The sequence below is a fragment of the Rhinolophus sinicus genome, chromosome 2, assembly GCF_057876585.1.
Source record: "Rhinolophus sinicus isolate RSI-liver-muscle chromosome 2, RSI-T2T, whole genome shotgun sequence".
Taxonomy (NCBI): domain Eukaryota; kingdom Metazoa; phylum Chordata; class Mammalia; order Chiroptera; family Rhinolophidae; genus Rhinolophus; species Rhinolophus sinicus.
In genome coordinates this window covers 118,880,539-118,952,627 of record NC_142502.1, presented here as the reverse complement: position 1 = coordinate 118,952,627, position 72,089 = coordinate 118,880,539, and the positions used below count along the sequence as shown (strand labels likewise).

The 72,089-nt window shown below is 41.0% G+C and overlaps 1 protein-coding gene and 1 pseudogene across 3 annotated transcripts; both read right to left on the bottom strand.

The window, feature by feature from the left end:
- Positions 1-19,679: 19,679 nt before the first annotated feature.
- Positions 19,680-59,165, bottom strand: LOC109458230 (sulfotransferase 1C2). Of its 3 annotated transcripts, none has more exons than XM_019751683.3 (8): positions 59,039-59,165; positions 36,658-36,893; positions 36,139-36,264; positions 30,370-30,467; positions 24,399-24,525; positions 23,786-23,880; positions 23,441-23,621; positions 19,680-21,372 (listed from the first exon to the last, which is right to left on the bottom strand). In XM_019751683.3, exons 2-8 carry the CDS (start codon positions 36,869-36,871, stop codon positions 21,260-21,262), a joined length of 954 nt encoding a protein of 317 aa, XP_019607242.1. In that variant the 5' UTR covers positions 36,872-36,893; positions 59,039-59,165; the 3' UTR covers positions 19,680-21,259. The 3 variants fall into 3 exon arrangements, with proteins under 3 accessions (XP_019607242.1, XP_088652088.1, XP_088652087.1); XM_088795962.1 differs by lacking the exon at positions 59,039-59,165 and adding an exon at positions 47,562-47,613 and having other exon boundaries at positions 36,724-36,893; XM_088795961.1 differs by lacking the exon at positions 59,039-59,165 and adding an exon at positions 47,562-47,607.
- Positions 59,166-60,978: 1,813 nt separating this feature from the next.
- LOC109458234 (actin-binding protein WASF1 pseudogene) lies at positions 60,979-62,079 on the bottom strand (annotated as a pseudogene).
- Between the last annotated feature and the right edge of the window lie 10,010 nt (positions 62,080-72,089).

The window sequence follows — 72,089 nt, the reverse complement described above, 5'->3', positions numbered from 1 at the left end:
GGTAGCCTAGAATCTGAACTGCTCAGTCATAGACATGTGTAACTTGAGTAGAAACTGCCAGTTTGCTAATGCATAGTTAAGGACACAGCTTAATGATGTCAAAAGACCCACTTGACCATTTGTCTGAATGACTTCCAAGAGCATTTTCTGAACCTGAGAGTCTGACAATGTGGGAGGAATGGAAGTCTTTTATTTATCTCTCTTAGTCACTGCTCAGCAGGATGGTAAGTTTTACTCACTTTGGAGTGGATCCTGCACTGTCTTGTGTCACTCTGGGTCAGGCTTCTCGAGGTGTCACCTCTGCCAGCATTTCTCTCAGCCTCAAGATAGACTCAGCCCAAGCAAGGAGATTGGGTCTGTCACCATAAAGTGATTTTAGAGCCCATAATGTTCCCTACTGTTCTAGCATGTTTACTCTGGTGTTCTGGTCACTGGGGTTCATCACAAGTTTCAAACAAACCATTTTATTTATTTATTTATTTTTATTAGTCTCAGGTGCACAAGACAAAGCAATACTTAGATGTTTATCATTTATATCCCTCACACTGTGTGAACCCCCCTCCCCCATCCACTATCCCTCTGACATCGCACAGAGCCATTACATTTCCACTGTCTCTATTCCTAATGCTGTACTCCACTTCCTGTAACCACATACACACACACACACACACACACACACACACACACACACACACATATATATATATATATATATATATATATATATATATATAAATTATAGTTGGCATTCATTATTGTTCAGCTTCAGGTTTACAGTGCAGTGATCAGGCATCTACATCATCCCTGAGGTGGTCTCCCAAATGGGACACGTGTCCATCGGATACCCTACAAAATCTTTACAACATTATTGATTACGTTCCCCAAATTAATTTTCAAAACCCTGTGGCCATCTTGTGGTTACTGACTGTTTTCTAATCCCCTCACCTTCCCCCTTACCCCCACCCCCCCTCCCATTTAGCAACCCTCAGTTTTTCCTCTATGTCTCCAAAACTCTTTCTGATTAGTTCATTCATTTATTCTTTTCTTTAGATTCCACATATAAGTGAGATCATATGGTATTTGTCTTTCTCTGTCTGACTTATTTCACTTAACATAATGTTCTCTAGTTCCATCCATGCTGTTGCAAATGGTAAGATTTCTTTCTTCTTTATGGCTGCGTAATACTCCATTGTATAAATGTACCACAGTTTCTTAATCCAGTCATCTACCGATGGGCATTTCGGTTGTTTCCATGTCTTGGCTATTGTGTATAGTGCTGCAATAAACATAGGAGTGCATAAAGATTTTTGAATGGGAGTTTTGGATTTCTCCGGATAGATACCTAGGAGTGGAATTGCTGGATCATAAGGTAGTTCCATTTTCAGATTTTTGAGACACCGCCATACTGTTTTCCATAGTGACTGCACCAATCTGCAATCCCACCAACAGTGCACAAGCGTTCCCTTTTCTCCACATCCCCACCAGCACTTGTCAAGCAAACCATTTTAAAGATTATCTGAGAAACACTCTTTTCTCAACTTCAGCCTACTCCCTGCCGCTGCTTTCCTCTGACAGCCCTCACATGTGCTGCAGCATTATCCTCAGGGAAGACCTGCTGCCTGGAATCCCAGAGCAGAGGGCAGAGAGAGGAAGAGTTTGCTAACGATATTATAGTTGATTGCTTCATTTCTTACAGATAAGTCTAGATCTTTCTCCAGCTTTTTGTTTGTTTGTTTTTTACATGAGGTGTGTATCACCATTTTTGAGATAAAAAAAGGGTCAGATATTTCCTTGCCCAGTTTTTAAGACATTGCCACTCATGTCCAAGCCTATCACACTACGATTTTTCTTTCAGATGCAAGGGTTGGAACTCTGCAGTTTACATTTCTGCTCAGCCAGCAGACTCCTCTGAGTCTCTGCCAACAGGAAGACTGAGTGACAAGAGGAAGGACATGGATTTGCTCCCTAATGTGAGCGGGGGCCCCAGAGATACTCCCTCCCTCCAGCAGTGGCAGTTCCTTCTTGTAGCAGCAGGTGAGCCCAGTTTGCTGTTTTCTCCCAGGGGCATAGGCAGCCTCATGATGGCTTCCTTGGAGACAGGAAGCAGGCTTAGCAGTGCTCCCTCCACCAGAGGTTGCAGTTTCCGATTTAGGCATCCTGTCTCCCAGCTCCTTAAATTTTAGTAATTTCAGTCATTCTGAAGTTGCTGTCTTGGTGATACTTGAGTGCTTTTTCTTTCTCCTTTCTTACTTCCCCTTCCTTCCTTCCTTCCTTCCTTCCTTCCTTCCTTCCTTCCTTCCTTCCTTCCTTCCCTTCTCCTCCTCCTCCTCCTCCTCCTCCTCCTCCTCCTCCTCCTCCTCCTCTCTCTCTCTCTCTCTCTCTCTCTCTCTCTCTCTCTCTCTCTCTCCAATTTCAAATGATTCAACCTAATACTTGCACATCTGAATTTAACAGTATATCACAAATATGATGGTCACTCTAACAAAGGGAGAATAATGTTCTCTTTGTTGATGAGAAACAGACACTTAACACGTAAGAGATTTATTAGGGGACAAGCTCGTGAAGGAAAAATAGGGAAGGGTCTATCAGAGCACGGCACAGGATCAACTCCTATGGAGGAGAGGGGGAGAGAAGAAAGACTAGGTAGGAAAAGTCTTAGATTGTGGTTCAGTTTTAAGGAAGTTTCAGCAAAGCTGTTGGGGGAATTCCTTTTTTTTTTTTTTTTTTTGCCAAACATTCCTATTCATTGTTGTCTGTTATCCTCCACTATCTCCAGAATAGGAAAAAATACATAATTTCATGATATTAATTAACAAAATGTTAATGACATCCCCTTCTGTTGGGGCAATTGTTGAGCCAAAGTCACCCATTAGAGAAAGTAGTCCTAGTGGGAAGGTCAGAGTCAGGTGAAGAGGCAGAAAACTTGGCCATTTGACCTTAGGAACTTTGTACTGTGTTTTAGAGATACAACCACCAGTTTCCTAAGTTACACAGCTCCTGTTACAACTATGCAGTCTGTGTCTGAAGACCTGCAAGACCAGCCCTTTAGTTAACAAAATGACTTTATTTTCCAGGTGCATGCAGACAGGAAAAATGTACATAATTTCTAGTTCTTGCCTGAACAATTTGAGCAAGTCCAGAAAGTCATTTCTGAGAGGAAAAACAGTGATAAGGAACATGAATAAAAACAAAAAAACACATGAGATAAGGTAATAAAATTGCCCCTGAATAGTCTAGACTTTTTTCCTCCCTCTCTCTAGAGTTCTTTGTGGAAGGTCAGGGAAAGGTCAGCCATTTTCCTCTTATAGTCTTCATTGAATCTCTCATTCTATGCACTTTGAGGCAATTCTTCCAGTTTCCCACAGTCCTTGGGAGACAATGAAGTCATAATTGAGAGGTTGGGTGGGAACTCTGTTCTGAATGCTCTCCCCTTGAAGCAAAATTTTAGAAATAACTAAAAAGCACTGATTTTTTAACAAATTTATTGTCTTTCAACAAATAATATTTTGAGAAAACCTCAGAATTATTGGCAGTATAGTAATCGTTACAAATTAAAAGAACATGTTAATATTCTTTCCCCAAACACTAGTTATGCAACAGTGTTGTTCGCAATGAAGTTCAAAATGGTCGGTAAGTACTTTTTCTCATAAATGGGGAGATGGAGTGGTCCACTGCATCTGAAGGCAACGTTGTTTAACCGGTCATTGGATTTTTCTTCATGTTTTCAAATAAAGTATGCTGAATAGTCCTTTCACAGTCTCTTTATCTAGCTTCTTACACACAAATTCTATTATCTTTCAAATCTCATGTTCTGGGCTCTCTGTGGGGACAATGGGGTGGGGAGGGCAACAAGTAATCATTAGGGGATTTGGGTGAGAGAATCAAGGAGAGCAAGGTAACAAAGTCTGGGAGAAATTTTTTTCAATTTGTTCCACCTCAGTATTTGTGATATTGTTGGTCTTACTCACTGAAAGAACATGAGGCATTCTTTATATTTAAATTTAGGAGTATTACATGATCTTGATTTTTCTCTCTGTTTCTTCTGCTTTCCTCACCAGTTAACTGTCTTTATTGTAACTTCCCTTTCCAAAACATATGGTGCCATCCAGTAAAGGATTGAACATGTCTAGAGCTTTCACCCAATCACTTTCTCCCCTACTCTGACAGGCCTGTGTCCCTGCACTATTACTTCATCCCTATTTCTTGCCCCAGGCACAGATCCTAATTCTTTTCCTGGTGGTTCCACTGACAAGCTCCTGCTCTGACTTGCCCCATCCCCATCTTTTTCTCTTACCTGCAAAATTTTCTTCATTCCTGATTTTGTATTAGACACCCTTTTATCAGAAAGATACTTGACTAACTCCACTTGGAATATTCTTTTAGCTTATGGGTATGTCCTTGCATATTTGTTTTAGCTTCTAAGGGTGAATGCTATGAATAATATAAACCATAGAAGAAGACGACCTCTGTTTCTGAATTTTTGAAAGTGGAGGAAATAAGGCAGTGAAATCATCTAGTTATTTTTATAACCTAAGTATGAGAAGTGTTAGGCAATATTTGTTTGTCCCAAATATTGACAGGAACTCTCCCAGGGAACTGAACAAATTAACCAATGATTTTTGAGCCAAGTAAAGCAGCAGTTGTAGACAAAACTGTTCTATGTGATTAGTGGGTACTTTGAGATAATACATGGATCTGATAAAGCAAGACACAGATCATCTCTGAGAGCAAAGTAAGAATAAAGGCAATTTATCGCCAGAGAGACTGTAGAAGCTTGTTTCATAGTTTTTGTCTCCAAGAACCTCTCAGATGGGAGAGAAAACTATATACCTTGGACTTCCAAAGCCATTACAGTTCAACCAGCTCTGTCAGCCTCAAGGATCTAGGAATTCTTGTCTGGCTCCTGCCACATGGCACAAGGCAGTGCATGTGAATATTCCACCCCACAAGTTTCATCACTTTGCTAATACATATGCAGTGAATGAGGAGGTATGCTGCCTCCCCTCCTTCATTTCCTTGTAGAAGTAGAGAATTTGACATGTGCCTGTCTTTGTCCTTCTATCATCCTGTACATGGTCATATTGAGGACCCATGAACACTGAAAGAAAGAAAATGGGAAAGTGGGCTGACTTGCCTAAAAGTATACGAAGGCTCCCTAGACTGGGGCTGAGGTTTCAAGGGGCGCAGCGTGGTGAAGGTGGTTCAGAGATGCATTATGCTTGTCTTCTGTCCTTCCACTGTAGAGTAGACGTTGGCTAAGGCTTTACAGGACCCCGTGGGATCCACTCACCCCATCCCCCATTCACAGATGCTTCAAAGTACCAATCCCATGTTCTGGGGATGGCAGGGATATATATGGTCATCCTGTGGGACTAGTTGGACACTGTATTGTCCTTGCCATTCCTTGCCACACAGATTATCTGCACTAGTAGGTGAAGCAGTGGTGATAGAAAGAAAATGTGATTATTTGTATCATTACTAGTCTGCAAATGAAAAAATGTTCCCACAGGGAGCTGTAGGGCCTCTAGCAGAATTCAAGGAGCAACTTGGTTTAGGAAATACTTTAATGCTCTTCTTCCTGGTTGGCATAAGTTTAATAAAATGTTCTCCTTTGCTTCAGGCTAACACTCAATCTTCTGACAAGTTCCTAGGGCTCAGGCCTGGGTCCCTTTACTACCTTTTTCCCTTTGTCATGGGATTCAAGGACTCAACCTGTTTTATTCCTTTTTTAAACCTGACTCTCTGTGTTGCTAACACTAATATGAACCCACTTACTAAAAATATTATCTATAGCAAAATGAAACAAAACAAATAATGCATATTGCATGTTTACTAGCTGGACATTGTCCCAGGCTTTTTATATGCTCCAGCTCATTTATTTCTCAAATTTTATGAGATAGGTACGATTCTGACATCAATTCCCTTATGTGGTTTTTCTTTTTCTTTTTTATTTATTTTTTCATATGTTTTTTCTAACACCATGAAGCAATTCTCTGACATTAATCAGGTAGGTGTCCCACAGTTCAACTCAATTCTGACACTATCTACCCAGAGATAGTGCCAGCTCCCACAGGTTAAGGGCTCAAGACTGTCACACACACACACACACACACACACACGCACACACACACACGCACACACATGCACACACACACTTCAAATATCAATTGCAAATCTAGATTATCAGCTGGGTATACATCTGAGTTTCTCATGACTGCCTCCTTGGGTTCAATTAATATGCTAGAGCGGCTCCCAGAATCCAGCGAAATACTTTAGTTACTAGATTACCCATTTATTATAAAAGGATGTAACTCAGGAATGGCCAGATAGGAGAGCTACATAGGGCACTGTATGTGAGAAAGGACATGGAGCTTCAATGCTCTCTGAGCTCCCCACTCTCCCCAAATCGCATGTTCACCAACCTGAAAGCTCTCTGAACCCTGTACTTTTGTTTTTTATGGAGGCTTCATTACATAGGTATGATTGATTAAATCACTGGTCATTGACAACTGAACTAATCTCCAGTCCCTCTCTGCTTTCCAGAAGTCAGGGGTGGGGCTAAAAGTCACGACCCTCTAATCCTAAACTTGGTTCCCTGGCAAACAGCCCCATTCTTTGGTGAGTTAGGGGTTTTCCCAAAGTCAACTCATTAACATAACAAGAGAGAACTTTGTAGCTTCCATCACTTAAAAAAATTCCACGGGTTTTAGGAATTCTATGCCAGAAACAGGGACAAAAATCAAATATATATTTTTCATTATAAATCACAGTATCACAGTATGGATCAGCCATCTCCTCAGAAACCAGGAGCCTGTCCCCAAAAACAATGGAAGAATGACCCCAAAAGCAATTTAGAGATTATGGAGTAGGGGGAGATAACACAGAACTGTCCAGAAATTCATCTTAATCTTGCTTTTACAGAGTGTTTCCAGGAGGTGATCTTCAAAAGGTGAAGTGGTAACCCACTGGCTCCTGATTATGGGATGGGTTTTTGAGGTGAGCTCAGAGCAGAGTGTGTTTTGCACCCAGATGGGAAGCATTTCAGTACATTGTTTTAATAGGTAAACCTGTGTCCGTGCATGCCCATGGGTCGTGAGTTTGGTGGCTTCCCCTGCTGGACCTCCCTACACTCTCCCCTTTCATGCTTCATCTATAAGGTCCCAACAGGAAAAGTTCACACCCATTTGACATGACCACAGCAGAAGACTGTGGAAAAGAGCACACGGTCCCAGGAGGCTTACAAGCTGCCCCTTCAGGACAAGTCAGTAACAAGACGACTCAGTGTGTGAAGTGGTGGTTGTCCAAGATCATGGACCTCAGAACCACATGGCCCAGAGGGCACCTTGGTCAGCCTGGAAGAGCATGGAGGTTTCCCTTGGCCAAGGATGTGGACCCCTGTCCTGGCCACTGAGAACCCATCCCTGATCTACGAGGTCCCAGCTGGGGAGGAGTGGCCACGATGTAGCTAATGGAGAGGCTGGGGGCCTCTGGGGGAATTTGTGCCTTGAACAGGATTGTGTAAGGAAGGGCTGGGAGGCTGGACACTGGCGTTCACATGGAGCATAAACGTTCATGGAATGAGGCCCAGCTGTAGCCCTAGAAGCTGCATCACACATCTTTCTCCAGAGAAGAAAGTGATGGGCCAGGATCTCAGAAGGTTTCAAATGTCGCTAAAGGGTGAACACGGAGTCCCTAGAGGGGCCTGAGGATGGACAGTCCTGCCTGCCCTGAGCCCATTTGCACATGTCCTTCCTGTGGCCTTGTCTTCTCCACATCCAAGGTTTGATCCTTCTACTTGCTTTTGCTCACTGATGCAGTTCCTGAGACTGAACTAGAAAACTACAAGTTCCAAATATTTGTTTGAAAGAAACCTTGACAAGAGGAGCAGGAAATACTTCCTCTTTCTCCGAATCATATCAAGGCATCCACTGTCCCAAGGCAGGAAGTGGCCCCTGCAAGTGGTATTTTTAAAGACATCCAGGTTCAGTGGTTGCTATGCCTGTGAAAGAACTTTCAACCTCTAAGTCCCAGGGGTTCTGAGGGGCTGTGTGTGTCTCTGAACCAGGTTCATGGCACTGAAATGAACCTGTCATCTGAGGAAGGGAGACTTGGGGATATACTTCAGTAGCCAGAGAAGGGGGCTGGCCTTTCTCCCTTCTTCCACACACAATAGGCTGATGACACTGCATGATTTCTCAGTTCAATAAAGAATGTGAGAGTCTGTACCTCATTGATATGAGCAGGGGAAGGGAAAGAATCAAATCACAATTCCCAGGCGGTAATAGATACAGGACTTTATTATAATACTGAACCTGGCCTTTCCTATTGTCAACTGATGGTGGTTGGGGCCAATTCACTGCCAACAGAAATCCCCCGTTAGGGCTGCGGTGAAGAAGGAACTTTATTCACTGCAAACTGCTCAACCGTGATAGAGCTCCGCTGTGAGAGCAGCACAGCTATGGAACAGCTCCCTAGTGTTACAGCTCAATTATGAAGCAGCACAGCATGGCTGTGAGGCGGCCCTGGGGACACCTGCTCAGGTCCGGTTTGGTCCGCTCCACTCTGCCCTGCACTGGTCTGCTCCGCTCTGCTCCGTGGGACATCTTTGGTTTTTCATCTTTGGTGATTCAGCTCCAGCAGGAACCAGTTTTCAGTCTAAGGTAGAAAGGAAAGGGAAAATGTCCTCTCAGAGTCAGACAGGAGCTGACTTATGTAGACAGAAGTCCTTGCCTCTGAGACTTTTAAATGAGGACTCCAAATATTCGCTGTTTGTTTGGTCCAAGAAGCACTGTCCTGATTGGTCAGAATGGAGCCTTTCTGACTGGTTAGTGTATATTCTGGGGGAGGAAATCAAGCGGTGCAGCTCTGATTTGATGGGGGAAAGCCCCAATCCTATTGGTTGAAATACTAATCCGGGAACTCCTTCACAGGGACTGGCTCAGATGGCAAGCAGGTCAGTGTAGCTTCTTCCTGACGTGTGTTTTGCTGAGAGTCATTTAGAAATGACTGCTAGGCTCTGCTTTTCAATTTGAGCCCAGTTAGCCACCAGGAGCCCTTTTCTGTAATTACTTCTGGCTGAGGTCAAGAAGCAGAATTTGCTGTGATTTGAGCACCGCTGTTATGCAATTTTTGTTTAGTAGTTCTGTGGCTTGAAAGAGAGAAAACTAAAAGGTGGATTGATTCAGACCTGGGCATTTGCAGGTTGAAAACAACAATTTAAAAGCAGGGTAATTGAAAGAGATTCCAATTCAGACAGGATATTATTAGTATTTAAGATGTCTGAAGCACAGCAGTTTTGGATTGTGGGTGACAAGGGTTCTATGGAAAGTAACCTCATGGGGTGATCTGATCATAAATTTCTAACTGGCAGGTCATGGTGAGCTAGTCACTCCCCAGGCTTATAACTTCTTTACTAAAAGGTTTAGCTTTGCCTTAAGCAGCCCTGTTCATTGATTCTGTGCATCTGGGTTAACACACCTTGGAAACAAGTGGTAACCACCCTCAAGAGAACACATAATCTTTTTAGCTATCCTGTAATCCAGTCCTCACCTTGTTTCTTCCCACCTCCATGTAACCTTCCTTATGGTCTCTCCTTAATTTCAAATGCATAAAAAAGCAGTAAAAACTGTTATTCTCCAGAGCATTTGAGATTCTGCTCCTTAGCATATGTCATCAGTTTGGCTCAAATAAACTCTTATAAAAATTCCCTACAGATTTGGAGGTTTCAGCGTTAACAGGATTATGACAGAATCTAGGATGTAATTTAAGGATTGGGGTTTTGAAACAGAGTGTAGGTGAAGGCCTTTAGAGCAGAGGAGGTGGTCAAGGATAAGTTGAGTAAAGTGCTCACAGGAGCAGTAAAACACAGATGACAGGACAAACATAACAGAATTGACAGTGTAGAGGGGAACTCTAAACTGGCTAGTCCTGGTGCCATTTTAAAAGATATGGCCAGATAGATTGTGCAACCTTCTGACCTGTAGATATAGGAGGACATATAACTTTAATGGTCATCTGTGGTCATGGAGATGTTCTCAGGGATACAATTCACAAGCAACATGGTAGAAATGGTCATTTCTGGGGCTTCCTTGCAAGACTGACTTTGGGAACTTCTCACAGCTCTACAACAAATCCTCTCTCCTTCCTCCATCTCTGACTTGCTCAAGGAACCTCTGATTAGAGACCTACTGAGACTAGGACTACAAACTCTCTGGTCATTGCCAACACGCCAATTTGCCTTTGTGGGTCCCAGAACTGTTAGGCATGGCCAAAGGAATGAGTCGCGGGAGACCAAAATTGGTCTATTAGAATTTATTTGGTGTGTTTGAGCTGTGGGAGGTCAGGTTAGAGCAGAGGAAAAAGATCATAACCTCCCTGAGCAAAGAGAGGTATGGAGTTTTATAGGAGGGGTGAATGAGGCTGTTCCCCATTCAATAACAAAGGGTTTCAGGGCAGGACCAAGCCCTCGAGCTACACCCAGGTCCGCTCAGGCCCACTGATCACAGGCCCACTGATCACAGGCCCCTAGGAGATAAAGCAAGACAGGATCAAGACAAGATGGCTTTTAAGATAAGGTTTCTGCTCCTGGCCTAAATGTGGCCTAACAAGAACCTGTGAATGTCATAGTCGGATGCCCAGTGGTGTGGTTCCTTGGACTCCTAATTAATGCTAATAAGCCATCACAGAACAGCTCAAATGTCTATGCTATCAGCTACTAGGTGCTTCACAGGAGTACAAAAACAGCGCTGCTTATCCGTAAGTTTTGCTAATATTTTGATAATCCCTCACAGGAGCTCTTGATAATATTTAGAAAAAGTTTCTGCAATTGATTATTTTTATTTGATCACCTTTTTCATTAAAGGAGAAAAGACTGATGTCTCTATAAGCCATGGGAAGAATTTCTGAGGGCCATGGAAGCTACTGTAATGCAGATTCCTGAAGACTACGAATTGACATTGCAGTGGGGTCTTGGGGTTGCCTAATGGCCTATTGGTCAGGAGGTTTTAAATTCCATCACAGGTTGACTTTCTATGGGGTACAATTAGCCAGCAGCATGATACCCATGACCATAGAAGTTAAAAGACAAGTTTAATTTCAGAATTACTTCAAAGCAATAATGATGTATTACATTAAGGTATATCTGATTAATGACGGTAACTGGTAATTAATCTTTCCAAGAGGTCTTAACCAATTCTACATAATAGGTTCTAAGTGTTCTAGACTTAGCAGCATGGCATTGCTGTGCTCATCATAGGTGATAAATAAACACACGGAGGCGTTGATTTGTGTAGGAATAATAAGCATAGAACAGTACTTCAATACCACTTAATTTTGTAAGTTGCAATTGGATTAAAAATTCCTTCTGAACTCTTTTTTTATACAATTAATAGTTCAGCAAGACATTTTTCTTAGCTGTTAAAAGACAAGCAAACATACAAGCTCAGCCTGAATTTTCATTAATTCAGAATCATTTAAATTAAGTGGACTGTTCAATTTTCATAAAACAACACATTTGTTTTCTTTCTGATTCTTATCTTGTCATCCATTTTTCCAAATGAATGGCATCATCAATGGAAAACGAGTTTTACCGACCTGTGAGAAGGAATTTCATTGGCTTTTTCCTGTAAATTAATTTTGACTTTATTTATGTCTGTTGAAGACATTCAATTTAAATATGTTTCCACTTAGGTGCTTTTATTTGCTGGATGATGAAGGAGAATATTCTATCCCTAAGTACTTTGCCCCTGCCCATGTCCAGAGTATTGTGGTCATGGAGGGATGCTCTTTTCCAGTAGCTTACCATTCGCAAGTCAGTGCTCTGACCACATCGGTTCCACTTCCACTCTTCATCCAAACACATCACCCCCATCAGTTCCCTTCATCATCATTCTTTCTTCCAACCTGTCAATCCTTTCTGCCTTCTCTTTGTCTCCCACCCAGCCCAGACCCTGTATTCTATCACTGCCACCACACTTGCTGGCCATATCTTTTAAAATAGCACCGGACTGGCCAGCTTAGAGTTTCCCTCTACACGTCAATTCCGTTATGTTTGTCATGTCATCTGTGTTTTACTGCTCCTGTGGGCACTTTACTCAACTTATCCTTGACCTCCTCTGCTCTAAAGGGCTTCACCTACACTCTGTTTCAAAACCCCAATCCTTAAATTACATCCTAGATTCTGTCATAATCCTGTTAATGTAAGAAACCTCCAAACCTGTAGGGAATTTTTATAAGAGTTTATTTGAGCCAAACTGATGACATATGCCAAGGGGCGATTCTCAAATCTCTGGAGAATTCTCAAATCTCTGGAGTTTTTGCTGCTTTTTTATGCATTTGAAATTAAGGAGAGACCATAAGGAAGATTACATGGAGGTGGGAGGAAACAAGGTGAGGACTGGATTACAGGATAGCTAAAAAGATTATGTGTTCTCTTGAGGGTGGTTACCACTTGTTTTCAAGGTGTGTTAACCCAGATGCACAGAATCAATGAACAGGGCTGCTTAAGGCAAAGTTAAGCCTTTTAGTAAGAAGTTATAAGCCTGGGGAGTGACTAGCTCACCATGACCTGCCAGTTAGAAATTTATCATTTCAGGTCACCCCATGAGGTTACTGTCCATAGAACCCTGTTTGTCACCCACAATCCAAAATTGCTGTGCCTCAGACATCTTAAATACTAATAATATCCTATCTAAATTGGAATCCCTTCCTTCTAGCTCAGTCACCATCACTTTCAATTATCCTGCTTTTAATTGTTGTCTTCAGCCTGCAAATACCCTGGTCTGAATCAATCCACCTTTCAGTTTTCTCTCTTTCATGCTACAGAACTACTAACAAAAATCGCATAACAGTGATGCTGAAATCACAGCAAATTCTGGGTGTTGATTTCGGCCAGAAGCAATTACAGTAAAGGACGCCTGGTAGCTAACTGGGCTCAAATTGAAAAGCAGAGCATAGCAGCCATTTCTAAGCAGGAGCCTCTCAAGCAAACCATGCTTCAGGAAGAGACTACAGTGACCTGCCTGCCATCTGAGCCAATCCCTGTGAAGGAGTTCCCGGATTAGTATTTCAACCAATAGAATTGGGGCTTTCCCCATCCAATCAGAACTGCAAGCTAGATTTCCTCCATCAGAATATACACTAACCAGTCAAAGAGGTTCCATTCTGACCAATCAGGACAGTGCTCCTTGGACCAATCAAACAGTGAAGATATGGAGTCTTCATTGAAAAGTCTCAGAGGCAAGGACTTCTGCCTACATAAGTCACTCCTATCTGACTCTGAGAGTGCACCTTTCCTTTCCATCTTAGACTGAAGACAGTTTATTGCTGGAGCTGAATCGTGATAGATGAAGCACCGAAGACTTTTTATGGAGCAGAGCGGACCAGAGCAGGGCTCAGTGTAGAGGGCAGAGAGGGTCGCTCACAGCCACTCACCAGATTGGCCTCTGGAGAAACCTATTCAAGAAAAAGTTGCTTAATGTGTACAGGTTCTCACTTCATTTATCAACTTCTTTATCAAGGACTATCATATTCATAACCACCTGTGTCCACATTGTCCCTGATCGGCTCCACAGACAGGTGAGTGGAGTGACAATATTGTTATTTGCCTTGCAGGCAATTTCTGTTGTCTAATTGTCTCTCAGACAATTTTCATTAAAGTTCTATTTAGTCTTTTGCATTTTGCAATATAACTATAGATCTGCAAATCCGTCCCCAACCACTGCTGAATGCATCCAAAAACTATGATAAATAAACAACTGTGTTATTAGGTCCAGCTCTTCTCCTACCCATTTGTCTGCTCTTCTCATTCATTCTTTGGTTCAGTTATCCATGCATACATTCGGGTAGTTTTCTGAGATTTTAGTGAGTCTCTACTAAGCCCTGTATGCTAACACAGGGCGGGGGGATAAACTTCTGAGGGAGACACAATTCTGATTTAGGATATTTTCTTTGTGCTGGGATTGTGTCTCGTGAAACCGAACAATGGAAGCATGGACCAAGGAGAGGCGAGGAGTGTTAAAAGAGGATAGTTTATTAAAAGTGAAGAGTAAAGAGTCACAGCTCTCGGAATGAGAGGGGGTCCTGACCGGGTTGCCTAGTGACTGAGGCAAAAGTTCTTACTTTTATATCTTCACTTGCCTGCTTGGGGAAGGGGGTTGGTGCTTTCTAATGAAATTTGTCTATCAAGTTTGTCCTGTTTGCTCACCCTAAAGGGATTAACGAACCCATCCCTATCTATCATCTGCTCCTTTGTCCGTCCAAAAGGGATTTATGAGATAATTTATTAACCTCAAGGTGCATTCCCATACCTTTGTCCTGGAGTGAAGGAGACATTCCAGAACCTGGAGTTTCAGGATATGGCTGCCTTATGCTTATTTCACCAGGGATGTTTCCTGTCTGCCTAACAACATGCTAATTAACATGTCTCAATTCCACCATCAAGGAACTTAGAGTTCAATGGGGTGGGCAGGGAGGAGGCCAGCAGGTCAGCAGGAGTCAGAGCAGAGCTAGCTAGTGTAAGTGTAGGTGTAAGCAGTGGGCGCCATGAGAGTTCACAAAGGAGGTACTGAAAGAAAACTGGAGGGTGATGGCCAAGTTACATCTCATGCTAGAACTGAAGGGTAATAGGCACTATCTCAGTGAAGGTGGGAGTGGAGGGGAGAGAGGAAGATTCCAGGGAGCAAAAAACACATAGGAAAGCTGGAGGTGAGAGAAGTCACGTCACTAGGCAACTTCAAGTTCTCTTTACTTTGTGCCCCTTGGTGCCCTAAATCTCTATTCTAGACTTTTGGGGCAAGTGGGTGCCAGAGGTGGGGGATAGCAGCACATGGCTGGTCCATGCTACACATCAGATGACTGCTTTGCATTTGTTCCTTTGTTCAAACCTCCACAAAACTGTCAGGTGGACATTACTCTCGTTTCCCTGATGAAGAAATGGGGACCCAAAGAGGTTAATTAACTTGTCCAAGGTCACACAGCTCATAAGTGGCAGAGTGTGAGGCTGAAGGACTTTCTCTTTCCAATGACCCACATTGCAGCCTCCCTCATATTTAATAGTTAGGGCGGTTTCTTACACATCTTCAGGTCCCTGGTCATAATGCAGTGCCTAACACACTGTAAAATTCACTGTAAATTTTTGTTAAAGAATGCAAGTATCTAGAACATTCTTTTTTTTAACATTTTGAAATTAGTTTCAGATGCACAAAACAATGTAATAGTTAAACATTTATCATTTATATCCCTCACACAGTGACAACCCCCCTCCCCCATCCACTACCCCTCTGACATCACATACAGCCATTACATTTCCACTGTCTCTATTCCTAATGCTGTACTCTGCTTCTTGTATATAATTATATATATATATAATTGTAGTTGACATTCATTATTGTTCAGCTTCAGCTTCAGGTGTACAGAGCAGTGATCAGGCATCTACATCATTCCTGAGGTGGTCTCCCTAATGAGACAAGTATCCATTGGATACCCTACAAAATCTTTACAACATTATTGATTACATTCCCCAAGTTGACTTTCATATCCCTGTGGCAATCTTATGGTTACCGACTGTACTTTCTAATCCCCTCACCTTCTCCCTCGTCCCCCATCCCCCCCATCTAGCAACCCTCAGTTTTTCCGCTATATCTCTGAGACTGTTTCTGATTAGTAGAACATTCTCTTTTAATTCTTCACTTTATATGTAAGGACATGAAAGCCAGAGACGTTAGAACATTGGCCCAAGGGCATAGGGCAGGCTGCATTTATCAGGTTATGTACATTGCCAACTGACTACTATGTTTCCCCGAAAATAAGACCGGGTCTTATATTAATTTTTGCTCCAAAAGACACATTAAGCCGTATTTTCAGGGATGTCTTATTTTTTCATGTACAACAATCTACATTTATTCAAATACAGTTATGTCATCTTCTTCTGAAACATAAATGCGCCATCTGGCTGACGATGTTAACTGGGGCTTATTTTAAGGGTAGGTCTTATTTTCGGGGAAACACGGTAGGAATCTGATTGATTACTTTTCTGCTTCTCGCATAATCAAGAGCTAATAGAAGAGAAGTGAGAGATGAGGGGAAATGTAAAATAAATTAAATTATAAGGAAACAGAGTGGACCCCTCAGATTCCCTGGAGGGAGCACGTTTAGGAAAATTTACTTCCAGATATACTTATTTGACTCCTGGGCAGGTATAAACAACAATGTTGCCTGACTGTGTGTGTTTGTGTGTGTGTACATGTGTGCGTGTGTGCACGAGTGTGTGCACATGTGTGTCAGTGTTTGGGTGTTTCAATGTATTTTGCTTAGGACTCTTCAAGCTGCTGCTCCTTCTGCCATGGGAAATAACCAGGACAATGGAGCACTAACCATACTGGGAAGGGGCCCATGTGAGGAGGCTTAGCTCTTAGTTGTGCTCTTCAGCTTCCCACAACTTGCCTCTATATTTTCCTGCGCAGTTTTACACACCTGCTTTAAGATATGTGACGGTGAGCTTATTGGGCCTACCCTGGGAGCACCAGATTTCATCCCAAAAGGTATACATAGTTTTGATCAAGAAAATTCCCACCATGTCATCCATTTTGTTGTGCTTTATTGGGCCTTCAGGACTATTGGGAAACAGTATTCTAAATGGAAACAGACAATAGGAAGCCAAAAAGAGATGGCAAAGTATTTTATTTCGGTTGAGGCAGATTGTGTCCAAAGAGAGTTTCAGAAAAGCTGTAAAAGAATTTGCAAGCTTGTCTGATTTGGGGAAGATTCTAGCTGTCAGCAGGCTGGGAAGGAAGTGTTGCTCTGGAGGAAATGGCCTGCTGTGATTTATGTGCGGTGCCCCTGGTATAGCCTGGGCACCGTCCTTTCTGTTTGACCACATCATGCGTAAGTACAATGGCAGATAGCATCAGTGTGCTAACACTTGGCACACACTAAGTGATTCACCAGGTGACCTGAGAGCACATGTCATCGTGCCTAGGTGGAGCTGTAGTCCAACTTTCTCCATAATTGGATTAAAGTCCCTGAAACAATTTATATTGGTCATGTGGGGTTGGGTACGTTTTCTTTTCCTTTTGTTTCCTTTGTTTCTTTTTTTTTTGCCTGCCTTCTTGCCTGTTCCTCCTACTCCCTTTCTTCTTTTTGTAAATGAATCTTCAGTAGGACCTGGGACAGTTATACCATGGTAATTTTTGTTGTTGTTGAAAATCTATTTAACTATTCTCTTGGTGGGGGTGGAAGTGCTTGTGCCTAAAAGTGATCTACATTTTTCTGTGTTTTTATATCCTCATTTTGAAATGATCTGCCAGTTTGTACTTTGACTCCAGAGAGGAGAGGAATGGGGAAGGTATGCCTGGAGGGCAGGAGAGGGCAGGCCTCCCCTCCCCTCCCCTCCCCTCCCCTCCCCTCCCCTCCCCTCCCCTCCCCTCCCCTCCCCTCCCCTCTTCTCTCCTCTCTGCTTCTCATTAATCTTTAGTAGTACCTACTATAATGGGTACTAGTGGAATGTTTATGCAATTAAAGCGAAGAAGATATTTTACAAGGAACTGACTGTTCTACAAATCAATCTTATATTTAACCTGCCACGTTTGTACCCAGTGTGCTGGAGGCTAAAGGAGGAGGTCAACTTCCTACCTTAATCCTGAAAGCCTCCATGCCCAAGGCCACACCCTGGCCCTTCTTAACTGGACTTGTGCTGTGGGCCTCTGCCCTATCACTGCCCCCACTCGTATCCTCCTGTCTCTACACTTCACCCACAGTGCACATGTCGAAATGCTAGTGTGAATATATTGCCTTCCTTCTTAAGTCTTCAATAGATTTTCACTGCTTTTGGGATAAAGACTAACATCTTTGGCATGACTGTCAAGACACTGGTGGCTCACCCTACCTCTCTTTCCAGCCTCATTTTGTTGGTTTACCCCTGAAGTCACTGCACTTCCCCTCACGGCCCTTCCTTCTAGTCCTCAAACAAGCACCACATCTTCTCCACCATGAGCCTCTTCCTGTGTCTCCCTCCCTCTGCCCATACTCTTCTTCTAGTTAACACCAATGCACACTTCAGTGCTTGAAGGAGCACTTCTCTCGGGAAAACAATCCCTCAGTCTTCCATCACTTGATCTGCTACATACTCTGAAAGAACTGTGGTCTTTCCTCATGGCACTCTCAACTGGTGACTATGTGTGTGCGTAACTTTCCTGATGTCTCACTCACTAGACAGCAAAATTGGTGTTCAATCAGGAATGAATGAATGAATGAATGAATGAATGATGGCTATAGCTCTTTCTAGGAAGAAAGACAGATCTTAAAATCACCCCTTTTTGGCTATTGACTCATATAAGCTTATGGGAAAGAAGGCATGCTATGACCTCCTCATCTTGGCTTATTGCTTAAATCCAGAACCTCTTGGTGTTGGTTTTATTTCTTGTGTCTCTGCTCCTGTGTTTGACCCCTCCCTGCATGAACAGGCTGAGAGCTGGACAAGTTGCAAAACACTGCCTTACCAGCAAGGCAGCTTTTCACCCTTGACCTTGATTATAATGTGTTCCAGTTGGCATGTAGTTTCCACCAAGGTTTTGGAAACCTGAACATAAAGGTAATTTGCAGATGATTTAAAAACCCACAGTCCCATGAAATCTCACAGCATTAAACTCTAAAACCCTTTGATATACTAAAACTCAAAGTCAGTATGCTTAGTTCCTAACTAGAGAGGGAAAAGGAAACTGAGTTTAAAGAAACAAACACACCATTATGTAGTTTGGAGTTGAAATTATATCTGAATCTTGGAAACAACCATTTTTTATTACTTCCCCCCCATATACAACAAAATTATTTTCTGTATTTATCATGAATAGAAACACATAATAATGATAGTTAGTAAAAAAATATAGTCAGAGATTCACCTTTCAGTATGGACTCACTCCAGTAAAAAATGATCAGAATGAGTCAATTTTAATAAAACTAAAATGTTTATAAAAAATAAAATCCAGACAATTACTAATTCATGCCACTGATGTAATGTTTCATTTTCTTGATTCATTCTTGAGTTTTAAAACAAGTAATTAACAATTACAGAAGAGAATAAATTTTAAGTTTAAAATATTATTCAAGATCAGTAAACTATTTCCTGTATGAACAAAACCTTATACTTACCAAACAAACATTTTATGCCCCGTAGTTCAGACTTCTTAAATTTCAGTATTTTAAGTTCCGAATACAAACAAAAACTCTAAGGAGTCATATAGAATGGCAGAATTGAAGAAACTCAAGTTCTGTTTCATTGCTATTACAATCATCATGGTATCATTGTTTATGCTGAATCTACTACTGTTTAAACACAGGAATATTCATATCCTACAGGGACACACGTTGTACCTGAAGTGAGCTTGAAGACTTCTGAACTGTTAGGAACTTACCCTGAAAAGCAGCAGGGGTAGCTGCATCTGTGTGTGTCAGTTACAGAGGCTGGCTCTATGCCTGGGGGTTCTCTGAATTAATTTCCATACAAAGATGAATAAGACATGGAACAAAACCGCAAAATCTTTACAATATAAAATTACAATCTACGGGGGATATAGGCTTTTTAAAATTTTTTTACATAATATAAAGGTGCTAATTTGAAGCTTACATATATATGATTAAAACTCAGTAGTAACCAAGCAATTGTTTAGAATTTAGGCCAACACAAGTTTCTTTTTTTTTCCTGGGAGGATTATGTTATCATTAACATTGTTTAGAATTGCCTGAGGAGGGTGATAATAAAAAGCAGTCAGGGGCTGGCCCGGTGGCTCAGGCGGTTAGAGCTCCATGCTCCTAACTCCGAAGGCTGCCGGTTTGATTCCCACATGGGCCAATGGGCTCTCAACCACAAGGTTGCCGGTTCAACTCCAGCAAGGGATGGTGGGCTGTGCCCCCTGCAACTAGCAATGGCAACTGGACCTGGAGCTGAGCTGCGCCCTCCACAACTAAGACTGAAAGGACAACAACTTGACTTGGAAAAAAGGCCTGGAAGTACACACTGTTCCCCAATAAAGTCCTGTTCCCTTTCCCCAATAAAAAAAAAAGAAAAAATGGCAAAACCAGTGTATTATCAAATTAATCAGCCAGTCAGTCTTCATTAAAAAAAAAAAAAAAAAGCAGCCAGAATTTTAGTTGGTTTGATGCACCCTCTTGTTGCCTGTTCACCAGGTGAACTGCTCCTACAGCCCTCAGCTTGGATCCCACTAGTCGGGACTAAAAGTTGAGAATTTGTGATCTGACACATGCCTGCCTTCCTGTAGTCCTTCATCCATGCATTCACTGGCTCATTCCACAAGTACTTAATGGACACATGTTATGTGCCAGGCACTGCAGGTGGTACTGGGAACAAAATGTTGAATAAAACATGAAACCAAATGCAAAAGAATTTACAACTGAGTGGAATGTATAGACAAGTAAATATAGAGCAGCATGGCTACAACTGGGGTAAATATGGGAAACCACTGAAAAGGGCTCCTGGCTTGGTTTTGAGAAGTCCCCAGAGGACACGGCATTGATGTTGAGACTAAACCCCAGCCCAACAGTCAGCGCTGGGTTAGCTTTGTTGATGCTGCTCCCCTGTCTTCCATTTTCTGCCTTTACCAGGACACAGTGTGGGCTTCCAAAAGGCCACCTTTGAGAGTTCAGTTTCCTATATGACCTAGCATCATGGCTCTTTTAAGAGGTTTTGGTCTCCTGGCATCTTCCTTCTGTGCCCTTCCCTTTTATTCCTCACCACCAGCGAAGTCTCTCAGAGCATGTTTCCTCGGGGCTGACTGTACCAGGACTGCCCTCGAAGTTTCCATTCCCATAGTAATCAGGAACCCCAGGATCCAGCACAACTGGGGTTCCTTGAATGGCCGTGGCATTTGTCAGAAATTTCATATTAATAATATAGATGTAAGTTAATATTTGCATACTTATACTCAAGGTATTATATTACAGACTAGAAAACTCGGACAGATTTTCTAGAATAATGGAGGTTTTAAAAAATCCTCACAGTATTCAAGTCTTGTATTTTACTTATTTTATTAAAACATCTTATTTCTTACTTTGGAAAAATGGTTGAGAAAATAAGCATTAGACATACTCCTGTTTAAAAGTGAGGTTGGTACATACTGTAACAATCAGAGAGATGGTTGGTACCACAGTCGTGTACATGTACAATGTGATTTCAGAGACTCTTTTGGCCAGGGCTGAGGGAGTGAAAGGTAACAACTGCGTTCTTGTCATCCACCTTCTTATTTATGCCTTAGAGTTCCATGCAGAAGTTTATTGAGGTTCCTTCCATCTTTTTCCTGTAGATTTGATCAAATCTCTCATTCTGAGCCACAGTGAAATGATTTTTCCAATCCCCCACAGTTCCTAGAAGAGGAAAGCCCAGATGGGAGTGTCACTCTCTGATTGAAAGTTTCGGTGGCCTGAGTAAAGAAGTGGAGTGGCCTGCCTTACCCCACTTTCCCTACAATGGATACCCATTCATCTGCAGCTCTCTGCTCTGAGAAGCGGCCCTGGGGTGCTCTGTACAGGGGGTGGGCTCCTAAGCTGGGTGGACAGTTGACCCCAAAGAGCTGGTGACCTGGTCCCACCTATGATATGTTCACATGATGGACTACTACACAGACATGGAAAGGAACTACTGACATACAGCCACACAGAGGAATCTCAAAACTTTACATTGAACAAAAAACACCACACACAAGAAAGTACCTACTGTATGATTTCATTTATATAAAGGCAAAATCAACCTATAATGATAGAAATTAAGACACTGGTTGTCTCTAGGGGTAGAGATTGACTTTTCAGGGGCACGAGGGGCAACCTTCTGGGGTGATGAAATGTTCAGCATCTTGATTGGGATCCTGGGTATATGTAGGTATATACTATGTTTATCAAAACTTGTTGAACTGTACTCTTAAGAGTTGTACATTCTGTATGTAAATTACATCTCAATAAAAAAGACTTTTGGGAAAAATATGAATGAGATACATTCTTTTTCACCAAGCAGTAAATATTAAAATGATTTCAAAAATGGAAAATACCATTTGTCCCGCCAATGCCTCTTCTGGAAAATTATGCAATAGAAATAAAAGTATCAGGACATAAGAACATATGCACAAAGATGTTTACTGCAGCATTATTCATAAAGACAAACAATTGAAAATATCCGTAGTGTCTACCATTAGGGAAATAGTTGAGTGAAGTATGATGTATCCATGCTTTGGTACAACATAAGATCACTAAAAACAATGAGCTACAGGGACCTACATGCATGCTTTGTGCTGGAGGAATGTCTGATACTCTGGTAAATGAAGGTGTTTCCGACCGCATTTTATGTTTCAAGGAACAAACTCAGCATGGTGTAGATCTTTGTGTATGTATGAGCCTGAGGGAATGAGGATGTACAGCAAGATGAGTCTGGATGGCTCTGGACAAGGGGTACTTCCCAAATTATCACCATTGAAGTGGAAATAAATGGAATGGTTCGGTTTGTTTCAGTAGCATGGGATGGTGTAGATTGGAAAATGCAAAAAAATAAATTCAATCACATGTTTAAAAGAAGAAGAAAAGAAGTTCAAAGCAGTATGTACCCCATGGTTCCACTGCTGTGAAAATGAAAAGTCTGTGTTCATAAAACAGAGAGGGAGGGAACATCCACACCATTGATAGTTACTTCTGGGGAGCAGGGTTTTGCTAAAGGGAACTTTTTAAATATAATTCTATATTGACCTAATTTTTTTTTACAATGACATGTATTACTTTTTAAATTAAAAAGCAATAAAAGTTTTTATTTTCTTTAGAAAATGTTATCTGGACCAATTAGAATTCCTCTTTGTGAATTGGAACTCAGAAATGTTAGGAGGATGAGGCAGTTCTCAGCAGTAGGTGTGGTTGAAAATCATGATGAAGAGCAGGTTTGGGTCATGATCAAGACCAAGTTATGAGCTGAAACTGAGTCAGCAGAAGCGATAATGTGGGAAAAGTGTATAATAGGGAGAGAGAGAGGAAGCTGGTCAGCAGAGAAAGGCACTCACAGCAGACGTGGACAGCAATGAGTCCTATAAATGGTGGTACAATAAAGAGCCAGAATCTGCTGCTGCTGGGGTCCCAGACCCTGAGGTCCAGGAATCCCCATGTGGCCTGGACCCATAGTAGCTCCTGCTCTTAACTGTCTTTGAAATTGCATATGATGATAACAAGCCCCTCATTTTGAGGCCAGCTTGAGGGACTCTGTTCCTTGCCACCAAATCTTGTGTATCAAGATCAAACCCCCAACATTATTATTATAGCAGCAGATATTACGAAAAGTATAAAAGTATTGCCTTGATATTAGTAAAACCCAACATCTTGCTAAGAGGCAGGTAGTATGTTACTAGACAAACTGAATATTTGACTAATACATATATTTATGTAGTATTTCAGCCCCACAAACCTTTTCTCATGAAGGGGGAAATGGACTGGTCCAGGATAGATTTGGGAACTGTAGAGCGATTTGTCATGGGATTTTCTTTCATTTTCTCAAATGATGTCTCCTGGACGATTTTATCTAGCACTGTTTCATCCAAGTTCTTTCCCATGAACTTCATCACCTTCTGAATTTCATGCTTTGGGTCCTGTGGTGAGGGTCACATTGCATTGGAATGAAAGACGGTATCGAGGGTATCAGAAAGACACACCTATACTTCAGGATATACCTCCCAGAAGTCCAGCCCTGCAACAACTTTAGATCTTTCTGCATCTGGGTCAGAAGCGGTTCATCTGAAGGGCCTCTACTCACCTTCTTTATGTCCTCATAGAAAAGGAAGAGGATCTGGTATCTGTCTTTCATTTCCCACCATCCTTTCACATGGTCATACCAGGAACCCCAACCGACTGTAACAGACACAGGAAACAGAGCAGCCCATATAGGGATCATATAAAACCTTCCAATGGTTAAGAATTCTGTTTACCTGATGTGTGTTGGAGACAGAGAAAAGCAAATGATGGAGCAAATATAGTCTAAGAGTCGTGATCTGTTTGATTTGGAGGGTGATGTACAATGGGACACACTTGGGGTAATTTATCCCAACACACTACATAACATGGCATCATATTTAATATGTGTAATCACTTATGCCCTCATAATGGGACAGGGACACCTTTTGGAATAAGGGTGACTCTACAGGTAAGGTGACCCAGAATAAAGGCTTTTGAATCAAGTGGGTGATACAAGTATTTGCTTGGCCTATGGGTGTTCACTGTGAGAACAGATAGCCTGCTGCAGCCAGCCCCAGTCAGTGGTAGGACACACCTAATGAAGGAGGCACACGACATTCTAGGGAATCAAAATGTTATGTGTGATTGAGCCTAGCAGGCGTGGGGATGCAAGGATGTGAAGGGGTTCCCTTTACCTTTCCCACTGATGAAACTTTCAAAATACTCTTCCCAGGTACCAGGGTCAGGAAGCATTTGATTCATCCTTTGGAAATGGTAGTAGGAAACCATGCAGTCTTTGGCATTTCGAGCGACGTATAGGAACTTTGAGGTAAGAAGAGAGGTGGCTGAGAGATGATTGCATAACAAGTGGCTTTTCACAGGTTGACCCATCCTGAGGGTAGCTGTGCACACCCTGCTCAGCTCTCCTGTTGTGGCAATTCAACTTGGCCTTGTGACCTTCCTATCCTCTCGCTGTCCCTGCCTTTCTGCTAGTTTTGCTCTCTAGTCCTAACTCGGTCCTACGAAGCCGGCTGGCTCCTGATTTTCCTCTTGGGATCAGAGTACAATCTTTGTCTAAAAACTATGACCCACCATCAGACTAATATGATACATACACACTGACGATCCTCCTAATACCTTCACCTTGGTTTTCTGGAGAAGCAGAACAGCTTCATGGTTAAGAGTTTCGGCCATGCAGCAAGAAAATAGCTATTACTTTTTCTGGTCTCTTCAACTCTGTTATTTCCACCTCTAATCACTTCAGTTGTCCCCCTACAAAACATCCTTTTAGGTTTCACTTTGACCACAGCTTTGTATCCTTCTATCCTCCCAGCCGTTCACTTTAACCAAGTGTGACCTTCTATCTCATTGCGATTTCTAGGTGCTCAACTCACATTCTAACAGCATCAGTCTCAAAGTGGGGTGGGGGGTGGGACATGAGGGTAAGGGGGATAGAATATATGGTGATGGAAGGAGAACTGACTCTGGGTGGTAAACACACAATGGGATTTATAGATGATGTAATACGGAATTGTACACCTGAAATCTATGTAATTTTACTAACAATTGTCACCCCAATAAATTTAATTAAAAAAAAAAAATATGGTCCAACATCACTAAATGACAGATTCTCACCTGCTTAATTTATCCTTGCTAAGTACTACTTTAGTAGTAATTATGGACAGAAGTCTCATATTGACCTTATATTTAACATTAGAGTAAATTCAGAAGTTGAGATGTAAAATGTACCATATGAATCAACCTATGAGGGCCCTTAAATAATACATGAAAAGCAACTATAATCCTCATGAAAAACATACAAATTCATGTTATAATTATGTATAACCTTTGCATACACACCCAAACATTTTGTCAATATGTAAAAACTAGTATATTCTACTGTACTTAAAGAATAAATGAAGAACACAAATATAATTCTAAAAAAAAAAAAAAAAAAAAATTGGTCTCACTAACTAGCTGTCTCAGATCCATGACTAGCCATTTGAAGCTGTGCTGATTTTATTTTACCCTAAAATGGTAGTTCTCAATTGGGAATGATTTTACCCACTAGGGGACTTTTGGCAATGTCTGGAGACATTTTTGATTGTTACAACTGGGGGTGGTGGTGTGACTGGCACCACCATTGGAGGACAGGGAAGCTGCTGAACATTCTACAATGCACAGAACAGCCTACCCCCACCCCCAAGAATGAATTATCTGGCCCAAACTGTCAATAGTGCTGTATTAACCATGTGTTTTATGTTCTGTATTCTGATGATTTGACATCTTAGGGCTTTATGGACCCTGGAGGGTTAGCCAGTTCTTAGAGAGGGTAACAACTCACCATCAAGCTCAGTTTTCAAATGCAAACCACCCAACACAGAACCCACACCTCAATCACCTTCCTTATTGGGCTCTCACACTCTGAGCCACTATTCACCTGCTGTAATCACCCCAGGGACAGGCTCAGATAATTAGGGACAGCCCTATGCCCCAGAGCCCACTGAAATTATTTAAACTAGCCAATCCTAAACCTACTTACCTGCCTCACTCATCCTTCCTTGGAAACCACAGTAAATGTTCTTGCTAACATTTCACCCTCATTCCCTCTGCTTCCTGACCTACCCTGGTGCTTCCTGGTGTAGGGACTTTAAAATGTCCACTGGAATTCTTAATCTTTTTATCCTCTGGTTGGCTTTCACGCCATTGCTGCTTGATAATCATTTTATTAATCTCTTCTTCATTCCTTCTCATATTTCTCACCACTAGTCACAAGGTTCTCTCCTCTTTCCTTGTCTGCAAACTTTTATCCCATCCCCCTTCCCAAGTTCATAAATTCTCTTTTCAGCTATATATATTCTGCACTTTAACCTGTTCTTCAGTTTTTCAGTTAAATGATCATATATCTTTTTAGTTACAGAAATCCTGTTTATTTATTTATTTAATAAATAATTCTTTTAAAAATAGTATCTTATTCCAGTCTTTTACTTTTAATTCAATCTTTTCTTTCTTTATATAACTTAAACATTCTTCTTTAATTTTTATATCTGATGATTTTATTATCAGAAATTCTCTCTCTTTTTTTTTTTTTCCCAAGTGAACACATTTCTACTGGTGAATTATTTTTTTTTACTCAGAAAGACCTATTTTAAGAATCACATAATGCCCAAATAGCAGTTAGCCAGGAGGTAGCCAGGCCCTTTTTGCTCCTTTTAACTACATGCTGCAGTGTGCTCATACTGTAATAATAACACCAGAGTATAAGAGGAACGCAAAGGACCTAAATTAAACATGGACCAGCTATTCATGACATTGAGATAGGTCAAAAGTCCAGGGAAGAAAGTAGAAATCCATGATGGAAACAAGATTTCTTTTGGTAGTCTAGTGATTTTTCTGCAAGTGTTCTCAACATCAGCATGTGTAAAAGAGGTACTTCATGGCTGGGGTGCACCAAAAGGAAAACATTTTATGTAGCAATGTTCCAAAAACATTTCAGCTGCAAGACAGTAACTTTGTAGTGTGTGTGTGTGTGTGTGTGTGTGTGTGTCTGTGTGTGTGTGTGTGTATGTATGCGTGTGTGCACCTGTACATTGAGGGTTACTATAAACAATAGTTTGATGTTGAAGCAGAGGGGCATGGAGATGTTTCCTGACTCTGCTTGGGAATCCCAAGGGAGTTCTTAGGGACTTTTGCTCTTGTAGTGAGGTTCTAGATGATACCTGAGTCTCATCAGCCATATTCCAGGCTTCCGCTGGCTGTGGGTGAATTTGGGCAATCTGTACAGATGGAGATGTAGTCAAGGCTTATGCTCTCTATCAATGAATAGAGGAGTAATTCACCCTGCATCATGCAAGGTTTCAGTGTAAATTTTACTCCCAAATCCAGATAGCCTATGTGGATTATTCCCAAGCACAACAGGCTGAACAAAATGAATTTTAAACAGACAAAAGATTAAAAATTGGGCCGGAAAGCTGAGTTCATTGTCTGTTAGGAAAAGAAGCATCCCTGGGTCAGTGTGAAAACATGCCCGCACATACACATACACACCACCCCCAAAGAGAAATGATACTGGCAAATGAAAACAAATCACTATTTAAAATAGTGCTTGATTAAAGATCAAATTTGATTCTCTAAACTAATTAAGCAAAAAGCTACACTGAATGACTTTAACCACCTAACAGGGGATATAGTCACCTTGGATTTCAGTGCTACAGGGTGATTTTTCTAGTTTTCTGTTGAGCAACAGGCCAAAAGCATCTACATTCTGTTAGATGAACGTTGACATTCACTCATGTTTCCTCTTTTCTCTTCCTCTCTCTCTCTGTCTCACTCTGTCTGTCTCTCTTTCTCTCACATACACACACTCACACACACAATGACCATTTTGAATTTCTGTTCAATGGTTGTTTTTGGAATATTACCAGAAATTCTTGAGGTCTGACTCGCTGTTCATTCTTTCTGTGGACTCTCATGGTGACTTGTTCCTTTGTGTATTTTTAATGTGAGATGGCAAACTCAAGGCGGAGCACTGTGGGGCCCAAGTTGAAGCTGCAGAGAGGATCTGTGTTTGTTTCTTCCAGGCACTCTGGGGACACTGGCAATGGGAACCATATTATGTGAATTTCTCAGCTTGCAGCTTCTTGGATGATGCAAGAAGTGCAAGTGTGAATGTTAAACGCGTGAGAGAGGAAGCCTCTGGCTACACATTGTCAGGGGACCTAAGAGCCCAGGTCAAGACAGAGAAGCTTCCCCCACCCATCCATTGAGGATGAAGTCCTTCAGCAGTCCCAGCTTCAGTTCCTCACTCTTCTGGTTCCTTCTGTTCTCGGCTTTGACCCTGTCCCTGTGCAGCCATTACAGCTCGTGATGCTGGATTATCCAGGTCAGCAAATACCCCGGGGACAACTATGAGGTCTGACAATTAAGTTCGCAAACTTTGTTGCAGTGATGTTGCTAACCTTTTTTTGATATCAGAGGGATTACTCATTATGAATTTGTACCAACTGGGCAAACAGTTAACGAAGTTTATTATTTAGAAGTGCTGAAAAGGCTGCATGAAAAAGTTAGATGACCTGAACTTTTTGCCAGTAATTCATGGCTCTTGCATCACGACAATGCACCAGCTCACACGGCACTGTCTGTGACGGAGTTTTTAGCCAGTAAACAAATAACTGTATTGGAACACCCTCCCTACTCACCTGATCTGGCCCCCAATGACTTCTTTCTTTATCCAAAGATAAAGGAAATATTGAAAGGAAGACATTTTGATGACACTCAAGACATCAAGGGTAATACAATAACAGCTCTGATGGCCATTCCAGAAAAAGAGTTCCAAAATTGCTTTGAAAGGGTGAACTAGGTTCTGGCGAAGGTGCATAGCTTCCCCAGGGGAGTACTTTGAAGGTAACCATAGTGATATTCAGGAATAAGGTATGTAGCACTTTTTCTAGGATGAGTTCGCAAATTTAATTGGCAGACCTCATATAGTCTCAATTTACCTCTCTCTGAATTTTGGCTCCCTCTTCAGTTTTAGAATTTAGGATTTTCCCTTACTTTATCTTGAACTCACTTATGCACTTAAAAGAAAACTTGTTATATGTTATACAGCTTTCCCATGTGTGTTATACAAAAGGGTTTCAAGATATTTAGTCTGCCATAATCCTGGAAATGGAAGTTCTTGTTCCCTTATCGAACTTTACTGAAAGGACTTATGTCATTTGATGTGAGTCCTCTGTACCCTAGAAATACATCTTTTCCCCCCTTCATTCCAACCTCTGAGAAAACAGTGCCCCACTTTCTTACCAGGGCTGCTCATAGCTTAGTTACCCTTAACTCCACTCACTCCACGGCTACTCATTCATTGTTCATTTAACAAACATGTTTTCAATGTCCTCTATGTACCAGGAACAGATTAGGCACAGGGGTGCAGAATAAATGAAGTCCCAGAGTAAATAAAACTAGAAGCCCAGAGTCTACTAGAGGCTGAAGCCAAGTGCCCCTTCTCCCCCCATGAACACTGCTCCATCTACCTACCCTTTTAAATAGTCATCAGGCAAAAACTCACAGATACAGACAACAGTTTAGTGGTTACCAGAGGGAAGGGGGACAGGAGGCAGAAAAGGGTAAAGGGGGTCTAACATATGGTGATGGGAGGAGAACTAAGTGGGTGGTGAGCACACAATGTGAGCTATAGATGATGTATTATAGAATTGTACACTTGAAACCTATATAATTTTATTAACCAATGTCACCTCAATAAACTTAATAAAAAATAGACTTCAGGGCTTTTTCCCCCCTCACTCTTTCTTCTCTGCTCTATTATGAGTCTTCACATTGCTTACAACCTTGGGTAACCACCTGCTCCCCATCCTTTCACAGCCAGACTTACTGAAATAGCAGTAGACACTCACCATCTCCCCAATGTCTCTAGTTCTCTCCAAAAATTCAGTCTGGCTTATGCTTTCATGTCTTGTTTGAAACTGTTCAGGTGAGTGTCCTGCTGAGTGTAGAACTTCACATTTTATCTTATTGCTGATAAACTCTCAACACTTCAGAGAGAATGGAGAGGTAGAATTGATGATATGTGTCTTGAATTGAAGTCTGGAGGATTTGCTCTCGGGAGACTTACCTGCCCGTGTGTCCTGGGGGTGGGGTTTGCTATTTTACCTTGCAGTTGTTTTCCCAGAAAGATGGAGGCAACAGCTGAATAGGAAGGTGAGTCCTCATTGTCCGTGGAGAGGGCATTGCATTGGCTTTTTCCACACCTTTAAAACAGTCAAGAGGAAATGTCTGTGTAGTACAAGCATCTCATGTGGAACTTATATTTCAGGCTCTGTCCAGAGGTCCCTGCCTATCTTTCTGCTTGTCTCTTGGCTTTCTTTTGGGATTTCTTAATGGGATTATTGATATTACCTTCACTTCTGTAGAATAATACAGCCTGAGAGCAGGAAGGGAGCTTAGAATTAATTTATTCTGTCACTTTAAGGCTGAAGAGACGGAAGTTGAGGATGGACAAGTGACGTCTTGTTGAGCCATCTGGGACCAGAGCACAGGCCTCTCTCACCTCCTAGCCGGTGCTTACCCCTGTGTGTCTGCAGCCAGTGCCCAAGTGCCTGGCCTGTGTGCCAGTCACTTGTTTCAAACTCTAAAGCCATATACACTTGATAACATATGAGTTGTAATTTTTACTCTCTCCTTTAAAACACTTACTGGGCACTTGCTCTGTGCCATCATTATGTTAAATTGAAGTTAAGGAAAAAGGCAACAAAGATAAGGAAGACATGACCCTTCTCTCTAATAAGCTTCCATTCTAGTGAAGGAATCAGAGGGAACAGAGGAGAGCATTTCTAAAAACTGGAAAAACGCTTGACAATAAAGTAACATCTTATTTTAAATATGCATCAACAAGTCATGCTCTGAAGCCACCTTCCACACCACCCTTCTCTCTCTGTGGGCCTCTGAGAACCAAGCCCAGCAGACTGAGGAGCCGGACCCTTTCTAGTCAGTGCCTGGTTTTCCAAAGATGGGGGCAGATAGAAAGGAGCCTGTGAGGAAAATGCCTAGCCCTGCCCCTGCCAATCACCCTGGGAGGACAGGTGCCAAGTTTGACTTTTAAAAAGCTGGATCTAATGGAATATTACTTCGAGTGTTAACTGCACTCTCCCTGTTGTAAATGTTCCTTGTGGTCTATCTGAGCATTATGGCATGGCTACACTTCGGGCCTGAGGAAGAGGTAGACTGCCGGATCCCAGCAGAGAGGAGAGGACAAAGCCCTCTTTGGGAGGGACTGTGTCTGGGGCTGAAGCTCTTGTTACCAACACCTTGAAATGTAACAGCCCCTGGTGGCTTCAAATTGCTGCTGCTTTTGAGCAGCTCACATCATGTGACTCTTCTGCTTGGAAGTCTTGGGCAATATCTAATTTTCAAGCTGCATGCGCGTGCATGCGTGTGTGTATGTGTGTGTGTGTGTGCGTGTGTGTATGTGTGCGTGTTGGGTGGGAAGGTGGGGGTCAGAGGTGGTAGGGCAGAGATATGCTTCATTCTGCTTTTTATTGATTTCATTTTTTTAATATATTGGGAAACCCCAATAATTTTTTAAAATTATGGTAAAATACACATAACAAAATTTGCCATCTTAACCTTTTCAAGCATACCGTTCAGTAGTGTTAAGTACTTTCCGATAGTTTTACAACCAATCTCCAGAACTCTTTTCATCCTGCAGATGACACTCTACCTGTTAAACACTAGCTCCTACCTTTTCCCTCTCTGCAGACCTGACAACCAGTTCTCCTTCTGTCTCTATGACTCTGTCTACTCTAGATACTTCATTTAAGTGGAATCAAACAGTGTTTGTCTTTTTTGTGACTGGCTTATTTACGTTACAATATGTCCTCAAGGTTCATTCACATTGTAGCGTGTGTCAGAATTTCCTTCCTTTTAAAAACAATGATATTTCATTGTGTGCATATACCACATTTTACTTGTCTGTTCATCCATTCATGAACATTTGGGTTACTTCTACTTTTAAAGTGGCTCCAGAGCAGCCAAAATGAAGAGGGAGTCACAAGATAGAGAGGTAAGAGGAAGAAAGAAGAAGGAGAGAAAGAAGAAAGCCTGTGATGACACTGCCCTGAGCATGTTTGCTTCCCCAGGACCCTACACACTTGGGCTTTCCTCCTCCTACATGAGCCCTCCTGGCAGGTTTGGCCCAACTCCCACTTCAAACTTTCTGCCAGAGAATCCCTGTAGCAGAGAGAAACTCTGTGGGCTTGGGGCTTTATATAAAGCATTTCACCGGTGTTTCCTTTTACAAATTTAAGTTATGCATCTCTTCCTTCTCTCTCTCTGTCTCTCTGTCTCTCTGTCTCTCTGTCTCTCTGTCTCTCTCTCTCTCCAGAAATGCTCCAGAAAAGCTGCTCCAGTTGTGTCCTTCCCCCGGCACACGGCCACAATTGCTTAGCCTCTGGGTCCATGAACACACCTCAGGCTACAGACTCCCTTCTCAAGCCCACGCTGAGGGAAAAGGGGGCGGATGGAATCATTTTTGGCTTTTACCATCTGCACAAGGAGCTTGAGGTCTGGAGGAGAGATAGACAGATAACAATAACAATAGCTTACCATTTTAGTTGTCGCTCTTTCTAGGAATTGGTCTTTTGTCACATTCCTCTCACCCTGCTCGTAGCATCCTATGCTAACTTCTACCCAACATACTCACTGCTTGTCATTGTATAGTGTGCATTTGTCTCTTTCATTGGATCATAAATTTATTAAAGGCAAGTGGAGGTATGAAGTCTTCTGTGCAGCACAGGACTTATAGTATAAATGTTTGCTGAACTGAAGGGGTCATTCCTAGATTTCACCTATATGCAGTTCACACACACAATCACACACACACACAACCACACACGCACACACACGTCTTTTCAAAGTCTTTCCAGCCCTGTTCTCATTAGGTCACAGGTGCAATCAATGCCTTTAATGTCAAACTGCTCTGTAGGTGAGAGTTGGTGAGAGGGTGAAGGGGGCCTGGGAGGGAGAGAAACTGCAGGGCACAAGCTCGCACAGCATTCAGCACTATCCATCTACTCCAGAACCCTCCGAGGTAGTTGGTACACTTGACCCACACCCATCAGTCTATTTCAGGAATCACCTACTCTCTTCAGTGGTACTCCTTACCTCTGAGGGATTATCTTTTCTGAAATAAAACCACCACACAGCCTAGTCTGCACCCATCATCCATCTGCTTATGGCTGGAAAGACCATAAAGCCTGTTTGTTACCTCTTTAGACACAGGGTGCCTTGTTTCAAAAAGAACCATCTTGGTTTCTATGATATGTCATGCTGGGCTATTGGTTTTCATCCTTTTTAAAAATTGTACAGCTGCTGGCATTCACTTGAGAGAAGCTCTATCCTATTTTTAATACTGACTTACTGATTAGACACCCTGCCAAGAACACCTCATTGAAAATCATTTTAGGCTTTTTTTCTTTTCCTCTCTCTCTTTAATCTCTCAAATTGTCAGCGGTAAGACAATGGTGCAGGGACAGAATGTGAAACAAGTTCAAAAGTTATGCTTGAGTGGACCAGGGAGCACGTGGGGTTATGGGGTAAGGGACTTAGCCTGAAGAGGTGGCCAATAATAACCTAATATTTAAATAGTATCTACTCTGCGCCAGGCACTGTTTTAAGCTTTTTACATGTATTAACTCATTTAATCCCCACAACAACTCTTTGAGGTAGGCACAAATTCCATGGACATTTTGCAGCTGAGGAAACTATAACACAGACAGGGTAACTTGCTAAAGATCACAGAGTGAGAGGTGGCATCAAGATTTAAACCCTAGTTGTCCTTGTGAAGACCAGACACAAACAAACAGGGAATGAGTGTGATCACAGTAAAGCAAGCAGACAGCAGCCTGTGTGTGGGATCAGAGCCCCACAGACAGTTCAGAGCAGGGGCCAGTACAGGCACTGGATTGCAAAGCTAGTGGTTAACTAGACAGATAGCAATGGGGGTCAGAGGAGCCAGAGAGGCTGGGCCGGTAGGACCATAAGGGTAAACAAAATGCCTCAAGGATACTCTAACACAATAGTACCGGCTACAGGTGTCTTCTGAGCATCAGATCAGGAACTTTTCTATCTCAAAGTATTTGTAGAAATCTATCAGTCTTCTGTCAACAATTACTCCAAGTTTAGACTTTAACACTAGAGTTGTATGGACTACACTTTTATACTTCTAGTTATTTGTGTTTCCAATTTTCCATTACATTGACCTACACAATGCTGAAACTTAGGGGAGTAGGCTTTCCTCCTATCCTGTTCTGCAAAATATTTCCAGCAGCTTCTAGGAATGGCCTCTTTTGCCTTCTGTTTTCTTTTTTAGCTTTGTTTTTTTAGGTGTTAAGAGAAAAAATTTTAAGTTGAATACTATCTGAAAAAGGCTCTTCTACTGAACAGAAGTAGTTGGATCCAAATGCATTTTTTTTTGCCAATTTTCAGGCACTCCCTTGATTGCACTGATCTTTTATAGGGGTGGAGTAAGGATGGGCAGGGGTGTGACTTGCTCAGTTTTCCACCTTCTCTGTGTGTTCTATAGTAACAGTGACCAGAGGGAGGGTTTAAAGAGAAATTAAGGCAGATTCTTTCTTACTTGGTGATTTACTTTTGACCAATAATCTTAGATAATATGTAGAAAGTAGAGGAAAGGAAGAAACAAATAGTGATAGAAATAAGGGGGAAGAATAATGGGGGGGGGAGAGAGAGAGAGACAGAGAGACAGAGAGACAGAGAGAGACAGAGAGGGAGAGAGAAGGGGACATGAAAGAAAGGAGAGAGAAAAGAGACAGGTGAGAAAGGAGAGTGAAAAAAGAATGAACAAACAAGAGAAAAAAGTAAAAGGAGGAAACAAGAAAACAAGAGAGAGGGAAAAGACAGAGAGAAAAGAGAATGGAAGAGAAAGAAAGAGGGGATAGCAAACAAGATCCCCTTCAGTAGGTGAGTGGATAAATAAACTGGTTTATCCAGACAATGGACCATTATTCAGCACTGAAAAGAAATGAGTCACCAAACCATGAAAAGACATGGAGGAACCTTACATGCATATCACTAAGTGAAAGAAGCGAGTCTGAAAAGGCTACATACTGTATGATTCCAACTATATGATATTCTGGAAGAAGTTAAATTATGGGGACAGTAAAAAAATCAAAGTGTGGCGACAGGGAGAAGAGATGAATAGTTAGAGCAGAGAGGATTTTTAGAGCAGCATATCATACTCTGTATGATACAATGATAGATTTATGTCATTATGTCCCTCTCCAGGGAGACGGGGGATAGTGATAGTGGGTGTGTCTGTGCATGCATGGGAGCAGGGAGTACACGGGAACAAGGAAACAAGAGAGAGGGAAAAGACAGAGAAAGGAGAGAACAAAAGAGAAAGAAAGAGGAGGCACCATGTACCTTCCTCTCACTTTTGTTGCAAACCTAACACTGCTCTAAAAAAAAAAAGTGAAGTCTTTTTAAAAATTAATTTTCCTATTATATTTGACATACAATATTATATTGGTCTCAGGTGTGCAACATAGTGATTAGACATTTATATAACTTACAAAATGATCCTCCTGATAAGTCTAATACCCATTTGACACTGTACATAGTTATTACACTATTATTAGTCATAATATTCCTTATGCTGTACTTTATATCACCATGACTATTTCGTAACTACCAATTTGTACTTCTTAATCCCTTTTCACCCAGCCCCCCAACACCCCTTCCATCTGGTGACCATCAGAATCTTTTCTGTATCTATGAGTCCGTTTCTGTTTTGTTTGTTCATTTATTTTATTTTGTGGATTCCACATATAAGTGGTGTTACGTGGTATTAATCTTTATCTGTCTGACTTAAGAAAGAAAGGAAGGACACAGGGCAGCTCTTACCAGAGAGTTGGGGTGGCCGAGACCACTCAATGAAAGGATGGCGGTGTTGAATGATGGCTCGCTGACATTTCTCCACATCCCCATTCTGTTCAATCATGTCAACAATTTCCTGAATCCATGTTGTCCCTGAGGCCCATATAGAAAGAAGGAGGAGCAGAAACCTGTTATACAATATGTCCCAAGTGTCCTGGGTAAATGAAGGGGACATGGAGACTGATGGTGTTTGGTTCAACCTCGCCTCAGGTCATGATCCTGCTAGCCAGGGCAGGTAGACATTGGTGTGGGAGAAACCCACTGGATCTCTATGGGGAGAGGAGCAGCAGAGGCAAAGCCACATATGCTCTCACCCAACAGCAGTCGAGGCAGAGCAGAGCAGTCTGGCTCCTTTAGAGCCATTATGCTTGATCCTGGGTATACCCAGGGATGCTAGGCATCCTGATAACGAGCATCATTGTGGAACAATAAGAAGGAGCAGTTTTCCTTGAATAAGTGCATACATCCTACCAGGGGCAATTCTACCTGATGTGAGAAGCGCATGCTGACTCAGCAGGCCAAGGTCTTGCTCTCCCTGGGTCCTACAGTCACCTGCTTTAGGGTAGGTACAGATGAGGAGATCATCTGGCTTGGCCTCAAAGTTTTGGATCTGGCTCCAGTTGTCTACTGTTGTAGCCTGCAGGGGGATTCCTGCCACCTCTCTCAGTTGTGGTCTCCTCGACTCTGCAGTCAGGGCCATACTGTCTTGAGACGGAGGAGTCCTTATAAGTGGAGAATAGAGGAGGCTTTAAAAATTGTGGTAAAATACACATTACATAAAACTTACCATTTTAATCATTTCACATGTACAGTTTAGTATCATTAAGTATGTTCACATTGTTGTGCGATTATTACCAATGCTCATCACCAGACAACTCTACCCATTAAACAATAACTCCCCATTTCCCCTCCGTCCAGGCCCTGGTAACCACCATTCTACTTTCTGTCTCCATTCATTTGACTACTCTAGTTTACCTCATATAAGTGGACTCATATAGCATTTGTTCTTTTGTGACTGGCTTACTTCACTTAGCACAATATGGTCAAGGTATCTATGCTGTAGCATGGGTCAGAATTTCATTCCTTTGTGAGGCTGCACAATATCCTGTTGCAGGGATATACCACATTTTGTTTATCCATTCATCCATGCACAGACACTTGGGTTGCTTCCAACTTTTGGTTTTGTGAATAATGCTGCTGTGAACATGAGTGTACAAATATCTCTTCGAAACCCTGCTTTCAATTCTTCCAGGTATATACTCAGAATTGGAATGACAAGATCGTTTGGTAATTCTATGTTTAAGTTTTTAAGAAATTGCCATACTATTTTCCACAGCAGCTGCATAATTTTTCATTCTCACCATCAAAGTACAAGGGTTCCAGTCTCACCAACACTTGTAATTTTGTTTTGTTTTTTTAATTTTTATAATAACAATCCTAACGGATGTGAGGCAATAGCTCATGTTATTTTGATTTTCACTTCCCTAATGATTAGTGATGCGAGCATCTTTTCATGTGCTTGTCATTTGTGTATTTCCTTTGGAGAAATGTCTATTTAAATTCTTTTTCCATTTTTGAATCTGGTTATTTGTTTTATTATTCTTTTGAAAGAAACTTTTTAAATGCACAAATTGAGGAAGCCAGATGGAATGGGCCACTATTACTCCAGAATAATTGGCTACTGGGATTCCAGAAGACATTTACTGTTATTGCTAATATGGATAATAGTTAAAAGCTAACATTTATTAAACACTTCAGTTTGCATGAGCTGGCTGAGTGCCTTATATACATTAACTCATTTTGACTCTTGAATAAAACGAGTATTAGAACTTCAGAGCTGAAAGGGTTCTGACAAAAAATGTAACAGTAAATGATTATTGGAAATTGAATAAAAGAATCTTGCCTGGCCTTTCAATGGAATGGGTGAGAGAACTGGGTGCCTACCTTAGCGAGGCCTGTTTTCATGGTAATTTCTACTCTTAGACTGAGTTATCCTTTAGGATGGAGACTATGTTTTCAAAAAATGGAAGATAAACTATTTCTGAAAAAAGTTTAAGTATAAGAAGTAGCTATAGTTATAGTGTGTTAAAGAAGTTAGAGTTTGGATGATACTCCTGAGATTATAATGTGATCAACTTCAGGAGGGAGGAGGGAAGAAAACTAACATTTCATACAGGTCTTCTCTGTTGGATCTTTTATAAACTTTTCTTTTTTCTTTTAATTCATATTACAATTTTATTAGGAGGAAAGAATTATTACCATTATAAAGGTGAGGAAGCTGAGTCACATGATCAATAATTTGCCCAGGACTGCAGCCAACATCTGTCTACAGATCCCACATTTTTTCTTTAAAAATTACCTTTCGTTTTCATTATGAGTGTAACTATATATACAGAATCACATTTGGAATAAGCCCAAATGTACAAGGAAAAATATCTATCACAGGAATTCTTATTTTGATATATTTCTCTCTCTCTTATATATTGTGATAGGCAGAATAACCCTCCCCCCCAAAAAAAAAAAAAAAAAGATGTCCATGTCTTAATTCCCCAATGTTTTACCATGCATGGCAAAGGGACTTTGCAGATAAAATTAAGGTTATGACCTTAAGGCCATGAGATTGGCCTATATTATCTGGGTGGGTCTAATGTAACCACAAGAACACTTAGAAGTGGACGGGGGAGGTGGGAGAGCCAGTTAGACCAATGCAGGAGCAGAAGAGGCAGAGAGATTCATGAGGAGCTTGAGAAGGACACAGCCAACTACTGCTGGCTTGAAGACGAAAGGGACAGGAGATAGGCAGGACCTCTAGAAGCTGGGAAGGAAACAGGAGCTCAGTCCTACAGCCAAATGGAACTGAACTCTGCCAACATCCAATATGAGCATGAAAGCTGTTCTCCAGAGCTTCCAGAAAGAAACAGAGCCCTGCCAGCACCTGGTTTTACCCAGAGATATCTGTTTTGGACTTCTGACTTACTGAAGTGTGACATAATAAATTTGTATTTTCTTTTTTTGTTGCCAAATGCACTTTATTTCTTTTACATTCAGTATTATTTTATATTCATTTCAGGTGCACAGCATAGTGGTTAGACATTTATATAATTTAAGAAGTAATCCCCCTGACCAGCCTAGTACTCACCTGCCACTATATATAGTTATTACTATATTATTGACTATATTCCTTGTGCTTTACTTTACGTCCCCATGACTATTTTGTAACTACCAATTTGTACTATTTAATCCCTTCATCTTTTTCACCCTGCCTCTAACCCCCTCTCATCTCTCACCTTAACAAATCTAATACCCATCTGACACCATACACAATTATTACAATATTATTGACTATATTCCTTATGCTATACTTTACATTCCCATAACTACTGTGTAACAACCAATTTGTACTTCTTAATCCCTCCCCCTTTTCACCCATCCCCAACCCTCCTCCCATCTGGCAACCATCAAAATGTTCTCTGTATCTATGAGTATCTATGAGTTTGTTAATTTCGTTCTTAGATTCCACAGACAAGTGAAATCACGTTGCATCTGTCTTTGTCTGTCTTACTCAGCATAATACCTGCTCGGTACATCCATGGTGCCACAGATGGCAAGAACCCATTCCCTTCCATGGCCAAGCAATATTCCATTATATATATGTACCACCTCATCTTTATCCATTCTTCCATTGACGGACACCCAAGCTGACTCCACATCTTGGCCATTGTAAACAGTGCTGCAGTGAACATATAGATGCACAGGTCTCCTTGAAGTAGCATGGGTTTCTTCAGATAAATACCCAGAAATGGGATTACTGGGTCCTTCATTGTCTCTTCTTATAGCCTGTTTTAAAGTCTATTTTGTCTAGTATAAGTATTGCTATCCCAGCTTTCCTTTTTTTTCCCATTTACATTTTCATGAAATCTCTTTTTCCATCCGTTTATTTTCTGACTGTGTTTCTTTCAATCTGAAGTGAATCTCTTGTAGGCAGCATATGTAAGGTTTTTATTTTCTTATCCATTCAGCCCTTCCTATGTCTTTTGATTGAAGCATTTAATCCATTTACATTGAAAGTGATTGTTGATAGATATGTAGCTATTGCCATTTTATTATTCATATATTTGATGGTTTTTTTTTTTTTCCATCTTAAAGAAGTCCCTCCAAGATTCCTTGTCTTACTGGTTTGGTGGTGATGAACATCTTTAGTTTTTTTTTTTTCTTGTCTGGGAAGATCTTTATCTGTCCTTTGATTTTAAATAATAGCTTTGCTGGTTAGAGTAGTCTTGATTGTAGGTCCTAGCTTCTCATCACATTGAATATTTTCTGGCCTGCAAAGTTTCTGTTGATAAATCAGCTGACAGTCCAATAGGAGATCCCTTATAAGTTACTAGTATCCTTTCTCTTGTTGCTTTTAGGATTCTCTTTTTGTCTTAAACTCTTGCCATTTTAATTATAATGTGTCTCTGTGTGGGACGGTTTGGGTTCATCCTGTTTAGGACTCTCTGTGCTTCCTAGACTTGTATGTCTATTTCCTTCACCAGGTTAGGAAAGTTTTCAGTCATTGCTTCTTCAAATAGACTCTCAATCCCTTGATTCACTCTTCTCCTGGTACCACTGTGATGTGAATATTGTTACACTTGATGTTCTCCCAGAGGTCTCTTAAACTACCCTCATTTTTTTGGATTATTTTTCTTTTTGCTGTTCTGATTGGACATTTTCTGTTACCTTGTCTTCTGAAATGCTGACTCAATTCTCTACCTCATCTAGCCTGCTGGCGATTCCTTCTAGTGCATTCTTCATTTCATTTATTATATTCTTCACATCTGATTGATTCTTTTTAGGGTTTCTATGTCCTTTTTTTGCTTGCAATCTCTTTGTTGAGGATCTCACTAAGTTCCTTGAGCATCCGTATAACCATTGTTTTGAATTCTGTATCTGGTAGATTGTTTACCTCTATTTCCTTTAGTTATTTTTCTGGAGTTTTCTCCTGTTCATTCATTTGGGATGCATTTCTTTGTTTTCTCATTTTGACTGTCTTTCTGTGTGTTTGTTTCTATGTATAAGGTAGATCTGCTATCTCTCCCAGTCTTGGCTGGGTGGCCTCATGTAGTAGGTGTCCTGGGGGTCCCAGTGGCACAGTCTCCCTGGTCCCCTGAGCCGGGTGCTCCAGGAGTGTCCCTTGTGTGGGTTGTGTGTGCTCTCCTGTGACAGTTGATCCTTGATTGCTATTGGCACATCAGTGAGTGGAAGTAACTCTCAGGCTGACTGGCTGTGGGGTTTGGCCACGCCCATTACTTATGGGCTGTTGTGGGAGAGGTTTACCCCACTGAGTGGGATTCGTCCCACTGGGCTCTGGTGCCTGTTGAGACCACTCTTTGTGTGTGCCACTTGTGGGGCTAATTGGGCAGTGCTCGGCTGTGGTCTGAAGCCAACTTCCAAGTATGTTTATTCTGGAGACTCTTGGGAGGGGTTCTGGTGCAGGTCCGGTCAGGCACTGCCTGTGACTGGCTGGGGGCTACCTGGTAGGAGCTATAAAACAATCAGCAGTTGTTCACTACCTAGAGACCCTTCACCAGGAAAATGCTGACTGTCCTCTAGTCCTCCTACTGAAGCCACACTCCTCAGTCTTCCCCCTCCATATGTCCCCAAAGCCCCCCAAATCACCGCCCCTCCACTGCAGTCCAAGATGAGTGCCTGTGAGCCAGTGAGTCTGTGCACAGGCTGTCTAAGAGGACGTCTGGGTTTCCCACAGCCTTCTGTCCCACCCAAATGGTTGGAATCCCCACTGCTTTCCATGGTCAGATGTTGTGGGGGCTTCTCTTCCCAGCACCAGTCCACTGGGCTGTGGAACCTGGTGTTGGGTGCTGGGGTCCCTCTCTCCTCTGGGAGGAACCTCTATGGCTGAGGTATTCCTCCTGATTCTCAGCTGCCACAGGGAGGTTTGGGGCCCATTCCAGGTCACTGCCCCTCCTACTAATCTCAACATGGCTTCTTCTTTATATTTTTAGTTATAGGACTTCTGTTCAGCTAGACTTCAGATGGTCCTCCAGGTTGATTGTTCTATAACTTATTTGTAATTTTAATGTGTTCACAGAAGGACTCAGGCACATTGTTTATCTACTCCACCATCTTGAAAAGCTCCCAATTTGTATTGTTTTAAGCTGCCAAATTTGTGGAAAAACAGAGCACCAGATATTACGATGGACTGAATTGTGTCTCCCCAAAAGAGACAGCCTTTAAAGAGATGATTGTGTTAAAATGAGGCCGTTAAGGTGGGCTCTAATCCAAGCTGACTTGTGTCCTTATAAGAAGAGGAAATTTGGACAAAGCGACACCAGGGATGCTCACCCACAGAGGAAAGGCCATGTGAGGACATAGCAAGATGATCATCTGCAAGCCAAGAAGAGAGGCCTCAGGAGAAACCAAACCTGGGAACACCTTGGTTTTCAAATCCCAGTCTCCAGAATTGTGAGAGAATTAATTTCTGTTGTTTGAGCTATTTAGTCTGTGGTATTTTGTTATGGAAGTCCTAGCAAGCTAATATTGATACATTTGACAGAGTTCCAACTCTGGAACTCTGGAACAGTTCCAGAAACCAACTGTTTATTTTGAAAACTGGCAAATAAAAGAAAATAAATAAATCATTTGTCTTGACTTTCTTATACAAATTATACTGCTACATGACCAATAGTAGACGAAAAGAGGTTTCTCTTTATAGAATTATTCAAATAAATGAACAATAAGTTATAGAATTATAATGTCCTTCTGTAGCCCTTAATTATTAAAGAACCTAGGCATTCAGCATTCCTAACACCATGACAAGAAAGACAAACAGACACTCTGTACTTCTTGATGAAGAACACATTTACCTATGAAGTGGTCCTGCCCAAAACATTGAAACTGAGTGTGATTAAGGAACCCGAATCTGATGAAATTTCAAAACCCAAGTACCAATTTACAGAAAACACAGATAAAAGAGGAACATGGTATACCTCACCACACTGAGGCAATTAACAAAATCTAGATCTTGTGAAAGTCTACAGGACAAGAGTACACTTTCTTCAAGTAAATTGCAAGGAATTAAAAAAAAAAAAAGAACTTATAGACTTACAAAACAAAACAAAACAAAAAAAAGAAAAGGGCATCTTAAAAAACCTCAGGCAAATGTAAACTATTATATTCAGGGATGGTCACTTAGGTGATAAAATTATAAAAATTATAATTAGGTGATTTCTTCAAATGTTAGGATAGTGGTTACTCCTAAAGGAGAAAATGTTTGGGTGAGGGGAGCACATGGAGGCTTCTGGGGAGGTTGGCAAGGTTTTGTCTCCTTACCTGGGTTCTGGTTACAGGGCTGCTTGCCTTGTAATAATGGATTAAGCTGTACATTTGTTTTGTTTGTTTTCTATATTTGTGCTATATGTAGCAACTTTTTAAAAAGTGAATAAAGAATATGAAATCTAGAGGATAGGGTAGGAAGGGGCTGAAACATTCCCAGAAGCACAAGAGAGAAAGTATGCTCCTGTTGGATAGCGTTTCCCCAGAGCTTAGAGTTTTTGTTTTTTTGTTTTGGTTTGTTTGTTGTTTTTTTGGGGTGGGGAGGATGTGCAGAAATGGGGATGGAGCAACACGTAGGAAGGTGTTTTAAGTGTCCTTAAGGAGTATAACTTTTATCTGAAGGGCAATAGGACTCCACCAAGGCATTTTGCAGGTGATGAAGGGTTGGAGTAGAGCTCAACCAGAGAGAGGAAGGTTGGTTGGGAGATGAAGGGTAGCAGAATATGCCAGCTCCAAATATGCTGATTATTTTTGAGAAACAGCAGACACAAGAGAATCTCTAAAATCAGAGTACTAGTTATCCTTCTGCTGAGGCCATTTACACTTATAATGGAAATCTGTGTTTGTCCCGTGTTGTCAGCACCTGGGTGGACCTGGCTGCACGTGTGTGTGAATTCAGGGCATATGCAAGAGCACATGACATCCTGCTGGGCAGCCACATTCAGGCGTCCTTAGACAAAAAGGGGCCACTAGAACCTGATGCTTCTGAGCACCAGGGGGGTTAAATAACTTGCCAGCTGTACTGCTCTGTGTTGGAGGCCTACCCAGGCCTGATTAAACCTGGGTGAAGGGAAGACCAGCTGGGGAAAGACAGTCAAGACTACAAGGCAGTGAGGTAGGAACAGAGGGTCTGCCCATTCCCTCAGGAGGAACTCCAATCCCTATCACCGACCCCTACCCCAGGCCCTTCACCGCTGGGCCACATCAGTGCATGGTCTCCACCCTTGGAGACGGGGGCACTGTGACACTGTGATTTATAATAAGAAATAACGTTTTGGTTTCTGTCCATGGTTCCTAGTTCACAGCGCTCCAAATCCTTGTCATTTCTTAAGTGATCAGATCTTTTGTTATAATATTTGAAATTTGCCCTCAGTTCCTGAAATAGCTTCAGACTGTTTAAGGTGAAATTGATATCTTTTGTTGTTCATAAAAAAAAAAAAAAATTCTTTCAGTCACTTCTGAGTTTGTGCTATTGAGGTTGTGTTTGGAAAACCCCTCAATAACCACAGGATGGTGACTTGTTGCGGAGGGAAACTGTCTTGTGATTAGAGGGTTGAAATTTTCAGTCCCCCCCACCCACACCTCCAGGGAGGTGAGGAGGGCTGAAGTTGAATCAATCACAATGGCCGATGACTTAATCAATCATGGAGCCTCTAGACAAATCTCAAGTCTGGGGTTTAGTGAACACATGGAGGTGCTGGGAGGGTGGTGTACCTGGAGAGGGCATGGATGTCCTATGTCCCTTCTCACATACCTTGCCCTATGCCTCCCTCCCATCTGGCTGCTCTTGAGTTATAATAAACTGGTAATCTAGTAAGTAAAATGTTTCCCTGAGTTCTGTGAGCCACTCTAGCAAATTAATCGAACTTGAGGAGGGGATTGTGGAAACCTCCAACCTATAGGAGGATGGTCAGAAGCATAGGTGATACTTGGGCTTGTCATTGGCATCTGAAGGGTGGGGACAGTCTTGTAGGACTGAACCCTTTACCTTTGGAATCTGATGTTATCTCCAGGTAGTGTCAGAATTGAGTTAAATTGTAGGACACTCAGCTAGTGTCCACACAATCTGAGAATTTCTTGGTATGGGAACTGTCATGCAGGGTGACAGGCTGGGTCCCTTCTGGGGTCTCTAGTCCTGCTCCCCACATAAGAACGCAGGACATGGTGAGGCCAAAAAGGAACACCCACAGAGCCATAGATAGGGGAGTCATACCACTATACTCTCGCTGGCGGCTGGGTTGGAGACACAGGAAGCAGGAGCCACACTGCTCGCAACCCTCACTGCGCCGCTTGCAGGCTCAGCCACCATCTTCTTGCTAGGCCCCCATTTTCTGCTAGCGTAGCCACAGCAGTTATATTAGTGGCCAACGGCTACAGCTGACAGCCAACTAGTCACAGCTGATGGCCATCCAATCACAGTTGATGGCCATTTACTACCTGAGCCAGCACCTTTCCACGTGAGGCCGAGAGCCTGGAAACTGCACTCCTGGCTCTGTCCCCACAGGAACCCTGCCTCTCTGTCATATCTGGTCACAGAAGTATTCTGTGATTAGTGAGTATAGTAGCATAAAGGGGAAACACAGGAAGAGTTTTTCCTTTACAGGTACAAAGGCATAAAGATTGCCACTTGAGCATCTCGCTAGAAGTTTTCATCCTTTCAAATCAGATCAGATCATGTATGTCTTCTTTGTGAATCTGCTCCTGATTCCATGACTATTTCTAGTCATTCTTTCCTGTAAGTGAAAAAGCGGCCACATACTAAACCTGGTAAGCTCAGGGGAGGCCAGCATGGCCAGCATGGCAGGCCCTATGAAGTTAGAGTCCTAAAGTAACTACACAGATGATGAAAAATTCCTAACTAAAAGCAGGTCACGGGGGATAGTCATGTCCTAGGCCTGTAGCTTTCTTCACAAAAGTTAATCTTTACCTTAAATGAGCCTGTTTATTATCTTTTTTGCATCTAAGACAACATATCTTTGGAATGTCAGAGTAATCCCTTTTTCCAGACCCTCTGGGCACAACCCACTATGCTAGAGGAGGAGACCACAGACCCCTCATTGTTATCCTGTCCCCCAAATACCATCTCTATGTTTTGTACATGTTAATTGTTAACTAGCCTGTGCCCTCCTGTGGGGACAGAGTCCCAGAGAGCAGTTTCCAGGCTCTCGGCCTCATATGGAAAGGTGCTGGCTCGGGTAGTAGATGGCCATTGGCTGTGACTAGTTGGCCATCAAGTGTTACTGGTTAGCCATTAGCCACTAATATAACTGCTGTGGCTATGCTAGGGGGTTGGTTGGTTTGTTGGTTGGTTGGCTAGCTGGCTGGCTGGCTGGCTGGCTGGCAAGCAGAGAAGTGGACTGTAGATTGCAGCTAGCAAGTGGGGGGTTGATTGACAGAGAAGCAGACGGCGGATTGCCGATCGTGTATCCTGCTTCCTGCCTCCAGCCCAGCTGCCAGCGAGCATGTACTGCTGTGAAACCCTATCCATGGCTCTGTTGGTGTTCATTTTTGGCCTCACTATATCCTGCATTCTTGTGCGGGGAGCGGGAATTGAGTCCTTGCATGACACTTCTCATGTAAAAGAAGTTTGTATCTCTCCATTTTACTCTTTATCCAATCCCAGAGATTTCCCCACTTTGTTTTCTCCCACCCCCTTAATCTACCACCAATAGATTTCATGTAACCCCCTTATGTATCCTCCTTTGATTCGAAGTATAAAATAAGCTGTAAAACTGCCATATTTCTCAATTCACTGATATTTTGCTTCCTGGAAATTGTTGTCAGTTTGGTTCAAATAAAATCATAAACATTCTCTACAGGTTTGCATGTGTATTATGTGGACATTCCCATGGCATCCTATAATATTTTGTGTGTAAATTTCATAGTTCTTATTCCACTGTCTTACAACTATTTATCTGTATATCTATATATCTAGCCCCCTGAGCATGGGAAGTGTTTGTTCCAGGCAATGGCTGGTATGAAAGGAGGGCCCTTCTCAGGAGAATGACTCACAGGTGAAGAAGGAGAGCTGCCCCTGTGACAGGGGACAGGGGAGAGAGGGTATTTGGGGATGAGGTCACAGTAGGAAAAAAAGATGGTATTATGGGAGAGGGAGCTTTTGGAGATTTTTGCCTTAGGGACCTGAATTTCTAGGTCTAATATTGTTAAGCTGGTGTTTGTTGGTTACAAATATCTTTGTTTTATAGGTTCCTTAAAATATTTTCTGGCTGGAGTTAATCAATCCTATCTATACAACAGCATCTACATTACTATAGCAAATATTTAAAAAAGCAAACTAATGAGTTAAGTAAAGGATTTCCTTTAAGCCATGTTCTTACCTTCAAGTTCCAGCTGAAAATCAGCAGCTGAAATGCCCAACTAAGGGTCAGTGAGCACGGAAAATATGTTCCAAGGAGGCAGGGCAGTTCCCTGGGTGTGGCACTGGCTCAAATTACCACTGTGTCAGAGGCACATGGGGACCTTCAGTAGGTAAAGGCCCTCTGGGGGGCTCTTAGGGTCAATGTGGTAAGAGTGAGACATTGCTGCTTCCAGAACTTAACAGAACTTAACTCTTTGACCTGGCCTGAGAAGGCGGAACTGTAAACGATCATTCAAATGTGCCCCTGACCACTCTGTCAATCTCAGCTCCCCTGAGTTTACTCAAACTCCTAGAGCACACTCTTCCTTCCTCTGGGTTCACTGCCCAGCTGGTAACTGAGCTCTGTAGCAGAGTCTATCACACATGGGTGATGGCTCCTGTCCCCAATTGTTGTAAGATGAAAAACAGCAATGTCAATAAAAAACACCTTGCCTAGTAAAATGCCGGTTCTTCTTGCCTGTCTTCTCAAACTGTGTTCAACCAAACTTAAATGTAGGGAGGACAGAACAAAAGTCTGCAACCTAAGTGTGTGTTTATTTATACCTTGTCTTGTCCTACAGAGAGCCTACTTTCATGGAGGCAGATTACATTCCCTGGTGGTCTTGGCAACCTGGGGAACCAAACTAATCATTGTGTTAAATACTCTCTGAACCGCTACTGTACTGCCAAGTCCCACCCTTATTCACAGCCCACTGCTTTTCTTTCTGGAGTTGAAGCCTAACCACATCCCTCAGCTTCCCTTCCTGCCAAGGCCTCCCTTTCCTTCTTTGACTCTGAGCCCCTTGACCCTAGAGCTTCCCCCCACCCCGCTTCTTCACTGACATGTCTTCTTCCTGTTTTCTGAAGGTTTGTTTGTTTAAATCTCAACCCATTTCTCTTTCTGCTTTCTTCTCTTTGACAATTTTATTTATTCCAGTGCTGTCAACTGTCAGCAACTTTTGGCAGACTCACCCATTCTGAGCACTAACTCCCAATCCTTCTCTGCACAGCCCCTGCAGAACCTTCTAGCAGGTCGCCTGACCTCTGGCCTTTTCCCTTCTGGTGTCTCATACGCTTAGCATATAAATTAAGTTTTATCACTTCAGCTCAAGTTATCTCCTGGTTGTTTATTATGGGCCAAAGTCTGGATGCTTTCGATGGAATTCAAGGTCGTCTTTAATATGACACAGTCCCCACCATGGACCTCAAATACCAGCTCAACTGAATAACTCAGTGTCCTCTGTGTGTATCCCATAATTTTCTGCCTCCCTGCTTTACTATAGTTCTTCCTGCCAGAAATGATCTTAATCCATTTCCACAGAGTCCACTGTTTCGGCTTTGAAGCCATCTTTTCCTTGCAGCCTTTCCTTAAGTTCCAGATAAAGCTGTGAACTGCTGTATGGCTTTAAAAATAACAGCTTTATTGAAATCTATTTTACATACCATAGAATTCAAAAGTATATGGTTGAATGGTTTTTAGTATTTGCACAGAGTGGTGCAGCAAGCATCACCACAATCAATTTTAGAACAGTTTCATTACGTCATAAAGAAATTCCATACCTATTAACAGTCACCCCTCTTCCTTCTATCCCCCAGCTTTAAGTCACCACCAATCGACTTTGTGTCTGTAGATTTGCCTATTGTGGACATTTCATATGAATTGAATCATATAACGTGTGATCCATATGATTTATTTGTCCTACTTTTAGAGCACTTAGCCCTCTTTACTTTAATGAGTGAATCACTAATTCTCCCAGGGCTCAAGTGTCTTAGCTGTCACGTTGGGACTTACATCGGGACTAGCTCTAATGTCTATGTTGTATCATTTTTGTTTCTTTATGAACAAATCAGAATTGGCTATGTAATACGAGCTCTGTAAATAGTTACTCACTATGTACCCATTTAACTGGATTGATGAAGATATTTATTGACTGGATAAATGAATGAACAAAAACTTTACACCAGGACTGACACAGGGTGAGGTGAATGAGCAGACTAGAGTGCAAAACGTAAGGCAACGCTGGCCTTCGGGGCTGTGCAATCTCTCAGGAGTGAGCACTTCCTCTGCTTGTGCCCCGGGCTCTGTGCTGGCCACATTCGTCCTGGCCCTGCTTTCTGTGAAAGCACCATCTACACTGATTTTCCCCTGCCAGACATTCATGTCCCCCTGCAGAAATTTCTGAGCCATTTCTGAGCACCAGGTAAAGGGCTCACTTTAAAGTTAGGAGAAATTCTCTATAGCAGCTTCTTTCTACCTGAGAAACCAAGGCTACCACTGTCCACTTCACGAGGGTTCTGAGAGACTTTAAAACTGGGAGAAGTAACCGAGTGAACTGTTGCCACTGTCACAAAGAAGGTAGTGTCTGTTTTCTCAGTGAGCTGTCTCTGAGGAGCTCTGAGAACGAAGGTCTTTCCCCTGAACATAACCATCTGACTCAGCAAATGTTCCTCTTTTGGGAATGGAGTCTGTATAATATTGGTTTAGTCCTGCAGATACTGACTAAGCCAGCTGCCATAGTCTGACTGGGCAAACTCTGATGGCTTTGTTACACCCTGGACCTTGCTTGTTGGATGAAAACCCAGCTGAGCACCATCTTGCTCTGTGTCCTCATCTTTTTATTTTTTCCTTATGTTTTTGACCACCTACATACAAGTCATATAGTTACGTTACTCTCAGGCCATTATTCACTCTTAGCTATGCTCATTTGCTTAACTTCTCCCCTCCTTTTTCTTGTCCAACTCTTTCCCACTCACCTAAGGAAAGATGGACTAAATCTTTCTCTCTCCCTCATGTTCGACTATCTCCTTTCTTTCATTTTCTCCTTCTTTCCCTTTCATTTGCTTGCTGGACCCCACTCCAGCTTTGGCTATGGCTATAGGCATGAGGATGTGGCACAGTTGGTTTGAAGGAAGAGATAAACTCTGAGATATGAAGCAAATTTACAAATATAGATGCTTCTCCTTTTAGGATGGGGTTAAGTCCTGACAAACCCATGATAAGTTGAAAATATTGTAAATCAAAATGCACTCAATGCACTGAGCCTACATCGTAACTTAGACTTACCTACCTTCAACATGTTCAGAACACTTACATCTGCTCACAGTTGGGCAATTATTTGAGTTTCATCTCAAGAGTAATTCCCTTCCTCTTCTTCTCCTCACGAGAAGCAGGAGACATAGATGGACATTTTGTAGACATGATGGAATGTGAAGACACAAAACACACTATCCAAACAATGCTGGCAACAGAGTGCACTGTAGAGTATCAGCTATTTACCCTTCCCCTGTGATCTCATGGCCTGCTGGGAGTGGCAGCTCGCTGCCCAGCATCATGAGAGAGTATCATACCACATATCACTAGCCTGGGGAAAGATCAAAATTCAAAATTCAAAGTAGAGTTTCTATTGAATGCGTATCACTTTCACACCATCATAAATTCAAAAAATCGTAAGTCAAACACTCGTAAGTTGGGGACCATCTGTAATGAAGAATCACTGTGTCTTAATTTCCTAGGGCTGCTGTAACAAAGTACTATACCACAGCCTGGGTGACTTAAACAGGAATGTATTGCCTCACAGTTCTGGGGACCAGAAGTCTGGGATCAAAGTGTCAGCAGGGCTGGTTTCCTCTGAGGCTGGGAGAGATAATCTGTTCCATGCCTCCCCCTAGCTTCTCGTGGTTCCATGTCTTGGCCACCGTGAATAATGCTGGGTCGTGTGGTAATTCTATTCTTAATTATTTGAGGAATGTCCATACTCTTTTCCATAGTGGCTGCACCAGTTTACATTTCCACCAGCAGTGTACGGTGTATGAGAGTTCCTTTTTCTCCACAGCCTCTCCAATACTTGCTATTACTTGTCTTGTTGATAATAGGCATTCTAACAGGTGTGAGGTGGTATCTCATTGTGATTTTGATTTGCATTTCCCTAGTAGCTAGTGAAGTTGAGCATTTTTTTATATATGTATATCTGTTGGCTGTTTGTATGTCTTCTTGGGAGAAGTGTATGTTCAGGTCCTCTGCCCATTTTTTAATTGGATGGTTTGGTTTTTTGTTTTTGAGTTATGAGTTCTTTATATATTTAGATATCAGCCACTTATCAAAGGCATTTGCAAATATCTTCACCCATTCGGTTGATTGCATCTTTGTTTTGTTGATGGTTTCTTTTGTTGCACAGAAGTCTTTCAATTTGATATAATCCCATTCATTTATTTTTGCTTTTACTTCTCTTGTCTTTCAGATCAAATTCACAAAATCCTCTCTGAACCCAAGGTCCATAAGTTTAGTACCTATGCTTTCTTCTATCAGGTCCTACATGTAGGTCTTTGATCCATTTTGAGTTAATTTTGGTATATGGTAACAACAGTCTAGTTTCATTCTTTTGCGTGTGGCTTTCCAATTCTCCCAGCACCATTTATTGAACAGGCTGTCTTTTCTCCATTGTATGCTTTTGGTCCCTTTGTTTAAAATGATCTGCCCATATATATGTGGGATTACTTCTGGGTTCTCAATACTATTCCATTGGTCTGTGTGTCTGTTTTTCTGCCAATACCATGCTGCTCTGAATATAATCACTTTATAATATAAATTGAAGTCAGGGAGTGTGATAACCTCTGGCCTTATTCTTTTTTTTCTCAGGATTGCTTTGGCTTTTGTGACTCCATATAAATCTGATGATTTTTTTGGTTCCACTTCTGTAAAAAATGCCATTGGGATTTTCATGGGGACTGCATTAAATCTGTATATTGCTTTGGGTAGTGGGGCCATTTTAACTATGTTGATTCTTCCAATCCATGAACATGTAATATCTTTCCATTTCTTTGTGTCTTCTCCAATTTCTTTAAATAATGTTTGGTAGTTTTTAGTGCATAGGTCCTCCATTTCTTTTGTTAATTTTATTCCTACATATTTTATTCTTTTATTGTAATTGCAAAAGAATTTCTTTTCTTCATTTCTTTCTCTGAAATTTCATTGTTAGTATATAGAAATGCAATACATATTTGTATATTGATTTTGTATCCTGCAACTTTACTCTGTTTGTTTATTGTTTTTAATTGTTTTTTGGTGGAGTCTTTAGGGTTTTGTATATAAAGGATCATGACATTTGCAAAAAAGTGACAATTTGAATCTTCATTCCCAATTTGAATGTCTTCTTCTTCTTTCTCTTGTCTGGTTGCTCTGGCGAGGACTCCAATGCTACGTTGAATAACAGTAGTGAAAGGGAGCATCCTTGTCTTATTCCTGATCATAACGTAAAAGCTTTCAGTTTTTCACCATTATGATATTTGCTGAGTGTTTGTACTACATGTCCTTTATTATGTTGAGGTCCTTTCCTTCTTTACTCATTTAATCACATGCTTTAATAATCAATGGATGTTGTATCTTGTCAAATGCTTTTTCTGCATCTATTGATATGATCATATGATTTTTATCCTTTATTTTGTTTATGTGATGTATCACATTGATCGATTTTCCTATGTTGAACCATCCCTGTGCCTCTGGAATGAACCCCACTTGAGCGTGATGTATAATCTTTTTAACGTATTGTTGTATTCGATTTGATAGTACTTTGTTCAGGATTTTTTGCGTCTGTATTTATCAGAGATATTAGTCTGTGGACTTCTTTTTTTGCACTATCCTTACTAGGTTTTGGTATCAGGGTAGTGTTGGCCTCATAAAATGAGTTAGGAAGTATTGCCTCTTCAATTTTTTGGAAGAATTTGAAAAGGAGAGGTGTTAAATCATTTTTGGATGTTTGGTAAAATTCACTAGTAAAGCCATCTGGTCCTAGACTTTTGTTGTTTGGGGGAATTTTGGATGGTTGTTTCAATTTCCTTACTGTTGATCAGTTTATTTAGGTTTTCCAGTTCTTCTTGATTCAGTCTAGGAAGGTTATATATTTCTAAGAACTTGTCTATTTCTTCTAGGGTATTGAATTGGTGGTATATAGTCTTTTATAGTATTTTTGTATTTCTGTGGTGTCCATCATAATATCTCATCTTTCATTTCTGATTTTGTTTATTTGCCGCGCTTCTCTTTTTTCCTTAGTGAGTCCAGCCAGAGGCTTGTCAATTTTATTCATCTTTTCAACGAATCAACTCTTTGGTGCATTAATTTTTTCTAGTGTTATATTTTAATCTGGATTAATGTTTTAATTTTTATCAGAGATAAGACATCTCTTGCCCCTTCATATGCTACAGCCTGAATTCAGGGATCAGGATAATATTGGATTTCACTCTCTGTGTTGCACACCTCCTCCCCACTCTCTAGCTATATGTTTGGACTCTACTTGGTTCCAAACCCTAGGGGAAAGAGGTAGGGGGTTAGGAAATTTCTAACATGGCTGGGGGCCTTTGTCATCTCTGACCTGGCAGATAGCTGAGTCTTTCTCTTGTGGGACACTCTGGTGTCCTTTTAGGAGTCCCAGATCTGCTACTCTTACCAGACATTTTTGTATGTCTGAAGAGCCCCTGGCCAGAGGCTCTCCTCTGAGCTCCTGACTCACTGTACTGGGTGGTTCTAGAGCCCCTCTTGTGTGGCCCCCATGGGAAGCACTCAGACACCCTTTCTTCTGGCCACTCCTGGCTCTGCAAGGCAATGCTAACTCAGAAGTCCTCTCTGGTTCCCTACATTTTCCAAATGGGGCTTGGAACCTGGAGTCAACAGGGCTCCTCTGGTGCAGAGTATCCCAATCACACTCCCCTTGAAGTCCACACTCTTTAGGCTGGAGACAAATAGGAGGTACCTCATCCATCCTCCTCTGTCAGGGCTGGAGTGGGGATCCACAGCACACTAACAGCTCTCTCAAAAAAGATTTATTCCCATATCCTGTCTTCTTTCCACATCCCAACACCTTTTTATATCTTGACCTGAATGAGAGTTCTGACAAGCAAGAAACAATTTCTTGATTTTATTTTAAATCCTGGATATAATAATTCTATCTCATACTTATTTCAGTATTTAACATTTATTATTTTGGTGCCTTGAATTATAACCAAGGCAAGAAGACTCCTATTTTTCTAATTTTATAAATTATATAAGTAGCATACACACATACAAAGGTGTACAAATAAGACATATACAGCTTAATGAATTTTTTGGAAACTGAACACACCTGCACATTGGCACCCAGATCAAGGTCCAGAACACTATTCGCACTGCAGATGTCTTCCATGCATTCTCCCTTCAAAAGTAGCCCCTATCCTGACTTCTAATATTACTGCTCAGTGTGTGCTGTTTTTGAGCACTATATTCTATTGAAAGAGATGAAATTGATGATATTCAATATTCTTTGCCCTTCAAAATGACAATTTGGTTTATTTGGTTCAACATAACATAAATTAACATGAAATCACACCGCATGGGTCTGTCTTTTGCTCAACATTTTGTCTGTGAAGTTAATTCATGTTGTTACAGGTAGAAATGGTTTGTTCATTCTCGTTGCTTAATTTTTCTATTGTATTGCAAAAGGGTCAAAAGTGATCCCAGGAGACCTGGGTTGGAACACTGTATTTGCTACATAGGCTTTGAAGATGACCAGCTTTAGTAGAAACTGCCATTTTTCCCAAAGTGGTTGTGACAATTTATTCATCATGAACTGTATGAATAAACAGTGAATGAAACAAAGGATTAAAATTTTAAAATGGTACAACTTATAATAAGATCACAAAGCATCAAATACTTAGGAATAAATCTAACATTAAATGTATAAAACTGCTACACTAAAAGCTACAAAACCTTATTGACAGAAAGTTAAAAAATACCCAAATAAATGTAGAGATATACCAAGTTTACACAACAAAAAATTTAATAATGTAAAGATTTCAATTCTTTTAAAATTAATTTATAGAGTCAATGTAATTCTGATCAAAATCTCAACAGAATTTTTTTCCTAGGGTAGAATTGACAAGTTGATTCTAAAATTTATATGAAAATACAAAAGGCCAAGAATGGTCAAGGCAACCTTGAAGAAGAACAAAGCTGGAAAACTTAAACTATCTTTTATCAAGGTTCATTATAAAAGCATATTAAATACAGTGTAGTATTTGTGCAAGGACAGACAAATAATTGAATGAAACTGAACAGAGTCCAGAAACAGACCCATGTATGGACACCCATTGGATTTATGATGATGGTGACATTGTACTGGAGAGGAGGAAAGCATGACCTTACCAATAAATAATGCTGGATAAGTTGGGTATTCATTTAGCAAAAGCTGAATCCTCATCATATGCCATACATAAGAATAAATTGTAGGTAGATTGTAGATCTAATTATGAGAGGTAAAACAATAAAGCTTTTAAATGAAAACATGAGAGAATATTTTCATGACATTTGGGAAACTCAAGCTTTCTTAAACAGGCTAAAACAAGAATCCACCATTAAAAAAAAATCACAAGCTTAGATTAAACTAAAATAAAGAACTATTAATCAAAAACACCATTAAGAAAGTAAAAAGCAAGCTATAAAGTAGAATATATTTGTCTAAAACACTCATATCTAGATTATATAAAGAACTATAAATTGAAGAGAAAAAGACTAACAACTAATAGAAAAATGGGCAAAAGATTTAAATAGTTACTTCAAAAATGACAACATGGCCAATAAATACATGAAAAGATGTTAACATCAGTAGTTATCAGAGACATAGATTAAATAAATTAAAAATTAAATCACAATTAAATACTTACCAATTTCCAACCAGAGGAATGTTTAAAATAAAAAAGTCAGGATATACCAAGTTTTGGTGATGATGAGAAGCTGGGATCCAGTTATACTTTTTTTTTCTTTCTGCTTTTCTGTATTTTTCAAAATTTATATTGAATTTATGTTCCTTTGTAATTAGAATATAATGGTATTTTTCTCCAAAGAAAATTCTTACTTTCTTAATGCTTCTCAGCTCTACATCCAAAAGCAAAGGATGGGCAGAACCAAGGGATACAACCAAATAAATCCAGAGCGTTTATGCTGGTTCCTCAGAGTGCATGGGGTAATTTCATAGAACCAGATTGTGGAGGGTAATTTAAGACGCAGAATTCTGATTTCTGGAGGAAGAACTTCAGGAACAGATTCCAGGTTGGCACATCTCAACAGGTAGAGTGTGGATGACTTTGACCTTGGCGGCTCATTGAACTTCTGAATTCTAGTAGTTTGATAGGGCCAATGACAGGGTCTTGGTTGCTGCTGCTGTTTATTTGACCTCAGTTCTACTAGGACTTCCTACTCTGCTATACATCTCTGCAGAAATCATTATTGTCCTTGGCTGACCAAATATATACCAGGCTCACCTAGTCTGATATTTTATCTTTAGATATATTTATGTGACGTGGCTGTCAGCCAACCTGAGGTGTTTTTCTTTTCTTTTCTTTCTTTTTTTTGACATTGTAGACATTGTTCTTCAAGGTATTCGTGTTCTGGTGAGTAAATCACCTTAGTTCATTGTTTAGTAGATCCCTTTTTTTAAATTAAACTCTCTCTTTTTATGACATTAATGATGATATAATAATATAAAGCTTACTATATAACTGACACTGTTTTAGGAATTTCACATTTTTACTATTTCATTTAGACCTCTAGCAACCCTGTGGGGTGGTTGCTATTGTTCTTATAACATGATGACACTCATCTACTTGAGGGGTAAATACCCTGCTCTAGATCATAACACAGAGACAGAATTTGAACCCCAGCAGGCTCTGTCCTTAGTCCAGGCTTTTAAACACCACATTACTCTATGATTCAAGCCCATGTTACATAGCTTTGTTTCCTGGTGAATGTAGAGTAGCAGGATTGGCATGAACATGAGAAGTATTCCAGGGTGGGCCACTCTTGAGCTCAGACCTCCAGATTCAACTTCTGGAGCAAAGGGCCTCAGCTACTTTCTCATAGCACAGCCTAACCTTGCAGTCCTTCCCCAGGTATCTGAGGGAGCTCTAGACCATGTCTCTAAAACAATTGTAATTCACCTTATTCTCTAGAGAAATTTTTCACTCATCCTTGTGGTCTCACATATTATTTGTAAAGGATAAGTTGATGGTTCAGAGTGTGGAACAATATCACTTTTAAAAACATTTCTTGCACAGAGGGACTGAATGGACATTTTCCCCAAAACATACAAATGGACAACAGGTACATGAAAAGATGCTCAATATCACTAATCATCAGGGAAATGCAAATCAAATCACAAAGAGATACCACCTCACACCTGTTAAAATGTCTGTCATCCAAAAGACAAAAGAGGAGTACATAATCTTAACTGTCCTGTAATCCGGTCCCTGACTTGCCTTCTCCCACCTCCATGTAATCTTCTTTACCTTCCCTCCTTAGTTTAAGGTGCATAAAAGAAGCTGCAATACTGTTATTCTGCAGAGCATTTGAGATCTTGCTTTCTGTCATATGTCATTAGTTTGGCTCCAATAAACTCTTATAAAAATAAAAATAAAAGACAAAAGACAGTGTTGGCAAGGATGTGGAGAGAAGGGAATCTTCATGTACTGCTGGTGGTGATGTAAATTGGTGCAGCCACTGTGGAAAACAGTACAGAGATTCTTCAAAAAGTTAAAGATAGAACTACAATGTGATCCAGTAATTCCACTTCTGGGTATATATGGGAAGGAAATGAAAAGAGGCTGTAGTCCCATATTCACTGCAGCATTATTCACAATAGCCAAGATATGGACATAACCTAAGTGTCTACCAACAGATGAATGGATGAAGAAGATGTGGTACATATATGCAATGGAATATTACTCAGCCATAAAAAAAATCCTGCCATTTGTGACAATATGAATGAAACCTGAGGACATTATACTAAGTGAGATAAGTCAGACAGAGAAAGGCAAGCACTGTATGATAGTACTTATATGTAGAATCTTAAGAAACTGAACTTGTGGAAACAGAATAGAATGGTGGTTACCAGGGGTTAGGAGGTGACAAAATGGGAAAATGTTGGTCAAAAGGCACAAACTTTCAGTTATAAGATGAATAAGTTCTGGGGATCTAATGTACAGCATTGCGATTAAAGCCAACAATAATGTAGTATATAGTTTAAAGTTGTTGAGAGAGTGAATCTTAAATGTTCTCACCACAAAAGTAATGGTAATTACGTGACATAATGGAGGTGTTAGCTGTCATTTGCTTTGGATATCATTTTGCAATTTATAAGTATGTCAAGTCAACATGCTGTACACCTTAAATTTCCACAATGTAATATGCCACTTTTGCGTCAATAAGTCTAGAAAAAAAAAGGAAAAAAATAAATAAAAGTAAAAAAAAAAAAAAATTCTCGTGTTAGTTAAGGTCACCTGAAATTTATTCTTGTCTTTCAAGGGGCTAACAATACAAGCCCCCTTTCAAAATTAATAACGTATTTTATTTTCAATGTTTTAGTCAATTTCATTTCGAAGGACTAAACAAAGAAAGAGCTACAAAAATACATTCTCTCTGTTTTTATGATTACTTACAGTTGGTGTTTGAAGGCTAGCGGTGTAACACCAGGCAAGGACGTTGCGGACCAGGCCCAGGATTCACTGAGAAAGACTTTAACCAGCACCCACCTTCAGGCTGTTTGAGCACCCCGGCCCAGGGTAAACTGGTACATAGAGATCCAGTCACATTGGCCCCACCACTGAGGTGTGTGGGCACATTCTTGGCAAAGCCACAGCCTGTATGTTGCTACAGCTTTTTTATCCAAGAACTCCTTTTCTGGTGTTATCATATCAGGATTCTGACTAAAGAATTTACTTTTGATAGAATTGACCACACCTAGGAATAGAATCAGGGTTGGGTTTCTGTTGCCTGGGGACAAGCACACACAGGGTGAATTTATTCCTAAGTATAGGAGGAAATGATTGAATGAGCACCCTTCCCTGAAAGTCAGGCCACAGTGAAAGGACAGAGCACTCTCTCCAGTTTCTGTGAGATTTAAGGGACCTTCTGGGGATGCTTACTCATTTAAATATTTGCTTCTGGTATTATGATACAGTTTTGGAAAGCAGGAAAGTGCTGGAGGGAGGTGGAGATTCTGTAAAAAGATGAAGTGATGTCCAGTGGACTCTCCCCTCAAAAATAAAAGAGAGAAAACAAAGAGACATAGAGAGTTCCATGGTAGATTAGTGACTACTATCTTCATTCATTTGTTCATTCATTCAACATTTGTTGATCACAATTAGAATCATACAATATGTGGCATTTTGTCACCAATTTCACACACTGAGAAAACAAAGAAATAAGAGCTTTGTATGTTTTCTGGAACCTTGGCACCTGTGTATTTTGCTACTCCTCTATTTTTTTTTCTTGTAGTGATGATATATAAAAGTCTTAAAACAAAAGGGCCTGTGTCTTTTGTCTCAGCACCAGTATCTCTTTACAGTTTTGATTTACATTTCTTTAATGACTCATGATGTTGAGCATGTTTTCAAGGGCTTACTCACCATTTGTACATCTTCTTTGGAGAAATGTCTATTCTTTTGCCCATTAAAAAAATAAGCCATTTATTCAATCAGCTGTTATTCTTAACAGTTTAAATAAATTACATGTATATTTAAGATGAAATATTTCACATGGAAAAAAATAAAGTCTTATAGGCAAGCAAAATTGTACCACATGGTCTAGGAATGGGAAGGGAATATTACTAACCATTCCAATATAGTAAGTATTTAAAAACAATAAAACAATATAACATGTTTCCTTGAAAATAAGAACTAGCTGGACCATTAGCTTTAATGCGTCTTTTGGAGCAAAAATTAATGTAAGACCCGGTACTATATTATATTATGTTATATTATAATATAGTATAATATAGTATATTATAATATAGTATAGCGTATTATAATATAGTAAAATAAGATGGGGTCTTATACTAATTTTTGCTCCAAAAGATGCATTAGTGTTGATCGTCTGTCTAGGTCTTATTTTTGGGGAAACACGGTATGTGCATTTTTAATTCAGATATTTCCTTAAGAGAATTGTTCGTATAATCAAGGCAGTGATTATTCTTTTAAGACATTAGAAAATGGACTAATGCTCATTAATAAATGCAACTGCCCTTAAGATTTCAACTTCAGTGGATTTCTTTAAAACTCACAAAGTGCATAATTAAGGTATATCAAAAAATTAAACTTGCTACTCTAACAACAGGATTCCATGCTTAACATTCTTAGTGGTTTATTTGATCAAATTAGGTGTTTTCAGGGACCAAAAAAGATAAGCCACTGTAAAACACTTAGTTTGAAATATATTTTAATACTGTCATGGAAATTTAAAAAATATTGGAGAACAGAGGTTATCATAAGGAAAATAAAGCAAAACACCAGAAGAGTCAAAACTTTTTAAAGAACAAGAACTACAAAGGATGTTTGCATTCAGTTTTGTCATACTCATCGGTGAATTTTTCTTACTCCAACTAATCTCCTCTATCAAATTCTGAATCATCTCCTGAATCATTATATTCCACAGCAACACAGAGAGACAGGATGGTGGCAACATCATGTTCAATGTGCTCATGATTAGCTCTCTGTTTACATTGCAATTCTACCTTGCATAGTTGAATTCCTTTCTGTATTGCTTCCATAAATACATTTACATCACTGATTACAAGTACAGTTGATTAGTAACACTTTGGCTCACAGTTTAACTTGTGATGGAACAGATGAAAGCATTAGTGGAACATGGGGACTTGGGGCAGTATTCAGTGTTGTTGGGTATAATTCAGAGGGAAGATGAGCAAGGGCATCAACTGTGACAGGTGATGATGGTCAAATGTCAGGTGGAGACAGAGGGGGAGGTGGTGAGGGTGGAGGCAGCTCTTTGACTTCACCTGTTTGGGGTGGATTAACTAGTACAGTCTTACGTACTGCGGCAGGTCTAGCGAGTAGTGGAGAGAGCTGTACTGAAAGAGGTGTAATTGAAAAAGGAGCTGGTTGAAGAACTCCAGGAACAATCTGAAGAGAAGCTGAACGTGGTGGTACTGTTGGAACTTGCTGAGCAGTGATTGGAGCTGGAGGTGGGGGAGGTACTTGTGGTGGAGGAAGTGTGTGGGGGTGGGACTCACAAACAACGGTGTTCTGCCTATAGCTGGTGACTGAAGCTGATTTTTCTATCAGACCTGTAGTAGAATTGATACAGGTAGGTATGGATCTCACATCTCCTGATCTGTGCATTGCTTAAGGTGGAGGTGGTGCATGTGGTCTAAGACTTTTTCCTCAGCTCTAGTTCTCTCACCTGACTAGGTAGCAAGGCAGAAAGTGAATAAGATCCATTCACATCACATACAGGGAGTCAGGGCCATTAACAACTTCAGTATGCTTCTGTAAGAGATTAGCACCATCTTCAGCCAGCTCTGGGCCTTGGGCCAGCTTCTGCTATTCCGCCTGCCTGCCATGAGGTGTCCTAGGCTCTTTTTCTGATTCATGAAGATCTAGGTTTTCTTTGTCTGTTTCCTCTTTTCTTTCCTTTTACCTTCTGTATCTTACAACATTTTTTTTTCTTTCTGTAGATCAAAGAAATGTGAAGTGTAGGTATTAATTTGCCCATTTTAATTGGGTTATTTGTCTTCTATTATTGAATTATAAAAGTTATTTTTATATTCTAGATACAAGTCCCTTATCAGATATATGATTTACAAATGTTTCCTCCTATTCTGCGGGTTGTGTTTTCACTTTCTTGATAGGATCCTTTGAAGCACAAACGTTTTTTAATTTTGATGAAGTTCAAGTTATCTACTTTTCTTTTTGCTGTTTGTGGTTTTTCCACTGTTCTTGATGCTACTGGTCTTTAAGGACTAGCCTGTCCTTTTCTGCTTGATAAGCTCCTCGGCAGCCTTCATATTCTGCTTTCTGAGGCTTTCCTGACTTTCCTCTTGACTTTCCCAGCACTTAAAGCATTGATCACATTGCATACTAAGTATTTATCTCTTTCCTAAGATGGTGGCTGCTTGAGGGCAGGGACTTTAATCAGTTCTAGGTCCTCACCACCTATACCTATACTGATGACTAGAAGTACCAGATTCTGCCCTCTCCTCCAGTTTTACGTTCTGAATAATCTTCAAATGTCATCCAGAGAGAATGATGTCATCAAATTAAGACTAAATTAAGATTGTGGTGATAATAAATCATTTTAAGGAACTTTGTTTTCTGAATAGAAGTTAATGTTGACTTATTCTTTGGATGGTTATTATGTATAGTGTGTGTGTGTGTGTGTGTGTGTGTGTGTGTGTATGTGTGAGAGAGAGGTTGGGGGGATCATAAGTATGACTAGTAAGATTGTACTTTCTCTACTCTCATGTGTGAGTTTATATATGTGTGTATTGATGCAGAGGGTTATCTTATTAGAGTCACTTGGTTGCAACAGAAACTGACCAGAGTTAAGTTGTACACATACACAAAACAAATACTTTATTTAAAGGATGTGGGATAGCTCACAAAACTGAAAGAAAAAAGGAAGAACTAGGACAGGAAGCTCTGAGAATCTGCAAAGCAGGACCTAAAGGATAATCTCTCTTCAAGGCACTCCTCTCAAGTTGAGCGGGCACCAAATATATTTAGTTTCTGCTCATAATTAAAATTCCAGGGCTGAGTATTTGACTGGCCTCGTTTGAATCAGGTGTATACGCTTTGGCCAGAGAAAGGTGGGGTTCTTTGATTGATAATCCCATGAAATTGTGTACATTTGGGGAGGGGCAGTTCACTAAAGCAAAATCAAGATGGAGCTAGCAGAAGAGAAAATTGGTTTTGGGAAAGCAAAAAACAACAGGTATATACAAGAAAGGATTGTGATAAATACATAAATAGTAATAATGGAAGGAGAAGTGTTATAAGCACCATAAAAGAGATATAAATAAAATACTTTGAAGATTCTGAGGAAGAAAACATACGCACACACAACACAACAGAACACAACATAACACAACACATGCAAATGGTTGTGGCCAATCACAAAAAGCTGCACAAAGGAGATGACATTTAAGTTCCCCTTTCAAAGGAGAAGAAAGACATCTTTTGGTATTGAATAGAGGTAGTGGGGTAGACAGGACTCAGATTGAGGAAACAACTTCAGTAAAGACAAGGAGATTGGAAGCTGTGAGATCTGTTTGGGGAGTGGAGACTGGTCCAATTTGATTTTAACACTGAGCAATAGTTTTCCAAGTTGGGAATCTCTGGTGATCCCTGAGACTGTTTCAGGGGCTCTGCAAGGTCAAAACTATTTTCATAACAGTAAGGTGATGTTTGTTTTTTTCACACTCATTGTCTCAGAAGTGTATAGTGGGTTTTACAGAGCTGTATTATGTGTGATGATGCCATAATTTTGATGACAAATGGGACAATGGAATGAGTACTGTATATTTTTGTGCTTTAAATTTTTCTCAGGTTTAATTTCTACTATGGAAAATGTTAATAGATATAACCCATATAAGCAAAATATATTTGTGGGTCTTCATTTCATTAATTTTTAAGAGTGTGTAGGGATTCTGAAACCAGAAAATGTGAGAACCACTGGTATAGAGCATAGGGTGTAGAGAAATGGAAATATACTATGGTGACTCTTTTAGTAGATGCCAAGGAGTATATGATTAGTTTGTTAGACAGTAGGTAATTGTTGAAGGATTTTGAGCAGAATGACTACTCACAGCTACCTTTTAAGAATAATAGGAAGTAGACTATAAAGCGCATTCGAGAAACAAGAGTAGAGGCTGGGAAGGGCATTACAAGGTTGCAATAAGAGCCTAGGCAAGGGGTAAGTGGTTTGAAGTGGGAATGAGAATGGGAAATACCAGCAGAAGTGGACATGTGACTAACATGGGTGATAACAGAGAGTGAGATATTAAGAATACCTGACTTCAATGTTTGAGACTAGATGCTGGTTTGTGATAGTTAATTTTGTGTGTCAACTTAACTGGGCCATAGGGTGCCCAAATATTTGGTCAAATAGTCTGTGAGGGTGATTTTAGATGAGATTAACATTTAAATTGATGGACTGAGTAAAGCAGATTGCCCTCCATCATGTGAGTGGGCCTCATCCAATCAGCTGACATCCTGAATAGAGCAAAAGACTGACACCCCCCAAGTAGCAAAGGATTTTCTTGCCTGAGGAACTTCAGAGTAGGACTTTGGCTCCACAGATTTTGGGCTTGCCAGCCTCCATATCCGAGTGAGCCAATTTTTAAATATATATATATAGAGAGAGTTTATTGGTTCTGTCTATCTGGAGAACCCTGACTAATAGTTGTTGATATTAAGAGTGGTTCTAGAAAAACAGAATCTTAAACATGAATTTTCTGAATTGGCTTTTGGGGTTTCTGGAATTGGCTCTCTAATCTGATTAAATTTAAAGACACTAATGAGTCTATTTCCAGTAGTAAAGAGAGCATTGATAGTCCATGGCATAACTTGGCAGGAGATATATACAAAATATCACCATTGGATACTTCTGATCAAACACTTATGAGAAGTAAAGATCCAAGTAACCATAAATAAATAAATAAATAAATAAATAAATAAATAAATAAATAAATAAAAGTAATATATTTTATTTATTTGTTTGTTTGTTTGTTTGTTTTTCAAACATTTTTGTCAAACCGATGAGTATAATGAGTATAATTGGTTAGTTTCTCCTAAATGTCACTGAACAGAGATGTTCCTGGACAAAATGGGGAATTAAAAGGATAAGCTCAGGGGCTAGAATTCCCAGCTCAAGCCCCACATAAATGACCTGAAAGCTCCTATGTCTGCCCTAAAGGAGACCCTTATCTCCTATAGTTGCAGGGCTGACATGCTGAAAACCAAACCCAGACTCTTCTCCTCAAGTAGCTGAATTACAGTGCAAATTGAATTACCAGCCTCACAGGGTATCTACTGTTAAAGTGAGGGCATTATTTAGGAAGGAATGGGGCTGTATGGGAAGACCCTAATGGAGCTAGGGACATTCAGTCCCTGAATTCTGATGAGTCTTCTTTGCCAGTAGAAGCAGCCTCCCCATTCCTTCCTACCTCCATTCTCTTAAGTAAGAAGCAGCCTCTGCCATCAGTTTGAGGGGCTATATCCTGCAGTGCCTGAAGAAACTGAAAAGACCTCCCCTGAGGTAGTTGCTTTGCTCGACAATGCTGAGTTTCCTGAGGGCCCACCCCACCACTCCTCTTTGCTTCTAGACCTATAACAAGACTGAGTCCAAGCAGCTCCTAAAGGGGAGGGACAATGTGTGACCCACAAGAAGGTACACCACTCTCTGAAATAACTACTTGAGTTTTCCAATTTAGATAAACAGAAATCCAGGGAATATGTGCGGGGATAGATATAAGGGTGTGGGATCATGGTGGAAGGAACATAAAGCTTGATTAAGCCAAAATCATTGACAAGGGCCCACTAGCACAAGATTCTGTATTAAATGTTGCAACTTGGGGATTTAGAAAAGGCTGTAATAGTTTGTTTAGTCGGTTGCCTGAAACATGGACCAAAAAGTGGCCCTCTGTGAGTGAATTAGAAATACTGAACATGCATTGGTTTAAGATAGAGGTGGTGATTCAAAGAGTTGATTTATCATTTAAGACTTACTCAGTGACACTGGGAGGATCCAGAAGGCATACCTTTCACCATCAATGAGAGGAATAAATTTGTGAGAGAAGCCCTGGCATCACTGAAGGGCTCTGTGATCACTCTTCTTTGCAGGCCAGACCTCACGACAGGAACTGTAGTCACTGAATTTGGAAACTTAATGCAATGGAAATAATTGGATCTTGGGGTGGCAGAGGCCAAGTGATGGCGCTCAATGACCAAAGGCAAAATTGGTGTGGTTCCTATAATGGGCAGCAGAGTCATGACAGCAATCAGAATAGTCTGATTCACCCAGACCTATGGCATTGGCTAGTTGATCATGGTGTTCCTAGAAGTGAAATATATAGGAAGCCTACTACTAAATTCTTAATTGGTGTGGATAAGCAGAAAAGTTCTATGCCAAGTGAACAAAAGTCTAACCTCATAAAAACAGAGTTATGGTTCTTTAATAAATTCTGAGATTTGAGGCAGTTTACAGATCCAGAACCCCAAAGGATAATGAGAGGTAAAGTCCCCTTGAGGAAGGACCCTGGTACACTATAAAAAATGTATACTGTTAATCTATCTTCCAGCATTCCCCAAAGGGACCTACAGCCCTTTACCAGTGTGACTGTGCATTGGGGAAGAAAAGGAAATAATTGGATGAGATGACTGGACACTAGGTCTGAACTGACACTAATTCCTGGAGACCCCAAACATCACTGTAGTCCATCAGTCAGAGTAGGGGCTTATGGAGGCAATCAATGGAGTTTTAGCTCAGGTAATAAATCTACTACAATATTGTTGAATATATTCCTTATGTTGTACTTTACATCCCCATGACTATTTTGTAACTACAAATTAGCAGGTCTCTGGTGCCTGCCCAGTCTGCCCTTTGCAGAGGCAGATAAATAGTGCTCCATTGAGATCCAAACCCAGACATTGGGCCAAAGCTGCCCACCAGGCATGCCGGCTCTGGGACCTCCTGGGATGGGCCCTGCCACAGGCCAAGTACAGATTCCTCCTTGCCCAGGACTACCGGGCATGAGCTAGAAAGTGATCTGAAGATGACTTCCAACTGCACTGGGATTGGAGGTGCCTGGGAGAGGCTAAACTGAAAGCTGAGAATGGCTGCCACTATTGCCAGGCTTGGGGCTGCTTAGCAAGAGGTACAGTGGATTCTGAAGCCAGATGCTGCTTTTTGGGGGTTTATGAATCTTTCAGAGATGTTGTAAAAGTTTGCAACATGAGCAAGATAGGCCATTTATATGGAAAAGCTACTGGAAGTGCCTTTGGTGGGCCCACAAGTTGGGTGGGGCATGGTTTCAGGGAATCACCAGGGAAGGACAAGTGGTGCTAGCCAGGTGGATGGGGACTTGGATATGGCTTTTGCCCACATCTGTTTCCTAGGAGCGGTGAGGGCACAACAAAGAAACAGTAGCTTCTGCCAGTACTTCTGTCTAGGAGAAAGCTGCTCCTCCAGCCCTTGCCCTAAAGCCAGACTACTCAATTACTCCCCTCATGTCCCTGGTGCCCCAGAACTGGAGCCCAGAGAGAGTGAGTCCATCCGTGAGTAAGTCAGTGTGTGGGCCCTTTAACAGGAACGCTTAGGATTCCAGCCTCACTCTGTCTCACTCAGTAACAATCTCCACATTGGTGATATTATGTTGATTGGACCTATTGAGCAAGAATTAGCAAGTTTTCTGGACTTATCGGTACAACATTTGCATCTCAGAATTTGGGGAATAAATCCAACTAAAATTCAGGGGCCTTCTGCCTCAGTGAAATTTCTAGGGGTCTACTGGCGCAGGATATGTCGAGATAGCCTGTCTGAAGTGAATGGTAATTTGTTGCATCCAGCCCCTCCTACAACCAAAAATGGGACACAATTCTTAGTGGGCCTCTGGATTTTGGAGGAAACAACATCCTCATTTGGGTGTGCTACTCTGGCCCATTTACTGAGTAAACCATAAAAGTTGATAGTTTTGAGTGGGCCCAGAACAAGAGAAGGCTGTCACAGGTCTAGGCTGCTATGCAAGCTGTTCTGCCACTTGGTCCACAGGATCCAGCACGTCCAATGGGGTTTGAAGTGTCAGTGGCCAATAAGGATGTTTGGAGTCCTTGAGAGGCTTCTTATAGGAAATTGCAGTGCAGGCCTTTAAGATTTTAGAGCAAAGCCCTGCCAGCCTCTCAAATAATCACTCTCCTTTTGAGAAGCTGCTCTTTGCTTGCTACTGGGCCTTAGTAGAGACTAAGCACTTAACCATGAGCCACCAAGTTACCATGTTATCGACCTGACCATCATGAACTTGGTGTTATCTGACCCACCAAACCATAAAGTTGGGTGTGCACTGCAGCACCCCATCATTAGTGGGAGTGATATATATATATATATAAAATCACTGAGCATGTCCTGAAGGCATAAGTAAGTTACATGAAGTAGACCAAATGCCCAGGGTAGTAGTCCAAATGCACTGCTGCTACACTACTTTCTCTCTCCCAGTCTATACCTAAGATTTCATGGGGAGTTCTCTATGACCAATTAACAGATTAATGGCCCTGGTTTACAGATGGTACTGCATAATAAGAATGCACTACCCCAAAGTGGATAGCTGCAACAGAACAGCTCTTTTCTGGCACACCCCTGAAGGACCATGGTGAAGGGAAATCCTCCCAGTGAGTAGAACTTTGAGCACTTTTCCTGATTGTTCACTTTGCTTTGATGGATAAATGGCCAGATGTGCAGTTATATACTGATTCATGGGCTGTGGTTAATGGTTTAGCTGGATGGTCAGGGACTTGGAAGGAACATGTTGGAAAATTGGTGACAAGGAAATTTGGGGAAGAATGAGGATAGATCTTTCTGAATGGGCATAAAAAGTGAACATATTTGTGTCTTATGTGAATGTTTACCATAGGATGACTTCAGCACAGGAGGATTATTTATTTACTTATTTTTAATTAAATTTATTGGGGTAACATTGGTTAATAACATTATATAAATTTCAGGTGTACAACTGTATAATAAGATATCTGTATACTTTATTGTGTGCTCACAACCCAAAGCCTAGTCTTCTTCCATCACCATGTATTTGACCCCCTTTACCCCGCGGTAACCACAATTCTGTTGTCTGTGTCTATGAGTTTGTTATTTTGTTTGTTCATATATTGCTTTTTGTTTTATAGCTCACATATGAGTGAAATCAGACCATGCTTGTCCTTTTCCATCTGACTTATTTCACTTAGCTTAATACTTTCATGAGCCATCCATGTTGTCGCAAATGGCAATATTTCATCATTTTTTTTATGGCTGAGTAGTAGTATTCCATTGTATATATGTACCATATCTTCTTTATCCAATCATTCATTGAAATACACTTAGTTTGTTCCCACGTCTTGACTATTGTGAATATTGCTGCAATGAATATAGGCGTACATAGGTACATATATCTTTACACATAAATGTTTTAAAAAATTTCAGGTAGATGCCCAGAAGAGAGATCACTGGGTAACATGGTAGTACTAATTCTTAATTTTGTGAGGAATCTCTATATTGTTTTTCATGGTGACTGCACCAATTTACATTCCAACCAGCAGTATGTGAGGGTTCCCTTTCCTCTAATACTCTCCAGCAGTTACTTCTTATCTTACTGATACCTTTATAGCCGTTCTGATGGATATGAGTTGGTACCTCATTGTGGTTTTGGTTTGCAGTTCCCTTATAACTAGTGATTTTGAACATCTTTTCATATATCTGTTGGCCACTTGTATGTTTTCCTTGGAAAAGTGTCTATTCAGATCCTCTGCTCATTTCTTAATTGGATTCTTTGATTGTTTTTGTTGTTGTTGCTGAGTTGTATAAGTTCTTTATGTATTTTGTATAATTAGCCCCTTATTGGAGGTACCATTTGCATATATCTTGTCCCATTCAATTGGCTGTCTTTTTGTTTCGGTGATGGTTTCTTTTGCTCTGCAGAAAATTTTAGTTTGATGTAGTACCATTCATTTTATTTTGCTTTTACTTCCTTTGGCTTTGGGGTCAAGTTCAGAAAAATCCCACTGAGACCAATGTCCATAAGATTAGTGCCTATATTTTCTTCTATGTATCTTAATGTTTCAAGTCTTATATTCAAGTCTTTAATTCACTTTAAGTTAATTTTTGTGTATAGTGTCAGATAGCAGTCTAGTTTCACTCTTTTGAATGTGGCTTTCTAGTTTTCCCAACACCATCAATTGAAAAGACTTTCCTTTCTCCATTGTATATTTTTGTACCTTTGTTAAAAATTAGTTGCCCATATACATGTGAGTTTATTTCTGGGTTCTCAGTTCAGTTCTACCGGTCTCTGTGTGTAGAGAGCATATAAAATATATTATATATATGGATTGAGGTTTGCAAAACAAGTTGTTTACTAGTAGGGACAGGACTATGGTCACACATGTGTGAGACTGATAAAAATGAAGTAAAAAACATGCTTTTGTGTGAAACTGAGCATAACAAAATTGAGTGATAGACATGTTCACCAAAACAACTTCTGGTTCTCACCTAAGAAGTAAACAAATCCAAGGAAAAGAGGATAAAAGCAGAGCTCCAGAGCAACGCCGTGAGTAGTCCGACTGGGAGCTCCGGCTAAGACCCTCTGCGAGGCTCTGAGCAAGACACTCCGGAACAATCCTCCAGGATATTTGTCTGGGCGATCTGACAGAGCGTCTGCGAGGTGCAAGCCGCGTTACCGGGACTCTCCCAAGTTCTTCCTTGTAAGACCAGCTCACCTCAGACCAGTCGTGGGCCCAGTCACCTCTCCAGAACCAGGGACCTTCTCCACCTCATTTGACTCTGAAACTTGGTTCATTATTAAACTCTATTCTGTTCTCTATAACCTTCTGTGCTTACCAGAGACTTGGCCTCTGGAGGGACATTTGTTCCCAAATAAAACTATCTGAACCTGTGTGTCAGGACTTTGTTCCCTACTCACGACACGAGTACCAGACAGGGGCATAGGGCCCTGCCGAGGGGTTAATGTCCCCTTCACTTTCAGGAAGAGACTAAAATGTGGTGACTGCCCTTCCAGGTGCTTGCAACAGTGTGTCAAACATTTCTGCCAGTACCAAATTGTTTTGATTATTTTAGCTCTGTAATATATTATGAAGTCAAGGAGTATGACACCGCTGGCTTTGTTCTTTTTTTCTCAGGATTATTTTGGCTATTTGGGTCTTTTGTTGTTGCATATAAATTTGAGAATTTTTTGTTGTATTTCTGTGAATAATGCCTGTCATGCGGGGGACCCTGCTCGCTGCGCCATTTGTCATGCAGGGCATCCGGCGGGGTCTCTGCTCCCGCTCCCCATACAAGAACGCAGGATATGGTGAGGCCAAAAAGGAACACCCACGGAGCTATAGGTAGGGGAGTCATACCACTATATTCTCTCTGGCGGCACTATACTCTCACTGGAGGCTGGATCCACACTGTCCACAAACCGCCATCCGCGCTTGCCAGCCCAGCCACCATCTTCTTGCTAGCCCCCATTCTTCTCTCTCCTCCTTCTCCTCTGCTAGCGTAGCCACAGCAGTTATATTGTGGCCAATGGCTCACTGGTTACAGCTGACAGCCAACTAGCCACAGCTGATGGCCATGCAATCACAGTTGGCCATTTACTACCTGAGCCAGCACCTGTCTATGTGAGGTCGAGAGCCTGGAAACTACTTCCTGGGGCTCTGCCCCCACACTCCACCCCTACAGGCTCTCGCCTCACAATCTACGCGACAAGCGTCTTCCACGAGGGGACCTGTGCGAGGAGCCTGGGGGTGAATGCAATATCCTGGACACAGCCAGGCTCTCTGGGCACAGCCAGGGTTTCTCAGGGCACCACCAGTACTTCTGGGCACGGCCAGACTTCCTGGACTTCTTAGGGTACCACTAGTTTCCCCGGGCACAGCTAGGATTTCTCAGGGCACTGCCACTCTCTGTGGGCACAGCCACACTTCCTGGACA

Coding starts and splice junctions, on each gene's coding strand:
- LOC109458230 (XM_019751683.3), bottom strand. CDS start 36,871: ATGGCCCTGACTGCAGAGTCGAGGAGACCACAACTGAGAGAGGTGGCA. Junction 23,881..24,398: donor AAGTTTCATCAGTGGGAAAG/GTAAAGGGAACC, acceptor TGTCTGTTACAG/TCGGTTGGGGTTCCTGGTAT. Junction 23,622..23,785: donor TCTATGAGGACATAAAGAAG/GTGAGTAGAGGC, acceptor CCCTCACCACAG/GACCCAAAGCATGAAATTCA.